At 41.8% G+C, this 72,089-nt stretch overlaps 1 protein-coding gene and 1 long non-coding RNA gene across 5 annotated transcripts; one reads left to right on the top strand and one right to left on the bottom strand.

Moving 5' to 3' along the window:
- Positions 1 to 16,004: 16,004 nt before the first annotated feature.
- FHIP2A (FHF complex subunit HOOK interacting protein 2A) lies at positions 16,005 to 53,907 on the bottom strand. Of its 2 annotated transcripts, XM_049645834.1 has the most exons (17): positions 53,207 to 53,346; positions 46,532 to 46,610; positions 41,100 to 41,269; positions 39,303 to 39,407; positions 38,738 to 38,860; positions 32,845 to 33,144; positions 32,434 to 32,630; positions 31,045 to 31,159; positions 30,452 to 30,528; positions 30,173 to 30,365; positions 29,524 to 29,693; positions 28,990 to 29,133; positions 28,031 to 28,121; positions 24,852 to 24,995; positions 20,205 to 20,345; positions 19,458 to 19,561; positions 16,008 to 19,360 (listed from the first exon to the last, which is right to left on the bottom strand). In XM_049645834.1, the coding sequence occupies exons 1-17, from the start codon at positions 53,249 to 53,251 to the stop codon at positions 19,255 to 19,257; spliced, it is 2,304 nt and encodes a 767-aa protein (XP_049501791.1). In that variant the 5' UTR covers positions 53,252 to 53,346; the 3' UTR covers positions 16,008 to 19,254. The 2 variants fall into 2 exon arrangements, with proteins under 2 accessions (XP_049501790.1, XP_049501791.1); XM_049645833.1 differs by lacking the exon at positions 46,532 to 46,610 and having other exon boundaries at positions 16,005 to 19,360; positions 53,207 to 53,907.
- On the top strand, positions 53,812 to 58,471 carry LOC125933001 (uncharacterized). 3 transcript variants are annotated; one of them, XR_007460832.1, is made up of 5 exons: positions 53,893 to 54,210; positions 55,141 to 55,226; positions 56,108 to 56,247; positions 57,443 to 57,677; positions 58,101 to 58,471. It is a non-coding gene; the product is annotated as an uncharacterized LOC125933001 (long non-coding RNA). The 3 variants fall into 3 exon arrangements; XR_007460830.1 differs by lacking the exon at positions 56,108 to 56,247 and having other exon boundaries at positions 53,812 to 53,899; XR_007460831.1 differs by lacking the exon at positions 56,108 to 56,247.
- Positions 58,472 to 72,089: the final 13,618 nt, after the last annotated feature.

Genomic DNA, 72,089 nt, shown 5'->3' with positions numbered 1-72,089 from the left:
ACGAGCATCCCTTCTGTTCACGGGTGGGCAGACATGTGCACACAGCAGCGCGCAGTGCTGATTCCAGCCGGCGAGGCCTGGCTCGCTGCTTACGTTCGGGCCAGACAGGAAGAGCCGTAAACAGCCTCAGTAAGCCAAAAGACATTACAAACAAATACACAAAAATACACACCCAGACACACACACGTGTGTGCTCACAAATACGATTCAATGACTAGGTCTTGACTGTTTCGGAAACCGACTGGCCACTGGGCTTTTAAGTAAACCTACAAATAAAACAGGTCATGTTTGGTTTTTCCAGGAGACAGAGAGAGAGAGAGAGAGAGAGAGAGAGAGAGAGGATGTGACCGTCTCTGTGTGTGTACATGTGTATGTATGTGTGTATCCAGCTGTGTGTATGTATGTGTCTGTTGCTCTGTGTGTGTGTGTGTGTGTGTGTGTGTCTAGCAGAGCTGTGAGATGCATCTGGGGAGGACCACTGGGCAGCATCTGGGGAGGACCACTGGGCTGGCCATTCTCGAAATCTACTGATCTTCCTCCTTCTTTCTGCTGAAGCTCTGTGGAGCACAAGGCGCTGCCACGCTAAATTAGTGGCTCTGTAAACCCAGCCTCCGTGGCTAAACAGCTGGGACAAAAATCTTTGAAGTCTCCTACATCCTGGCAGGCTTCTCTATAATATTTATGGGACGGAGGCAACATGGGAAGCCCACAGGCTTGCAGATCTGGGACGAAAGCCGAGGATGAGGCTACCGCTGGCCAACTGGATAATGTTGGGCAAATCTCTTAACTTCTCCGACTCTCCTTTCTTCATCCATAGAAAGTAGCTTAAAAATCCCTATCAAGCTCATAAGATGATGGTGAGGAGCCACGATAGGATCGGTGTCTCAGCCCCTGGGAGAGTGAGAGACGAGCGACAGGAATTATTTTGCAAGTACTGTTCCAGTTTATCTTCCTTACCCTCGAAGGCTTCTGGAAAGCTCTTTAGAGGCTGTGACCTAGTAATCAACTGTATTTATTTGTTGGGAAGCTTCTGTAAATCAGAGTCATAATAAGGGACTCAGCTAAGGAAGCATTTCCGCTCACTGGGAGAATGAGGTTCAGGCCCAGGAAGGGGCACTGGGAGGCTAAGGGGAAATTTCAGGCACCTTCAGCTCCCTAAACACTCACATCAGTTCAGGCACAATGATTGTTTGAAGTCCCTAAGCCACCCTCCAGCAAATCCGTAACATTCAGCGGGTCAGCAGTTTGCAATTGTTTCCAGGGATTTCTGTTATTTTTATACTTGAAAGTTTCCTCTGGTCTCCGGAAGAATGGAATTTCCATATAGTAATTGAGGTGGCCTCGTACAGTCGTCAGGTCCCTGTTGCAGGGACTGCAAAGAAAGAAAGACAGATCGACAAAGGGGAGTGTAGGAGCAAAGGAAGCTTTTGTCTGGTCTCTGAAACAGAACCTCTTATAGTGATTCCCTAATGCCTGATGCCCCACATGCAGAATCACCGGAGAACTTAAAACACAGGCACCTGGACCCCTTGCAGGATACACTGAATCCGAGAATGGGCCCAGGATTCTGCGTTCTTAACAAGCCCTTCAGGCGATTCAATTGCCCAGTACGGCCAAAAAAACAGCAGGTGAGAGCTTTCCCTTGGATGTTTTGTGCTCAAAGGACCCTTGGCGACTGCTTGGGGTAATCCAGGGCTAGATCCACAGGGGGCCCGGCAAGATGGGTGTTTGGCCTCCTTCAAGCCAATGTTTTAGAAATATTGCATTCAACACCTGATTAGAGGAGAGAAGCCTGGTGTTAAATGGAGAAGACTTTCCCCTGCTGCCTGTAGCAAATCTGCTCTTGTCCCAAACTGGCAAATTTTGCTCAGCAACCACATATTGTATGTTTCCTTTTATATGAAGTGTCCAGAATAGACAAATCCATACAGACAGGAAGTAGATTTGTGACTGCCTAGGGCTAGGGGTTGGGGTTAGGGGAGTTGGGGGGTGATGGCTAAGGGAAGTGGGGTTTCTTTCCGGGATAATGAAAATGTTATAAAGCTGTGGAAATGGACTCACAGCCCTGTGACCATACTGAAAGTCACTGAATTTTACGCTTTAAGTGGATGAACTACATCTTGAGAAAACTATTGAAAAACAAAATTTTACTCAGAGAGACCAAAACCCCACAAGTTAACCATGCCTCCTGCTCCTTGCAAGGCAGGTGAGCAACCATCTCTGGATATTGGGGGGAGGGGGGGAGACTCCATTCCAGAGTTTCAATAAATCTCCTGTGGGGCCCAGATATCTGGGCAACTGTGTCTGATGATTCTCATGTAGGGAGTGTACCCACAGGTATTTGGGAATCACTACCAAATGCTCTAACTCAGAGATGTATTTTCCCATATCATTACCTTTCTAGAAAAGTGTTAGTGCTCCAGTGTGTGTGTGTGTGTGTGTGTGTGTGTGTGTGTGTGTGTTACCATTCCATAAACAGTCACCTATGCTTTAGTCTGGAGCTAGTCTTTTACAGATGAGGTCAGTTCACCTCTATAACATGATTTGGGGGTTTGCCTAAGCCAAATCCCGGGGAAGGAGATAAGATGGGAATGAAGAACAGGTCGCTACATAATTATGAACTACTTGAGATTTCCTGGCATTATGGAAATCATGAGAGCATTGACTGTCTGGCTTTAAATTCTGGTCTACACTTCTCTAAAGAAGACATCCGGATGGCCAACAGGCACATGAAAAGATGCTCAACGTCGCTCCTCATCAGGGAAATACAAATCAAAACCACACTCAGATATCACCTCATGCCAGTCAGAGTGGCCAAAATGAACAAATCAGGAGACTACAGATGCCGGAGAGGATGTGGAGAAACGGGAACCCTCTTGCACTGTTGGTGGGAATGCAAATTGGTGCAGCCACTCTAGAAAACAGTGTGGAGGTTCCTCAAAAAATTAAAAATAGACCTACCCTATGACCCAGCAATAGCACTGCTAGGAATTTATCCAAGGGATACAGGAATACTGATGCACAGGGGCACTTGTACCCCAATGTTTATAGCAGCACTCTCAACAATAGCCAAATGATGGAAAGAGCCTAAATGTCCATCAACTGATGAATGGATAAAGAAATTGTGGTTTACATACACAATGGAGTACTACGTGGCAATGAGAAAGAATGAAATATGGCCCTTTGTAGCAACATGGATGGAACTGGAGAGTGTGATGCTAAGTGAAATAAGCCATACAGAGAAAGACAGATACCATATGTTTTCACTCTTATGTGGATCCTGAGAAACTTAACAGAAACCCATGGGGGAGGGGAAGGGAAAAAAAAAAAAGAGGTTAGAGTGGGAGAGAGCCAAAGCATAAGAGACTCTTAAAAACTGAGAACAAACTGAGGGTTGATGGGGGGTGGGAGGGAGGAGAGGGTGGGTGATGGGTATCGAGGAGGGCACCTTTTGGGATGAGCACTGGGTGTTGTATGGAAACCAATTTGACAATAAATTTCATATATTGAAAAAATAAATTAAAAAATAAATAAAAAATAAATAAAATAAATAAATTCTGGTCTACCTTTAATAACTGTTACCTCTCTCAACCAAGAGGTTTGGAATATTGGTGCCTTGCCCATAGAATGATTCTGAAGAGGGGTGCCCGGGTGGTGCAGTCGGTTAAGCATCTGACTCTTGATCTCGGTTCAGGTCACGATCTCACAGTTTGCGAGTTCAAGCCCCGCATTGGGCTCTGTGCTGTTGATGCAGAGCCTGCTTGGGATTCTGTCTCTCCTTCTCTCTGCCCCTCCCCTGCCCATTCTCTCTCTCTCTCTCTCTCTCTCTCTCTCTCTCTCTCTGTCTTAAAATAAATAAATAAACTTAAAAAAAATTCAAATGATTCTGAAGAGCAAATGACATAATAAATGTATATAACAGGGCACAAAATATCTGTTCAGTAAAAAGTAGCAAATGTTACTGTTTCTTAACTTCTCATTTCATACGCCTTATGTTTCCTCATTTGGATTCTAACTCCTTTGAGGATAGTCCTTTGATCCCCACATAGTTCCTATTGTATTTTACATAGTTCCTATATAAACCTAATATATAGTTTTATATATTCCTATTATGAGCAAAAGACAAGAGAGTCAAGGACACCCCTGAGCCACTTGTCCTGGCTCTCCTTTCCGAAGGGTTATAGAGGACACCCCTGAGCCACTTGTCCTGGCTCTCCTTTCCGAAGGGTTACCCTGACCCCATCATCCATCTAGAAGGTTATAGAAGTGGGTTTCCAGCAGCTCTCATAACAGTGTGCCCCCCCACCCCCGCCAACCGCCAACTGTAATTGGTTGGACAAAGTGGGGACACTCAATCCACACTTGGCCAATGAGTCCCTGTCCTGGGAATTTGCAACTGGGACCAAAGGACTCCAGTCAGTGTCTCTGGGGAAGAGAATATGTAAACCTATGATAGTAGGCAGCTATTTTCTGCTAGAAGCATAAAAACAAGTTATGGGCATAACACAAACACTCTCGTCTTCCACCGCAATTGCGTGATTTGCCGTGTCTTCATCCATACAGTGTGATTCCGGGCAACAATTCACAATGCTTGGAAAGAATTTTTTAAAGCATGGGAATATGTTTATATTATAATGTAAAGGTGAAAAAGGATAAAACTAAATTTCGTAGCCCTCACAGCTTTAAAAAATAATACATGTGCATAAAATACTGGAAATACCTACAAACGTCCATAGGGAGAGTGGGGTTCTGAATGATTTTATTTATTTCTTAATACTTTCTGACGTTTCAGGTTAAGTCTACATCATAGAGGGGAAGAGCGAATGTCAATTCTTCTTCCCCTTTCTCTTTAAAAAACTTAAGCTCTTCTGGCCTCATTTCTATCAGAATCCTAGCTTTTGTGGTATCTGGTAAACTAATTTGCACATAGGTGTTAATAACTTATTAGCTCTCTAAGGGTGTTATTGAAAATGGCCTTCCAGGGGGTACCCGGGTGACTCAGTCGGTTGAGAGTCTTGACTTCCTTCAGCTCAGGTCATGATCTCATGGTTCTTGAGTTCCAGCCCCACGTTGGCATCACTGGTGTCAGCACAGAGCCTATTTTGGATCCTTTGTCCTCCTCTCTCTGCCCCTCTCTGACTCACGCTTGCTCGCTCTCTGTCAAAAAATGAATAAACTTATATTAAAAAAAGAAAAAGAATATGGGCTTCCAGAGGCAAGAGGACTTCATGCAGAAGTTCTCAACCACCGGTTCCTTCCAGGGCTCGGCTAAGCAGGTCTACCTCTAAAGTCAAATATCAGTAGTGATTTCCTAATGTGTGGAAGGAAACATGACAATTTTCTAAAGTTAAAATTTTTTCCCATAGAGTTTCCCGCGATGCCTACTACCAATGTCTCAACCAGAATCTCTTAGAACGAAGAGGAGAATGACTGAGGATTTAAAATATGCAAATGCCCTTGCTCCATCTTTCAGAGATTCTGATTTAATTGGCCTTTTGTGGGCTCCAGATAGCTATGTTTTATAACCTTTTTAGGAGATTCTAATCGTCAGGCAGGTTTGGGAACCGCTAACTGAATATCTAGTTGAATGCAAAATTCTATATTCAATTGTTTCGCTGTCTGAAGCTTCATATCCATATTTGTTAGGGTGTCAGAAGAAGCTTCGTGGTTTTCAAAAGCCCTACGAACTGAATGAATTGGGAACTCAGGCTGGAACCCACCCCCTGGGCTGTGCCTTTCCTGGTGGTGAGAGACTGTTTGGAGACATCGCCCTCCAGTGGCAGCACTTGGTAACTGTTTAGCCAGGCCTGGGTTCACCCTTCCTTCCCATGGATTCTATCTCCAGGAACAGGCCCAAAGGTGGCTCTGAACCTTGCCCGGCACAGCCTCCCATCAGGTCTACGTCCCTTTCAGCCCATGACTGGCGGGGTGGGGGCCTGCCTTTTGCAAGCTCCCTTGAGTTAGTAATATGTTTGACTCTTTCTGACATGTCAGCCCCAGACTTGGAACCGTTAAAACCTGGGACAAAGTTTCCAGACTGGTCCTTAAGGGTCGGGATTAGCAGTTGCAGAAGAAAGCTGCAGAGTTGCTCTATGCAGAGCTGAGCTAGAACTATTCCTGTAACTTTATAGGAAAAAAAAAAATCACATCAACAGTTGTAGGGCATGGGAAGGAGGAAAAATGTAAATATTTAACAAAACAAACTCTTTAGAATGTTCAGTTTAGTTCTTTCCCTAGCGTGGGCTGGAAGTGCAAGGTAGTTGGGGTGCACTGGAGGGAGGGGACAGCTGAGGAGAGGAAGTGTCACCACGATGGACAAGGACAATGGTCCAGGTTGCACACCTGGGTCCCGAAGCTAGCGGCGGGGGGGGGGGGGGGGGGGGGAGGAGATTAACCTGTGTGACAAAAACTTTATTACTAGAATCGCCCACAAAGCTTGTCCAGAAGCCTTCTGAAAGGTCCATGCCTCCAGTTATGACTCAATTGGCCTAGGGATCTAAGGGGACTTTGAGAAGCAGTAGAGGGTTCCAGGCCTGGTGCCACAATGTTACTCCCTCACTGAGTCCTTACAACAACCCTCGGAGGTAGATGGTACCATTCCCATTTTAGGGATGAGGACGCTGAGGCCCAGGGAGGTGGCATTAGGTGCCTGAAGCCTCCTAGCTGGTGCAGCGATGAAGCCAGGACGGGGTTGGGAGCGGGAGGAAGCAGATTACAGGAAGAAGTCACAAGAACAAGCCAAATCCTTAACTACTAGACTTCGTGCCAAATGTCAGCGCAGGACCAAGGTGCGACCTGCAAGCTGGGGCCACAGAACTCCTTGGGGACTCTCTACTTTCCTTGAGGACAGGCCTGAGGCCACCCCTAGGTTGGTGGGGAAGAAAAAGCTGGGGTTGAGTTGGGGATGGGAGAGGGAGGAGCGGAAGGTAGAGAGGAAGGGGAGGAGGCAGGGCCCAGAAACCAGGTACTGCAGAAATAACCTGGGGGAGACCAAGCTCTGGCAAGCTGAGAGGAGGGGGCCTGGGGTCTCCCCTGCCTTCTCCCGCAGTCCTCTCTCCTCCAGCTCCTCAGCTCCCTTCTTTCTTCCGGATCTTTTCATGTTCCTTTCTTCTCCCACATCCTTTCTTCTTGTTTCTTCTCTTCGCCACAGAGGAGGGGTTTTATCTTCCCTCACAGATCCAAGGCATGTCCGCACAGCGTGTCCTCACAGGATGTAAGGGGAGAACAATCAATCGTTTAAGTAAAGAAAAACATCAAAATCAGTGCTGTCTGCATTCAAAGCCTGCACCTGCCCTCCTTCCCCTGGTGAGCCCAGCCCCGGCCTGGCCCCAGGCCCCCTCAGGCGGCGCCCTCCCCCCAGAGCTGAGATCATCGTGGCCTCCAAGAGCTGCCTACAATTCCCTGCGGCAACAGCACTTATCAGTGCCTCATGTTTAATGCAAGCGAGCTTCTGAGACAGAAAAGCTTTCAAGATACAGTTTAAGATACATAAATGCTGCCCTTTCCCCGAACAAACACAAGTATACAAACCGAGGTGGGTTTTCCTATTTTACAATAATTGTGTTCTCATCTGTACAGATTTAAGCAAACCGGTTCTGTCAGAAGAATGGAAAAAATCCATATACACATGAGCCCCTGTGGCCTAGAGAGGCCTCGGTCGCTTCCGTTTTTTTTGTCTCCCAGAAGTTTTAAAATGAAGGAATGCCAAGAGAAGGTCGTAAAAATTGTAGTGGGTTGCGAACGGTTATCATTAGCAGTTTAACGTTTTTAACACAAAAGATATCAGGTAATCTAACTGTCGTGGTTACAGGCCAATTGCAGGATTTGTATAAAGTAATAATTCATAGTGCACCACAGGAAATGGGATACAGGTGTAAAGGTGTGTTCTGAAAAACTTCTTTTGATCCTGTCAGTTTAGGATTCCTTTGGAAACAACCTAACTCTAAAATCGAAATCTTTTGTTGCAGCCATGTTTGTGCTGATAATGTCGGTGACTGTTGGGGGTGTCTGTGCGCTTAACATAAACACTCTCGTCCCCCAACAAATTCTGCTCTTCTCACCGTGTCACCCATTCTGAACAGTTCTGTCAGTATATCAATGTCCTCTAGCCTGTCTTAAGAACGTTCGGGTTGGAAGGGCTTTACGAATACCACGCAACCAGTCCCACAGACTTTCTTAGGCTATGTGGCCCCGGGGCACCATGGCACGTCAGTGCAATTGCTGCAGAACTCAATTTTTTTAATGGCCCTGGTGCTCCGTGCAGAAACTGTTGATTCCAGGATTGGGGCAGGAAACGCATGAGATGAGCTTGGGGCCCCTTGCAGTGCCAGGAAGTAAGGACATGTTCAAAGACAAACAGAGGAGGGCGCCTGGGTGGCTCCATGGGTTGAGCATCTGACTTCAGCTCGCGTCATGATCTCACGGTCCAAGAGTCCGGGCCTCACATGGGGCTGGCTGTTGTCAGTGCAGAGCCTGCTTGGGATCCTCTGTCCCCCCTTTCTCTCTGCTCCTCCCCTGCTCATTCTCACTCACTCTCTCTCTCTCTCTCTCAGAAATAAATAAACATTAAAACAAACAAACAGAGGAATGCCTGAGTGGCTCAGTCAGTTGAGTCTCTGATTCTTGATTTCTGCTCAGTTTATGATCTCTGGGTTGTGGGATCCAGCCCAGTGTCAGGTTCTGGGCTGAGCACAGAGCCTGCTTGGGATTCTCTCTTTCTTTCTCTCTCTGTCCCTCCTCTGCTCACGTGTGCTCTCTCTCTCTCTCTCTCTTAAAAAGAAACAAACAAACCAAAAAACAAACAGAAGCCCTTTCCTTGTTGGGATATGTCAAAGGGGCATAGAAGCCAACTGAAAAAGCTCCCAATGGCCAGTCTGGAACAATTTAGGCCACAAAACCAATGAAGCTGTATTGGATTATAACCCAAAGTATAAACTAAATATCCAAGAGTTGATGTTGATATAAACACTTGAATAAATAAATGGAAGATGGGGATACAAATTTTCCTTAGGGAAGAATTCCAAATCATTTATAACAGCCTCTCCAGCCTCAAGAAGATAGAGTATAACTCCCCAGTTCTTAAGTATGGGCTCTGGGGGTACCTGGCTGTCTCAATCAGTGGAACACAGCACTCTTGATGTCGGGGTCATGAGTTCGAGCCCCACACTGGGGGGTAGAGTTTACTTTTAAAAAGAAAAGTATGGGCTCTGCATAGTGACTTGCTTCCAAAGAGGACAGTATGGGATGAGGTGGGGTGTAACTTTACTGGGAACTTTATTGGGAGTCCAATGAAGATAAAATAGAACATTCAATCAGACCAAATGTACGGACTTGGATATACTTCTCTGAATTTGGATTTAATGTGTTAGTTCACCTGGTTGGAAGTGGCCCTGGGGGTTTTCTTGGTTGATTCAATGAAATATATACTCATGAGTGGCCTACAGCCAATGAGTTGAGATGCCATAGTTTCCTGGTATAATGAAGAGAACGACTACAAAGATGTAGGGAGATAGGAATGTGGATTTATGTGGGGCATGAATACTCAACCATATCTCCTGATAGGGTCCAGGTCACAATGTCCTCACCAAAGGATTAAGAAAGATATTAATGAGGGATCCTTGAAAGTTCTGTGGAGACTATCCTCCCTAGGCTGGGGTTAATAATGGAAGAAGCTTCCACTGAGATGGGTCCTGTCAGGAAAATAGAAACTATGTCATAGGCATTTCATCAGAGGGAATGTATTTATTTTTTTATTTTTTCTAATGTTTATTTTTTGAGAGAGAGACAGAGATAGAGTGTGAGAGGGGGAAGGGGCAGAGAGAGAGGGAGACACAGAATCTGAAGCGGGCTCCAGGCTATGAGCTCTCAGCACAGAGCCCTACATGGGGTTGGAACTCACAAACTGTGAGATCATGACCTGAGCTGAATTCAGATGCTTAACAGACTGAGCCACCCAGGCCCAGGGTCATTTACTGAGTTCACCCAGAAATACTAACCCACGAAGCAGGAACCCGGGGCTGAGATAGCAAAAGGAAGAATCAGGGGTTACAGACCTGGAAGTGTGAAGGAAGCTCTGGCAAGCTGGGGCTCAGGCCCCCCACCAGAGGGTTGCCATGCTGCCTCTGGGAGAGCTTAAAGACTACACAGGCTTGGGGGCGCCTGGGGGGTGCCTGGGTGGCACAACCAGTTAAGCGTCTGACTCTTGATCTCAGCTCAGGTCTTGATCTCACAGTTCATGGGTTCGAGTCCCACATTGGGCTCTGAGTTGATGACACAGAGCCTGCTTGGGATTCTGTCTCTTCTTCTCTCTGCCTCTTCCCTGCTTGTGCGTGCTCTCTCTCAAAATAAATAAATACACTTTAAAAAACTTAAAAAAGGGGCGCCTGGGTACCTTAGTCGGTTGAGCATCCGACTTCGGCTCAGGTCATGATCTCTCAGTCTGTGAGTTCAAGCCCCACATTGGGCTCTGTGCTGACAGCTCGGAGCCTGGAGCCTGCTTCAGATTCTGTGTCTCCCTCTCTCTCTGCCCCTCCCTCACTCATGCTCTGTCTCTCTGTCAAAAATACATAAACATTAAAAAAAATTTTTTTAACTTAAAAAAATTAAAAAGAATACAGAGGCTGAGACCAGCTGCTCCAAACCCAGTGCTGAGGTGACAGGTGAAAAGCAGCAAGCCGACTCAAAGAAATTCTTCTTCCCCTCCTCCTGTGTCCCCTTCTCACTATAGAAACTCATAGCAACCAAACCTAGTAGAAAGCCAGCTAGTAAAGGAGAAATCTGGCTTGTGGGATCCTAGCCCAGCATCATAAAACAGAATTTAGAAGAGTCGATTTGGAACTGGGGGGCGACGGCTCAATAACCTGCACAGAAGTTGCCTTATCCCCTCTACTTTAAAAAGCAATCCTCTCAAAGAGAGGTGCTTTCTTGAAATTCCCCCCTCTTGTCATAGCCAGACAGGATTTTAGTAAACATCGGTTGAGTTTCACGGATAATGTTACTGTAATCCTGGGACAAACAATCCATTTTGGACCTCAGACCTCAACATTTATGAACATAGTACTCGATGAATGTTTTCTGTGTCTAGCTAGAACGTTTTTTTCCACTCGAAGCAGGATCGTTTGGGAAAGTCAGGAGGGCAGAGCTCTGTGTTTGTGTTAAGTGGAGTAGTTCTTGCTGTCCATGGCCTGATGAATATAAGTAATGCCTGTGAAATACTTTCTTCTTTTTTAATCATGGTAACAGGCAGGGATCAGCTTCCATGGTGATGTGGGGATTTCTGAAGCGTTTGCAGATAAAAAAAAATATAGTACAGAATCTGAGAAACTTGGAAAGTCTTTCCAAATGTAATCTGGAAACCGGTAGAAAAAGTCAGCATTTACAGCTGTCCAACATCTTTCTTAACCAAAAAAAGGCGAATAGTGAGGATCTCTGTTCTAAGGAGTTAATGGCTTTAACCGAATGCGTGATCACATAGTTCACTGGAAGAAAGACCAAAATACAATGTTCTTGTATCAGAAAGCATAGCAGTGGCACACTGTATGAGGACAAAGAATGGCCTCAAAATGGTGTTGATAGTGAAATGCTCAGCCCAGAATTATCTGTGTCAAATTAATTACATTTCCTTCATCTTTTTCTTTCTATTGAAATAAAAAATGATAATAAATGAGCAACACTACTTGGCAAGATATATATCAGCTTTTTCTTCGAAATACTCAACTCAATGAATATCAATTATGTTATACGCTATGCATGAAAAGACTCCAACCATTAAGAACTGCAAAATTATTTTTATTTCAATGTCAAGTTCCCAAGAAAAACATCCCGAAATTGCTACGCACATTTGCATTTACAGCTCTTATTATTTTTAGGATGTGGTTTTGAACCCAAGTTCCAATGAGTCATGTGCTTTTGTGAACAGTATTCTCAGGGAAAGATATACTTATAGCTGCACCACATTGGATCATTTTAGGGAAAATGCAAGTCTTTATAAAATGGAAGCTCTTTGTTGTCAAGGAGCCCAAAGGTACCTGGACTATTGGGTTAATATTTATATCCTAAAAGTAGATGTTCTCTCCTCCACTGCCATTTCTGTGGGAGCCCACTACCGATTCAACTGAAATAAAAGATGATCTATTGTCTAATAGTTTCTAAAACAGAACGGAAATAAAGATTGTAGGGCACTCAAATAATTGAAGCAGGCAACAGAGATTTCAGAGCCATAAAATGCTCTGTGACTTGCTACCTTGTTGATAGGAGGAACGGGGAAAAAGAGATTTAAGAAGGAAAGCGTATTTTAAACACAGAAGAATAATGTTTAAGGAATGGCTAATTTGTTTCCCTCTAGAAATCTTCAGTACATGGTTCTCTGGGGAAGTCTAATCAATTAAAACCCAACATGCTATTCCATTTGTGAGGGGCATGAGAAATACATTTCTCGTGTTATTACATAAATGAATCTCATCTTCAGGGCTTTGAAATACAACTTCATCCAGACCGTAGTGAATTTGTATGCCGTCTCATCTGTCTGCATTACAGTGAAATTGATTTTATGATTCCTTACTCATAAATTACAGGCCTAAGGCAGTCACAGACTTGGAAATGCCTTTGCTTTGTCTTTCCTAGTCTCACAGGCTGGGCGTGTCACTTGCTTTTTTTCGGAACTACACCTAACTCTTCCAGCTTGCAATTCAGGTTAGAGTTCTCAACCTTAAAAATGTGTTTCGAGAAACAGTGGTCTGCTATACCCAGAATGTGTTCTTGCCTTGTTTGGATCCTCTAACCTAAATGTTATCCCTGAAGGCTTTGGCACCTTATTGGAATTAAACGTTTTCTTTTTTTTTTTTTTTTTAATTTTTTTTTTCAACGTTTTTTATTTATTTTTGGGACAGAGAGAGACAGAGCATGAACGGGGGAGGGGCAGAGAGAGAGGGAGACACAGAATCGGAAACAGGCTCCAGGCTCCGAGCCATCAGCCCAGAGCCTGACGCGGGGCTCGAACTCACGGACCGCGAGATCGTGACCTGGCTGAAGTCGGACGCTTAACCGACTGCGCCATCCAGGCGCCCCGGAATTAAATGTTTTCTTAAGAATTCATGGAATGACCACCCTGCCATGCGAATGCACGCACCTAACAACATGGGTACCATTATGAAACTAGCAGCTACAGATGTCAAAGGATGTCTTCCTTCTTTCCTTGCCTTCATCTCCTCAGCTGAGAGCAAAGTACCCCATGGTGGTGCTTGAGTTTCTGGCAGTCCCCCTGGGTCCTACTTTCATGTCAGGATCTTGTTAGTCATCAAGAGTCAAGAGAATTATTACCTAACGCCCCCTCCCCTACCTTTTTTAAAAGAGAATTTCTGTGGGTTCCTTGATATATATACTGACTAGTCTAGCGAGAGTGAAGAATAAGATCATACTATAAAACTATGAAGCGTGCTGTATTTCCTTCAGTTCCTCAGATTCACCCTTGGGAGATTAGGCTACCCCATGAAGACTGACATGGGAACGGCAACAGGTCAGGGCTCTTCATGTTGCTCCCTGGCAGGTACGACCCCTGGGTTGTCCTGCCTTGCAGCCTGACCTCGGGCTTGAATGTCAGGATTGGAAGGGAGTATTGAACTGAGAACCAGTGAGGGTTTACACATTCTGTCTCTTCACACATATCCAGCATGTGGCTTCTGAATTCACCTCTCCTGTGTCCATCAACCCCAACTGCTTCTCAGTGGGATATGTAGCCACCTTGTGCCCAGTAAAGAATGGGGATCAAGGGAGCAGTGTGTTCAAGCAAGGAGAAGAGTGTGGTTTTTTTACTCAACCAAATCTTATGCCTCATGTTCGGGTCATTTTTTTAAGCCTACTTAAATCTTTTGGTTTTAATATTTCAATGGACTTTTTGCCTTCTCCGTCTAGAATAGTTCTGGAAAGAGATCATTTAAATCAGAACAGTTTATTACTGGTCATCACCTGAGAAATTATGGGCCCGAAAGCACAATTGTGTGGGCTGGTGCTGTATACCAATCTCAAAATAAGAAAGGTAAGGTGAAACAGCTAATGGCAGTAAACATCACAGGAAACAGACCCATGTTCCGTTTCTTGCTGACTTGACTTTATGGTCATGAGTTCTCAGAATATCCAGCACATCTCTAGGTCCAAGTAAGAATATGATTCGGTCAAGACTTTAGTTTTAGATTTTCCCTTTAGATGATCTGCAACACTACAGTCGACCCTTGAACAACACAGGCTTGAACAGCACAATGTTCACTTTCATGCGGATTTTTTTTTTTTTTATATAGTGCAGTACTGAAAACGTACTCTCTCTTCTTTATGATTTTCTCAGTAATTTTCTTTTCTCTAGCCTACTTTATTGAGACAATACAGTATATCACACACATAACATACAAAATACATGTTATTGACAATTTTCGTTATTGGTAAGGCTTCCAGTCAACAATAGGCTATTAGTAGTTAAGTTTTGGGGGGTCAAACATTATATACAAAGTTTTGACTTTGTGTGTTGGGCGGGGGCGGGGCTGGTGGTTGGAGATCAGCATCCCTAACACTCTGGTGTTGTTCAAGAGTTAACACTACATCCTTCTCCCTGTGCTCTCACAACAGTTGGGTACTATTTCTCTGACGACCTTCACCGATGTGTGTTGGAATTTATTTGTTGAAGCACAATGAGCCCTCATCTGTGACTGTGACTTCCTAAGGGCAGAAATTGCTTCTTCTTGTTTTCCTGGCACCTTACAATGTGGCTCATGACATGTTCTCAACAAATATGTATCGAATAAACCAATTTATCGTTTTGGTCTTGATGACATCACATTTCTGATACCTGTTTAGAAATGCTGTTATAAAAAACCTCTAACGCACACAACAAACCGTACGAGGAGTGAGTGTATGTGAAACAGACTTAGGTGAGTGTCCCTGATATGGATAGTGGGGTATAGATCAAGTAAAATCAAAAGCCAGCTTCCTAAGAGCGAGGGCCATGAGAAACAATGTCCCCGCAACTAAAAGTTCTTCCATTTCTTCCATCCATGGCTCCTTCGGCATCAAACTTTCATGCATTGGCTGCTTCTACCTGCTCACTTTTTTCCTGATAAAGAGTTTGAGTCACTCCTATAAAATTTCAACTTGAACAATTTTACATGAATTCTTTAAAGTTCCTTGAGATAAGTTTTCCAGATGAAACACTGCAAATTTCTTAATGAATGGCAGTCTGAACCAGGTTTTTGGTCTAGGGATTGGATTGTGCATTCCTCAAATGCGGTTTTCCTTTAAAGCAGCTCAAAGCAAGGAGGGTAGTTTCAAGTCTTCGATGCCTAAACTTACCTTACTACATCCACTCAACCTGCTATCCTCTCTGTGTCCTTCTAAAACTGTTTTCAGTAACATTGGCTACAAAGAATCCTGGGTAGGTGGGATTAATAATCCCATTTTTCTCTCGCTGGCTGTGCCGTGTAGTACACGTTTCTTTCAGTTTCCAACTGCAGCAATTTGGCAAAAATTCAAACGGATGGAACAAGCCTAGAGTCTAATGGTCTCAGATGTCAGGGAAAAAGTTTTTATATGTGTTACAAATATATTAAGATTACTTATAATGAATTGTTTCTCTAAGACTTGTATAAACATCCCTTCCTTTGCAGACGTGATTACCAAGGAGCTGGGTGGAGGATATACACTTGGGGGGGATTTTTCAAGCTATACATTCCCCCTCCTCAAACATTCTGATTCTATCCCTTCTTGTTCTCTCCTAGGAATCAATGCTATAGTGACCCATTAACTGGTGTGTGTGTGTGTGTGTGTGTGTGTGTGTGTGTGCGCACGCGCGCGCGCGTGCGTGTAAGAGAGCTCTACGCCCAGTGTGGGGCTTGAACTCATCACCTTGAGATCGAGAGTCACATCCTCCACTGATTTAGCCAGCCAGGCGCCCCAACATGTGTCATATCCTTTTGTGTGTTACGAGTGATTGTTTCAGACTTATCAGTGAATAAAATGTTTTCAATTAGAATTCTATAAAAATATAAGACACTTTGCTTAAATTACATTATTTATTTTTAGATTATCCCTCTTAGTCCTGCATGCATCATCAGCACAAAAAGTTGAACTTGATCACAACCTCCTTTTGAAGAGATAGTAGGTACACGATCACCATCTGAAGACTTTTTCTTCATAGGTGGCCCAAGAATTCCAGGCCATGGTAACACTGTCAGTAACCTACACAATGTTTGATAGAAAAATTTACCAAATATCCTTTGTTTAATGTAAACAAGGCAGGAGGCCAAACAGAGCATTGCAGTAACACTATTTTTACAGGGCCCAGAAATATGATTATCTATCATGTTTTAACACATCGAGTGTCTCAATGACATGCATATTTTGATTAATTGTAAAACCCAAAATATAACTACCATATAACTTGTTGTTTTTTCACTTCACTGCAACTTGTCAATGCCTGTGAACTTCATAATTAAATGGTAGTTATATATTAATGCAATAATTTATGGAAATATGTCACCCTGAATTACAAAGTAATTCCATAATTTGTGCCCTGTAAAATGAAGTGTAACAATCTTTACACTAGCAACAGTGTAAGCAAGCTAAGGATTTTGGTCCTTTTATATATATATATATATATATATATATACACACACACACATATATATATGTACACATGTACACACACATAATGTACAATTAAACCAAAGAGCTATGAACCCTCTCACAGCTTCCATATTGCACAGACACATTATGAAAACGTTACAGAGTTATAATGGGAGTACTACGTGATAACTGCCTAAGGACAAATCTGAGTTCTATCAAGTAAAGAACGTGGCTCATTACTAAAAGTGAAATCAAAGACTCTCCTGTTAGAAGGTTAAAAGAAAACGTGCACACCCATTCCTATTGATATGAAGCAAGACTAATGTTCGGCTTGGAACCTGCTACGGCGATCGGCTGTGAAGGCGGTACTTTCCGCCCAGCACAGTGCATTTGAGTCACTGGTTTGCAAGCACTGAGTAACAGAGATATTTGGCTTCCACAAGACAGTACGAAAAAGACTAGGAACGTAGCACATTGTTTCACTGACAAATCCAGCTCCCTGGGAGAACTGGCTGGCTCGAGGTCTGTCTGAACTAAATACCAAGAAGAAAGAAGGAAAAGAAACGTAGGAGAGAGACAACTTACACCTTAAGCTTTAGCTGACTACAGATCAAAATCATTACAATAACTTAGGAAAACAATTATGTTTTAAGAAGCAACACACACACACACACACACACGAGTTAAAGCTTTTCTGAGCTTGGTGTCATATATTCGCTATAAGGTCCCATTGTGAAATCAAGAATAAAGTAGTATTTGGCTTTAGAGGTAATAGCCTCGCTATTACATCCACTGAACACTATGAAAACATCAAGAAATATCTAGTATCTCTTCATGCCTTATTTTCAATAAACCTACATCAAAGTAGACTACAACTATGTCTAAAAACAGAGATGCTGCAGTGTTCCTTCGCGTGGGCTGATCAATAAACACAGGGAACTGAACAACGCTTTCCCATCATTAAAAAATCATTTGAAGAAAATCATGCACAAAGTGACTATCTCCCACTTTTGCTCTTCCTTGTTTTGCTTAATAAATGTGCTTAGACTGAGCTAACAAAGATCTGCATTAAATTAGAAATGTCGTCTTCTCGGTTTAACAGGGGTAAGCATTCTAGAGCCAAGAATATTCGTAATCTTTTGATATTCTGCTCTTAATAAATAGCCAAAACTAACTAGAAAATAAATCAGAAACACAAATACAACAAAATTAGCAGTAGGGGTAAAACATGCTTGGATGCACATGCCACGTGATATTATGTATGCAAACGTGCTCCATGAAACAACTTGTTACAAGGAGCAGGGACAGCTCCTTCCAGGCTGGGAAGCCTGACAGTCCACTCCCTCAAAGTATCAGTAAATAGAAAGATAAAGAGCAAAGTGCTGCTGCTTAACATTTCAGGAAGAGGAGGAGGAGAGCAAGAAGAGGAAATTAAAAGCCGTATTTGAGTGATAAGCATCACTTAAAAGAACAGAAAGCGGATTAGCAAACACCATTTTGTAAATCAAGTATAAGCATGCTGTGCACAGCGCAGCCTTCCTGAACTGGTCCTTCATATATACCCAATTTACCCAAATTCTTTCACATGTAAACAGGACACGCTGGTTTTCTTTTGAAATCTCTTTAGAATCATTTAAAGCGAGAGACTGAACAAAATGAAAAAATAAATGTAAACACTGAGGAGGCCACTGGCATTTTGATTGCTGCCTAAGAGTTATCAGTCAGTTCCCACCTATGTAGTTCAATAAGAAATCAAATTACAAAGCAATTTTATAAAGCAACTTTCAGAGAGGGATAGATAGAAGGAAAAAAAAAAGTTCTCAGCCCAATGTATGTTAATTAGCCTAAAAAATACTATTTTAGCAAACATTACCAATGGTGAGCACAAATTCAACATTGTTGCAAACATGACACAGTTTAAATACACTGGGACCCATACGTGAAAATCAATCGCTAACATGGCTATGTGCACAAAAGAGTAAAAGAACGTTTCTTTAAAAAATATATATATTATATTAATCAAGAATTTCTTCATCATATTAAATTGTTATTCTTAGAAAAGCTGAGGAAAGTTAATGGTGCCCTACACATTTTTATCTCCTAATATTAACTCAACTCACTCGATGGTTCCTGAATTGTATTTTTTCTCATCTACAGTTTTTTTATTTTTCATATTTTGTTTGATAAGAATTCTGACCTTAAAAAGTTATAAAATTAGTTTTGTTTTGTTTTGTTGCTACTTATTAATCCAAAAGAATAGAAGCATTTGAGTCCCAGAGTCAAAATGCCTTGCTACCTAAAAGGATATTAAAATAACAGAAATATCTTCAAAGTCGTGACATCAGAAATTTTGCAGCTTTTCACACAGGCATTAGAGATGCTTATTTCCTGAAGTTCCTTTGATTGTATCCTGGATTCAAGGATGTGCCACCTCATATAGAGAACCATCACGGTAACGCCAATGAAAACAACATTATACAACATTTTACTAAGAATGTCCACTCCATGTGTTCTTAAAGGTTCTGTCCAACTTATAGCAGTGCTTCATTTAAAAAGGCTTTTTTATCCTCTCGGCTGGGTGCAGCTGAGTCTTTTTTTGATGAAACGCGTACTGCAGTTCTGCTCCCTCTGTTCTTTGGAGGATGCTATTTACGGGGTGGAGGAAGCGTGGTATTTCACAAATGCGATGGCCGCCAGCTCCTTACAGAACTCCTCTAGCACGATCACACCCTCCAGCAATGTGATGTGGTCAATACTGGGGAAAGGAAAGCAAGCAAGCAATCAAATCGTACCGGCAGATGATGAAGTTTTGGTGAAATTTTTAGATAAAAACATGTAAAACACTGGCTTACATAGGGCCTTCAGGTTCCAAACCAAGCAATCGCTTTCTGACTAACAGAAGCTTGGGAGTAAAGTCTTGAATACGCTGGATTCTAACCATGAGGTCTCCAACAACCTGCATCAGAGACAAAATGAACTGGGTTCTTGGGGTCAACTACCTAGGGTTTTTCAGGATTAAAAAATTGCCTATTACTCGATTTCCTATTACTAAATGAAAAACGTCACCTCTCACTATTCACATAACCGTCTTTGGCAAAGGAGTCCTATCTGTTCCCTAAAATATAAAAGTTACATATGGGGCCCCTGGGTGGCTCAGTCGGTTGAGCATCCGACTCTTGATTTTGGCTCAGGTCATGGTCTCTCAGTTCGTGAGACTGAGCCCTACGTCGTCGGGCTCTGCACTGAGAGCACAGAGTCCGCTAGGGATTCTCCCATTCTCTCTCTCTCTGCCCCTCCCTGGCTCATGCTCTCTCTCTCTCTCTCTCTCTCAAAATAAACAAACTTTAAAAGAAAAATTTAAAAATTTTAAAAAAGTTACATGTATTATTGAAAAGAATAAACTCTCTTTTTTCCTCCACACACCATCGTACAGCAACGACTTCTAGACGGCAGATGTAAAATCTTTTCCATCATGTGACACTAACGACATACAATGATAAGTAATGTTAATGGACATGTTGACCGCGTCTATTAATCATCCAGATGTTAACTGGACAGGTTTGCCAATCCTAGAGAATATAACAAAACTAGGAACTCACCCTGACGATTACGGAGAAGAGGGACCTACAGCCAGAAGCAAGGTTTACATAAGGATCCAAAAGGTACTCGTGTATGTGTGGATGAGGGAAGAGAGAAAGTCTAGATAACACGGAAGTGACTTGTAAATTTACATCATACGGCTGTGGAGAGGTAAAAAAAAAAAACAAACAAAGACATTTGACATTGTTTATACATGTATGTATACCTGAGCACTTCATTCACCATTTCAATTGGTCTTTTCAAGAAAGGAAAATATCCCATCTTATTCCTCCCTCCAATGAAAACAGTCATTAAGATCTTTTAAAATACGGTAGGCTCATTTTAGAAGTGATACTCTTCATCTTTTAGATTACTCAACTACCACCAATGATCAAGAGCCTGTACACAATAAAATAAAGTCCTATGCATCACCAGCCCAGAACCTTCTGGGCAGAAGGGAAGTATTTGGGGACAGAAATGACCACCAGAAGCCTCACAGCGAATGAGAAGGTTCAAAACGGTGATTACAGACAAGGATCATCTCCTTTATCACAAGAGCATTAACTCTCCCCAAATAATTATACATCCGTGTACAGTTCCTCATCCATTTTTTATACGTAGCATCACAATTTTACTTGAATTCGATTTTTTAAAATTTTTAATCTGTTTCCTCCTCATGGAAAATGGCTTGGAGGTGCTTTACAAAGTGCATCAAAATCAAAGAAAAGGGCACACTGTACAAAAATGGTTGCTGTTACCGTCTCTAGAACTTTCAACAGAAGTCTTGCTCCTTCCAGTTTCCTTCTAGGCAGCCAAAGGAAACTGAGTGGCTGAGACAAAACTGGCTTCCGTGGGAGGGCTGGGGGCGAGCGAGGGACACATGCCGAGCCCGGGGAAAGGAAAAGGGATTCAGGACGAGTGAATGTTAACCGTGGACTCTGCCTGTTTCGCTCCCATTCACTGAGCGGACGCTAAGCGCCTGACACAAGGAACACCAACTAAGAAGGGAACATCTGGCATTCGGAGGACAACGAATGTGAGGGCACAGTGCCAGAAGACAGCAAAGGTGCCTTCGCGTGAAAAAAGACCTCAAGTCCTGTGTTGTGAGTCCAACTGTACCATTTTTGTTTTTAAACACGAGATCCACGAACATGGATTTTCTGAAAGGGCAGAAAACCATCCCTAAGTCTCTCTTATTCACAACTCGGCCTCGAGCAAGATAAACGAAGGGAGGTACAATTCCTACGGAAGGGGAGTTTGGAAAGCATATTCTCCGACTTGATAATATCTGCAACAGAACAGCCTCCAGGACTCAATTCATAAGGAACAATGAACTCCCATTAAATTGTGTTTGAGGCACAAAAGAAACATTTTTGCAAATCCTTAGAAGAATGCATTTGTAAAGCATGTGAACAAAATCCCTTAAAAGACAACTTAAGTACAGTTTGGGATGTGACTTGTTTCAGGTAGTTCAGGTTTTTAGGTCACAAATTCTTCCATTTATAGGAGCTTAAATAAAGAAGTCAAAATTTGGCTTTCGGCAAGGATAGAAATTGCCACTTAAACTTTGTATTTTCTTCATAAGGTGTTACTTTGGTTTTTAGCTTTGTTTGAACAAGAACCTATGTCCTACGTTGTTTAAGACATTTAAGGCTGACTGAGATTATATTTTAACGTGAAAATGAAAACAAATCTCAGCTACATAGAAACTTACCTCTGAAATGGTCTCTACTTCACAATGGTAGTAACTTTAAAACAAGTTGGCCTTTTTTCTTTAATACAAATATCCCTTTTTTGGGTTAGTAGAAGTGTTTATACCTATTTTGGACCTCTTTTCTACTTTGTACAGCATTCACCTGAAATGAAAGCTGGCCAGATTTTTCTGACAGGTCAAATGGGCTTGGTGCATCTTTGCGCTCACGTTACATACAAAGCTGGAATTTTAGGACAATACACTTTGGACTTAAAAGCCTACTGATGACAAAAAAAGAAAAAAGAAAGAAAGGCGGCATACTGAGGTTACCAGCAAACTCAGTCTCCACCCTTCTACTAAAAGGATAAACTGGGGCGCCTAGGTGGGTCAGTCGGTTAAGCATCCAATTCCTGATATTGGCTGAGGTCGGGAGATCAAGCCCCAAGTCGGGCCGTACGTGGGGCTCTGCGTGGAGTGTGGAGTCTGCTTGGGATTGTCTCTCTCCCTCTCTCTCTGCCCCACCTCTGCTCACACTCTCTCCTTCAAAATAAATAAACCTTTAAAAATTAAAATTAAATAATTTTAAATTAAATAAAATTAAAAAAATAAAAGGCTAAATTTACCGACAACCAAAACAATACTGTTTAGTCAAGTTTAAAGTTTTCTTATTTAAATTTTTACTTCTCTTTATTTTTAAAGTTTACTTATTTATTTTGAGAGAGCGAGCATGAAGGAGCGGGCATGAGTGGGGCAGTGGCACAGAGAGAGGGAGAGAGAATTGCAAGCAGGTTCTGCCCTGAGCCTGAGCTTGGGTCCAATCTTTAGAACCGTGAGATCATGATCTGAGCTGAAATCAAGAGTCGGACACTCAGCCGACTGAGCCACCCAGGCAGCCTCTATCTCAATAATTTAATAGCCTCTGAAACTTCTAAAAACTCGTGTATTTAACAAGGCTTTGTATTTTTTAAAGGATTAAATTGTTTTTTTCATTCAGTTTTTACAAGCAAATCTAAGTAGGAGGTGATGGCAAATAATACCAGCTTCCCCTTAGAAGAAGGAAATGTGACACGTGGCTCAGTTACCCAAGACGAAACCCTTCCCTGTCAGGGCAGAGAGAAGCTGAGCCTCCCTACATTCGGGTGTTCTTTACGTTCCGCTCATGGACCTCGGCATTTTGCTATCTTTATAAAATCATCACAAACGGTACTAAATGTGTTATAGAGTACTTTATAAAAATTAACATTGTGACAATACAATAGTACCAACAATACTTGAGTGTAATTGAACATGCAGAAACTAGCTACTTTACGAATTAGCTGCAGTCAATGTTTAATCCCAGACTGGTAAGCCCCGCCCTAGCAGAAATGTACACTAAGAAAATTACAAGCAAACATCACCCTCAGCGAAAACACATTCAAAAAAGAAAGAAAATGAAACGAAACCAAGCGCGCTTGGCACGCCGGGGCTCATGATTATCTCTGAGATCTGACTGCATCATGTTCTTACCAAAAAAGGCTTGGAAAAACCGCGCGTTTAAAGACAAAAGGCTTGAGGCCGTGCCCCGCAGCGTAGGAGCTTAAGTCACACGAACTGAAACTAGGGATTCCTCCCTGACAAAATTCCAGCAGAAGTCTGTCCTGCCTATCATTCAGGGTTACGGAAGAATGGTGGAGACAGGGTGGATGAACCGATTCTGCACCGTGACGTGCGACCCGCTGAAATAAGAAAAACTCTGCAGCATTTCAGGATATTTTGTCTCCGAATTCCCTTTTATATCGGCACTCTGCAAACTAAAGGGAAAAATACCCAAGATCCAGAGAAAGCCTAGCAAACCAGCTCAAACACCACAACGAACTGATAAACCCTGCTTGCTACCCAAGAGGCTTACGCAGCCATCATGCAAACAGCACACCCACCAGATCTGGACTGAACAACCGACCCACCAAACCCGAGAAATACAGCACTTGCTATCAAGAGGTTAAAAGAAAAAAGGACTTACTCTATCTCTTTACTGATTACTACCAGAAACAGTCCTGTCTGAAGCGGAACCCAGTGAAATACTTCTTAAATTATAATTTCTTTATTTGGCTTTCTGGTTATTGAGGACAGCCTGCCTATGGAGTAAATTTCTTTTATTAACTCCCTCTGCTCACATAAATATTTAACTAAAATGCTGAAAAAGAACAACTACTTTAATATACAATTTTAAATTAGTTCCAAATTGGTGAAGTCAATTTCTGTGTTAAGGCAAGTACCATGCCAGGTGGTTTCATTTCAAGCGTACATCCCAGAGTGTAAGGCATTTCAAAGCTGCATCCTCACTTTGTTCATTTTTCAAGGAGGGAGGGACAGAAGGAGGGAGGGACGGAGGGAGGGAGGGAGGGAGGGGTTCCATAATCCCAAATTCATTTCTCCTGGCTGTCAGTGAGACACACAGAGCAACAGACCAGAGGATGGTAGTTTTTTTATCTACCTTGGAATAAGTAAATTTACCTTTTTTATTTCACCTCCCCCTTCTGAAAATGAGTCTTATTCCTAAGTCCTTTGTCTGAGGAAGCGGATTCATCTAATATTGTTCCGTAATGTTAATGAGACCAGAGTGCTGGAGATTCAATTTGAAATGACATTTAAGGTCTTCTGAATTGAAGGTTGACTCAATCTGTATCTGTACTAACTATACTAAAAGGCTTTCTAAGTTCATCGTAAAAGGAAAGCACTCTAATCACCTCCAAAATGTGTTAAGGATATTAAGACAACAGCCTATAATGAGAAGGGAAATATAGAATTTGACAACAGCCGTCAGGCCAAATGAAGGCTTTGAACATAACAAATGCATCCGAAACGCACTGGTTGTTGCCAGCTGAGCTTCACGAAAACAGAACTACTTTATTAAAGATCTAAACTAAGACTAGAGATGAATCCACGGTGAATAGTAACAAAACAATATGACAATTAATATTTTAAAGCTTATTACCTGATCGAGAATTCTTCCCATTCTGTCAAATAAAACTTTCAAAAAATGACCTTCAAAGAAAGTAGCTTCTAAATTGCACTTTTCCAATGCTTTTGGAGACCCAGGCCACTCCCATCTTAAGCAGATAGCACAGTAGTCCCGGAACTAGGGAAAAGCATTTGCATCATTAAAGAACAAACCGAAACAAATGGAGATTAAATAGAAAGTATTCCTCACAGAGGCATGTAAATATCCACCTGCGTGCCCAGCGTTCCCTGTGAGGCGCCCATGGGAGAGGGAGGGAGAGATGACTTGGGTAACAACACCCTCACTAGAAGCACAGGTAAGACTCTAACACCTGTACCAACATATGCTGATGAATAAATAGCATGTGTTTTCCTTTAGAGGAACGTAACTCTTTACTTATTTTTAATCACAGATTTAGAGAATATTTAAAAAGCACAGTAAGTCCTAGCCACATTTTCAAATTGATTTGGAAACGTTGCATGCAAACGGATGAACAGATGTACGTTGTCGGAGAAGGCAGGCTTGGCTTTCCCATGGCGCACCTACAGGGGGCGCGCTGTCACAGGACACATCAGTGCTGCGTGGAGCGTGCTCCGCAAATGGTTTGCTACCCTCGCAGTGAAAAGGAGCTCAAAACCCAGAGTAAGCGTTTAGACACCTTTATTGGGGGCGCCTGGGTGGCTCAGTCGGTTATGCATCTGACTTCTGCTAAGGTCATTATCTCCCAGCTCGTGGGTTAGAGCCCGGCGTCGGGCGGACAGCTCAGAGCCTGGAACCTGCTTCCGATTCTGTCTCCCTCTCTCTCTGCCCCTCCCCGCCTCACGTTCTGTGTCTGTCTGTCTCTCTCTCAAAAATAAATAAACATTAAGAAAAATTAAAAAAAAAAAACAAAAACCTTTATTGCATTTAACTGAGTAACTGTTATGTCTGTTGAACATAAAATAATCAGGGCTGGTAGTTTATGTTTTTTCTTTTCACCTTTTTACCAAAGTGCTGGTAAATAGGCTGGAAATAATAAGGAACTGGCCCTTCACTCCTCAGTTTACCACTGGGATAAACAACATGGATTTTCATAAGCATAAGATCTCACATAATAAAAAAAAATTTGAAAAGTCTTCCCCAATATACAATTTACTTAAGTTTAAACAAAAGACATTTAGAGCATAGTTTTCTTCCCCATTCTTTCACTTTTCAGATTCTCCTTATTCAATAAAGCGACATTACTTTGACATCTCTAGTTTGGAAATTACCTGAATTTGAAACAAAACATGTCCTCACCATGAAGCACTAACTTTGATCTTTAAAAGAAAAACATATTTAAAACCACCAAAAAGCCAGCTTCTTCAGTATATTGTGAGTTTTAACTGATTTGGCTTTCAACAGACCATTTTCTATCCTTAACCACTCACCAATATTTAATTAAGCATTTTTCCATTAACATATCTGAAATTCTGACCTAGACAGCAATAGTTTAAAAATTGTTTATCTCTCATCTGTTTTCTAGCACTTCTGAAATAATCCTAATAAGTGCATTTGTAGAAAATGGAAATGAAACTTCACAGAAAGAATAAAAGCAGTTTAAACTTCCAGGGGAGACTACTGAGGTTGGGACCACTATTGTATTGCCTTTACTTTCTCGTTCATGAAAGTGCTAGCTTGATGTGAAATACTGGGGTTCAGGAGCAAACAGTCAAGAAGAATTCTTGAGACATCTTTGGTACAAAGAGGTGGTTCTATTAACGCATGGGGACAGGACCTGTGGGCAGAAAGACTGCACTGGGGTTATGAGGAGTGACTGATTCTATACTTTCAAGTTGGGAGGGGGTCAGGGACAGCGTTAAGTCTCTAAGGAATTTGGAAGCAAGGTTTCCAGGACCTTGAGGGGGGCTAGCTGTTGTTAGGAAAAGGTCATTTACTACTGTCTAAGAGTAAAAGTTTAGTCATGAGACCCTTCAGATATATATTAGCGGGCCATATATTTGGAGGATGATTGCTAACATATATTCTTGGGGGGCAGAGATAAAGGAAGTTTCTACAAGGATTTTTATAGAAGACTTACAGGATCCTAGAGGTTGGGATGATGTTAAGCTGAGACTGCCTTTTGCCCCTAGCAAAGGGTCAACATCAAGGCAGCTGGATTCCTAGAGGAAGGTCACTCTGCCTGTCTCAAGGACTTGCCGATGGGCTAGTAAGGGAGTTTACTTTTTTTTCTGTGTTTCTTTTGCCTTTGTTCTCCACATCACTAGCTACAGAATTACTCTAGTTACTCAAGCAGTAATGTGGACTTGCATTCAGGCTTAAAGTACTGTGAATTAACTATAGGTGCATGCAAATTAATTATACATAACAGCACACTTCAATCTCAAGGATTTAAATGAAAATTAAATGTGTATTGTTCTGACTTGAGACTTTTCAAAACCGGGAATTCTGTGAAACGCCAGAGAGGGAAGAAGACTGACAGAAGGCTGTTTAGTTCACTTCTTCACAGATGACCTCTGAGAGAGTCCTTCCAGACAGGCAGAGAAATCCCGCACAGGGGCAGGGCATGAGGGGGCGGCACTTGTAAATAAATAACGGTGTGGGTGAGAACAGAGGTGGAGAGGGGGTCAGGGCAGTGCCTGTGGATTGAGAGCAAGGGTGGGTGGTAGAAACATTTAGAAGTTATGTTTTGGATCAGCAGGGAAGAGTATTGGGGGGAGATACAATTTGAAGTATAGAAAGAAAAGAAAAGGAAGGAGGGGTGATAGATAGAGGGGAAGGGGAAAGTGGGGGGGAGAGGAAGACACAGGAGAAGGGGAAAGTTGGGGGAGGGAGACATAGGGGAAGGGGAGAGGGGGGAGAGAAAGAGAAGGGTGGGGACGGTGGGGGGGGGGAAAGAGAAGGGGGGGGGGGGGGGGGGGGGGGGGGGTGTCAGGAAACGAGCATCGGGGTAATTGGGGAAAAGGAGGGGGGAGGGGGGGGGAGGGAAGCAAACATAAAGAAAGAAATCTTGGGACAGAGACACAGTGAGTAAAAGGCATAGTAAGGTCACCTGCCGGAAGTTAATGTCGCAGAGGGAGTTCAGGTCTTGCAGAGAAAGGGAAACCTCTGGAGAAATGACTGTGGGTAACAGGACAAGGTGTGTATGTACACTCTTACTAGATTTCATGTCCAAAAATAACTACCTCACTTACCTGCCTATGAGCATCTCGGAGGTAGGTGTCATATCCAGTGCCCTCGACATGGTAGGATGATTTTGCTTCATCGGGTACCAGACAGAGAAAACTTCAACGAAAAAAGCCACAAGCAGTTAACATAAATACTCTGACAATTCAGTATCTTTATGTCTTAAACTATCAAGTGATATCTTCAGTTTAGCCAAACACTGATGCAAATGGAAACCCGAAAAACAAAATGACATAGGCATAAGTACTTAATCTTGAATCGGTTTTACTGATTACGCTTTCATTATCTCAAAGGTTTTATTTAAAAATCACTCATTTCACTTAAAGTAGAAGGAAGCCTAAGACGACAACTTCTTTCTACATTACAGCACAATGAGAGACCGCCGTTATCTGCTCATCTCAGGAAACCAGCTTCGAAGTAATTGAACCGAAGATTTTTATGCACCCTAATTTTACATCTTGAGCCACAGGCAATCTCTCTAAAGTCACCTGCCAGAACCAGGCATAGCAGTGACAGCACTGCAAAGGCAGAAAGAGAACATCGCCACAGAAAGCGCACTTAAAAAAAAAGTAAAAACCACAGTTACCAAAAAGGTAGAGTCCTAGGCTTAGTGTAGGTCAGTTCACGTGTACTAAGTACAATCTGTCAAACCGGAAATTCCCCCTGTTGTTCCAACTGGGAATTACTTACAATGATTGTTATTAAAACAAAGTAGGGTACTCTGAAGGTTTACCTAACCACTATTGTTTTTGTTTCTATATTCAGACAGCTCTTCTCTTCTGCTATTGACTGTTGCCCCTAGGCTGTCACTTGCTACATAAACATGACAAAAAGCTGATATAATCTTTAGATAAAAGAAGGGAAAATTGAATTCACAATATATCACTAGAACAACCTAAGAACAGAGCTATCATAGGTTATAAAACCAAGCAAAAGAAATGTAAGTCACATTTACATGGCAACTCACCTGTTTACAATTTTATGGACTTCGGTTTTCCCATCATTTTTGGGGTGGTCTGGAGTAGCAGGAGGTGAAGAACTAAGCCACTCTTGATTTGAAAGAGTGTTATCTGGTGAAATGTCAGTAAATAAGGGGTCTTCTTCGAGATCTCTATGTTTAATTTAATGATGTATTAAAAAAAAAAAAAGACGAAATTTTAGTACATTTTCTAAACCAGAAGATGGTCTACCATTCTCTTTTCTAATGTCTTAGAAAACATTACATAACTTTACCAGTAAGACAATTACATTTTATAGGGATATTAGTATCTTACATGCACATCAAACTCAAGAACGCGTTGATTTTGTTAGGTTTAATGAATACCACTTGTGACTTAAAGGGATGGTGCTATCATGGCATCTAAACTTTATTTTTGAAAATCTTATAAACGGTAAGAGGTTTTTTTTTGTTTTTTTATGAATAAGGGAGAGAAGTAGGAGGAGAGAGAAAATTGGGATTCAATATAAGATGCTGAACTTGCAGAGTTAGATGGGAACTTACACGGCTCCTGCTATCAATCCGTTTTCCACCACATCTTTATCTTCTGGACACACAGGCTTATATTCAGTATAATTTCTTTCTTCTAGGTTTCTTAGGACCAAGTTGTAAAGAATGTGCTCATTGGGTTTTTGTAAGAGATGTTCGAACATTCTTAATGTCATTATGCTTATCTGAAACCAAAAATGATAATAAAGGCTGAGAAATATGTCTAAATACATTATTCTTCTTGCCATCCTGTGAGTCATGCTTTCAATTTTTATTTACTGGTGTATTTTTAAATCATTTTTTGAAGTTTATGTATTTATTTTGAGAGAGAGCGAGAGCACACGAGCCAGGGAAGGGCAGAGGGAAAGAGAGAGAGAGAGAGAGAGAGAGAGAGACAGAGAGAGAGAGAGAGAGAGACAGAGAGAGAGAGAATCTAAAGCAGGCTCTGCACTGTTAGCACAGAGCCTGATGCAGAGCTCGAACTCACAAACGGTGAGATCGTGACCTGAGCCAAAACCAAGATTAACCCACTGAGCCACCCAGGCGCCCCGCATGCTTTCAATTTTTAAAGCCACGTGAAGAGGCTGCACTCAAAGCATCACAAGTACATTAAAGTCATATTTCCAAGAATGGAAGTCCAATTCTAAATCATTACATAGCATACCTCATCAGATATGTGATCACAATGTTCTATTAACCTATGTCTTAAAGGGTGTCTGCTAATTTCGGCCAGAGTTTCTGGTTCCCTCTGTTCTCCAAGGATAAAAAACACCATTTCTTGAAGCAGAACGTCAGAGGTTACTTGCCGAACAATGCGGTGGAGCAGGGCAGTTGATGTCAGAATACCCATCTCAGAACTGGGCATAACAAACAGGTAATTAGTGGGCAAAAATAACATGAACATAGCAACGTTTTCTTTTTTTAATGGAAAAGGGCCACTCACGTTTGCATCAACTGAGGTTCCATAATGCCAATAAAAAATCTTTCATGAACAGCTTTGGCAAGAGCAACAGCAGCAGTCTAGAATATAGGAGGAGCATCATTATCTTCTTTTGTTTTCATGGGAAAGAGAGATTAATCTGTAACATCGACAAGCCAGTCTGCACCCTCCATCTGAATTAATGTGGAAAAACAAACTTGCCTATTGACCATCTTGTTGATGGCACATAAACCTGGCTTAGATGTTAGCTACTTGGTCCTTTACATTTCATCTAAATTTCCAAGAACAAGACAGATAGGACAAAAATATTATCCCAATCACATTACAGTATTAGCATCTCCCCAAGGAGTTGAAATGGTGGGAGGTTGATGTCACCTTATGAAGCTTTCCACTGTAATACTTAAAGACATATAAGGTCAGAGCTTGAGCTGTGATTTATTCCAGAGTGGCAACACACACACACACTCACGCACACACACGCACACACACACGCACGCACATGTTTTTTTATTTGTTTGTATTTATTTTACTGTGCTATCCTAAAATAGACATTTACATTTAAAAATTATCAATAAATAACAAAAAAAAATTCACACCTTTTGTGCTTCCTTTATGAGTTGATCACAATAATCAAACCAGGAAAGAAATGAAATTAAGGCTCGTTTTCCTGGAAATGCTGAAGCATCTTCTTTATGACTGTATGAGTCCAAGCTGTAGGGAGACATGGGAGAGAAATGCTTAGTCCAAAGTTATCTGAAAGCATTCATCCAGTTCAGTACATATGGAAAGATAAAGGTATGTGAATGAACTTACACAGTAAGATATATTTACACAGGCGACGCCGGATGACTAAAGAAAGCCGAGGGGAAAAGAAAACCTTTTAAATCAAAAGTTGTAAATAATTTCACTCATTAAGTGGAAAGAGAGAGACTAACAAGAACGCAGCTGTGGAGGAAAAAAACACACAGACGGCTCCTCATGCTTCCGCCATAAATACGACCAAGTGGCAGGAATGAAGTGTCTGAGGTTCTCAGCCGCTGGGATGGAAGAAAAGGAAGGTAAAGGAAGGTGTGCAAAAAGAAACAAGCAGCCTGCTTCTCTTCCTGCCTTGCAACACAGTAGTAAAGTAAACCCATGGGTCTGCCCTACGGATGTTGGCAGAATATCAGGGGGAAAAGACAAGTAGGGGGGGTCTGGAGAGCTCAGTTTGTTGAGCGTCCCAATTCTTGATTTCGGCTTAGGTCATGGCCCCAGGGTCACAGGATGGAGGCCCACGTGGGGGTCAGCTGAGTACGGAGCCTGCTTGGGATTTTCTTGCCCTCTCCCTCTGCCCCTACCTTGCTCACACTTGCTCTCTCTCTCTCAAATAAATATTTTAAAAAGTGAAAAAAAAAAAAAAAAAAAGACAGGTAAAAACCAAGGAAGAGTTAAAAATACACAGAAAAATTATAACAGGTTATTATACTAAAATATTAGGCTGCTTATAGATGATGGGATTAGGGGCAATTTTCCTCAAACTGCTTTATAAACTTATAAATGTTCTGTGATGATCACATCTAACAATGAGAATCGGGGGGGGGGGCCCAAAAGACAGGTAAAGGGGGTAAAAAAATAAGGGAGGAGGGGAGAGTCCATATAAACCAAACATGAGACTCCCCTAGAGGCTGCAGCAAGTATTTATAAAAGGATGTTCTGTCTTTTGGAGGGAAAAAAAAAATCAGATACAGTTATTGGTTTTAATGTAATTAAGGTCTTAATTGATCAGTATAATGGAAAAATACGCAGCAGCTGTATTGTTCCCATACCAACTCATTCCTGATTGGTAACAAATTTAAAATGGGTCTCCGAACATAATCCCATTTAATGATCGCAAGTAATGTCCCTCTTTCCAAAACTAAACGTTTATGTCACTGCCAACAGAAGTGAACTTGAAAGTGTAGGTGGAAGAAGCCACGTCTAGGGGAAAACACAATAACGGTGCTCACCCCCAGTTAATTGCCTCCACGGTCTCGATATCTAGCGGATCCACTGACTGAGGTAGGGCCTTGTACAGCGAGGCGAGTCTGTCGGTCAGCAGTTCGCACAAGCAAGTGCTCTGTGTGAGGCACCTGGCGGCCGCAGGCTCCGGCAGACTTACTAACAACATCAAGCCCTCGCAGGCTTTCACAGCTATTCGGCCATCCTGATGGGAAGAACACACACCCCTTCAATTTTTGAATTAGACGTATGTGAGGCAAGTTGCCTGGAAAAAATTCAACTTAAATAGATTTAATGTTTTACACGAAAATAAGGATCTCTATATATGTATATATATATTTTTTTTCTATTTCAAACGCATGTAACTGTGATCAGGATGTGGGGTGGGGGGTGGGGGGGGAAGAGTAAAGGAGACTCACGGGACTTCTAGTAAGATTTAACAGGGAATTCACTAAGTTGTAATCCTGGTTGGGACGGATGACGGTGGCCTCCGGTAGTGAGGTGACGGTGAGATTATCCAGGCTCGTGGACAGGTCGTCTAGCTGGTGAGGAGGCTCATCATCTAACTCTGTGTGCTCCAGCCCCGTGGCACCAGACAGTTCCTCTGGCTGACACGACTGTCCCGTGTCTGTTGACAAGGAATCCTGACCTTGACCTTTCGATGTGTCTTCTGAAATTACATCTGGTGTTCCTTTGGAAGCCAGTGATTTCAACTTATTCTGAAAAAGAATACATGTTCTGTAAGATTCCTTTCAAAACACTTATAAAACAGAAGTCACATTTTTATTGGTTTTTCTGTAATTAACATCCTATAATTCTACAGAATTACAATTCTATAATTAACATAAAGTCTAGCCAACGTAGCAACAGATAGAAGAAGTGTTAGAACAAATGAAAATACTCAGACTTCAACAAACTGTGTTTTAAATGTTTTATTTTACTTACTTATTTTAGATTTTTTTTAATGTTTATTTATTTATGAGAGAGAGAGACAGAGGGCGAGCTGGGCGGGGGCAGAGAGAAAGGGAGACACAGAATCTGAAGCAGGCTCCAGGCTCCAAGCTGTCAGCACAGAGCCGGACGTGAGGCTCGAACCCACCAGCTGTGAGATCATGACCTGAGCCGAAGTTGGACGCCCAACTGACTGCACCACCCAAACACCCCTAAATATTTTTAAATTGCAGAGGCATCTAGAACACTTGTCACACTAACTGCAGAATGTACCATGACCACAGCAATGAACAGTACTAGTGGTAACTATTTGACTACTGCTACAAACAACTCATGTTAGTGGGGGGAAAAAGAAGATTCAGGAGTTTTCAATTGCAATTAAATGTTTCCTCCTCACTGGGTTACTGAAAATACATAGCCTCCACATTGATTCTTTTAGGACTGGTTTTCTAAGATGATTTTTCTGTGTTTTCCTTTGCTTCCTGTGTTTACTTTAGAAAAAGGACTCAATATTCTCAGGACTTTTTTTTTTTTTAACATTTATTTGTTTTGAGAGAGAGAGAGAGAGAGAGAGAGGGAGGGAGACAGAGAGAATCTCAAGCAGGCTCTGTGCTGTCAGCATGGAGCCCGACACCAGAACTCGATCCCATGGGCTGTGAGATCCTGACCTGAGCTGAAGTCAAGAGTCAGGCGCTTAACTGACTGAGCCACCCAGGTGCCCCTCTTCAGAACCTTTTTCTTAGTGTTCTTGATGGAAACAGATTTACTGGACATGTCGGCCCCACCCCCCCGACACACACACCCAGACACAAAGAGAATCTCAACCGAAGCTAACCATTCGTTTCAAGGCAAAGAGTATTTTGTTTTCCATTTGAACACAAGAACAAAAATCAAATCACACACACAGGTTAGACGTCATCATAAACCAGCTTCTCCACAGGCCCGATCACCATATTTCACCTAGCACAGAGGTGCATTAAATGCTGAATGAATTCAAAGTTCTATTTCCAAAGTTAGATGATAGCTATGATAAATCACTTTTATTACAGTTAAAAATATAGTTTGGACCAATCTTCTTGAGAAATCGAGCCCGCAGCACACGTTAAAAGAAAACGCTTCTGTAGAACGACAGAACCGTCCCGTTTCCTAGAAAACTGCATATCACAATCTTTATGAATGTAAAACATTCGATTCCATCTAAAATTCTACTAATATTGTTGGAAGTAATATTGTTGGTATCTCAGATAAGAATGGCAAAGGGCAGGATACTCTTAGGACTGCATTCAATCCTTAAACTAGCGTTTCTCAAAGTAGGACTCAAGACTGTCAGGGTCATGGTCTTCCGTGGGGCTACAGAAAATCGCAGACGCCTGCGTCAGACCCAGACCTGCCGAATGGGAATATTCGGAGGAGGAGCCAACGAAGCTGCATTTTTATTTGTTTGCTCACATTCCTGAGTATGGTTGACAACGTTCGATTCCTGTCAGTGTCCAACAGCGTGGTGGAATCCGCGTCTCTTAAAAGTTCCGTAGGCGATGAGGAAATGCTGCCTTCTCTTGCACTTTGGTTCTTCCCGAAACTTTCTGCTCTAGGGATCTTAATGACAGCCAAAGCACATTTATACACACAACCGTCAGATCTCTTGAACACAGACTTCTCTCCCAAATCGCAGGTTTGCGAGACCAGATACCTGCCAATTCTCTCCAACAGGACACCAGGAGGACTCGGAACCTCCAGAACCGCAACCACCATCTTTCCCCTCAACATAAGCTCCCCCAGGGCTCCGTTCTTTCTGTCAGCGACAGCCTTGCTGGTTCAGGAGTTCACACATTCGTCATCCTTTCTCTTCTTCCTGCACGAGACCCCACCAAATCTACCTCTGGCGTCTCCTCAACATATTCACTTCATTCCAACCCACTGCTTCCCGCTTACAGTCCATGTCGCTTTTCGTTGGGGTTACTCCCCCAGCTGCCGAGTTAGTTCCTCTGCTTTTCCTTCTCCACTCAAAGGAATCCACTGTACAAGATGCTGCCGCCAATTGAACTTCAGGCACAGATACCACCGTGTAATAACATCCCTGCTCCAAAATCTTCAATGGCTCCCCAGTGACTGCAGGTATGTTCACATTCCTCGTCCTGCCATTCAAAGCCTTTGACCAACTCCTTGTCTATCTCTTCAGGCCCTTCGCTTATCACATTTCCTAAATGTACTGTTTCCTGACCACACCACACACTTCTGTACCTTCCTTCCCTTACTTATGTTCACCTATTCTTCTCTAAACATCTCTCAAGGCTCACATCAAAGGTAGTTTCTTCTACGAAGTCTTTCCTGACCACCGAGAGCAGATGTAATCCTTTCAGCCTATCGAGGCTTAAGGTACTTTTACTTTGTACCCTTAAGATACTCACTTTACCTCAGATTATAGTCTGAGTATGAGCCTTACCCTTGTCACCAGACTATACGCTCCTTTAGGACAAAGACTGTTTCTAACTCATTTACCATATGCATTTAAATCATAGGAGATGTAAACTGTGGCTGATATAAATGAAAAGAGAGATTAGACTTTAGGGGACACACGCATGAGAATTGCAAAGTACTTTTGTTATCCTCTACACTTACGAGTAATATAGCTGCATTGTTCTGAACATTCATTCATTCAATAGTGTTATTTAAGCAGTTATTATACATTATACCGGATATTAGAGAAGCTGTGGGAACCCAAAGATTAATGAGACAGGGTCCTCGTCCTCAAGGAACTTATTGGCCAGCAGGAGAAAAGCAAATGCACTTAAATAACTCTAATGCCAGGGAGACTGTAAAAATTACATTAAAAGCTTATGAACAGTCTTGAGAAAATGAAGATACCTACCACCTCAGGCTGTGGAGAGGTATGTGCTGTAAGACTGGCATATTACAGCAGACATGTCACTGATTCCGGGGGTTCTTTGGAGAGAGGTCTAAATATAAACATTTCTCAGGGCACCTGGGGGGCTCAGTCGGTTACGTGTCCGACTTGGCTCAGGTCATGATCTCACGGTCCGTGAGTTCGAGCCCCGCGTCGGGCTCTGTGCTGACAGCTCAGAGCCTGGAGCCTGCTTCAGATTCTGTGTCTCCCTCTCTCTGCCCCTCCCCTGCTCATACTCTGTCTCTCTCTGTCTCAAAAATAAATAAAAACATTAAAAAAATTTTTTATAAAAAAATATAAACATTTCTCTGAGGACAGGTAAACAAAGGGTATCTCGCCATCACCTTACATATGCCCACGAATTTTCCCTGCTTCTGATCTATGGCTGTGTACTTCTGAGTAAGTTGCAGAGATTCTGATAAAAAGTCCTTTTAAAGCTTAAGCTCGGGCAAAAATCCATGCATTTAAGTAAGTAACTAGGGTATCTAAGAAAACTTTAGTAAAAGTGCACTTTGAGAAGAAACATCTGACTTGGCCAGACTGAGATACTTGATATATTTATATCGAAAACTAAAGGACTGTAATATCATTCTAATGAATAAGTCCTTGAAATCTGAACTCATAAACGTATTCCAGCCGTTTTGAAGCAAACTTTCAAAATATGAGGCGCATCACGAGAAACTGGCATTCACAATCCTCATCTTCAACCAGAAACTTAAATGCATGCAATGGTGCAGCTCGGCTGCCTGTCCGTCGTCATCAGGAGCGCAGAAGCGGATCTCGGGTGGCTTAACTCCGTAAAGTGAGATAGAAAACAAACCCACCCACTAGACTGGCTCAAGCTTTTAAAGACAAAACCAAACCCTGACAACACTCACTCTGACAAGGCTGTGGAAAACGGGAACTACTCTCATACGTTGTTGACGGGACGCAAAACGATAAGCCCAGGTAGTAAAACGGTGCGGCAGTTTCTTACGAAAATCAGAATACACTTGCCACACGATCCCGCAAGCCTACTCTCAGGTAGTGACCCAAGTGTGTGAAAACCTGAATCCACGCACCAAAAAAACTGGGTGTGAATGTTCAGAGGGGCTTTATTCATAACTGCCCCACACGGGAAACAACCCCAAGTCCCTCAACTGGTTAAATGCATGAACAACGGTGACGCATCCATACGATGGAATACTACTCAACGATATCAAGGACCAAACTCGTCCACGAACCTCCAATGCATTCTGCCAAGGAGAAACAGCCAGACCCCAAAGGCTGATTACATTTCTGTGACTTTCTGTACAAGAGGAAACCTGGGACGGAGACACATCAGTGATTGCCGGGGACAGGGGTGGAGACAGGATGGCTACAAGGGACGTGCGAAGGGCGGCGCGACTGTTGTGTAGCTCGACTGTGGTGGTGGCCACGCGACTGTGTGTCAAACTCAGAGAACCGTAGACCCAAAGAGGGGAAACTGCACTATATGTAACTTATACCTAATCTAGGGCGAAAAAAAGAAAAGAAAAAAGAGAAAAAGATTTTTTAAAAAACTAAAAAATCGAAACTGTTTTTTCTACCATATTCCTAATAATTTCACTGCTGAAAACAAAACAAAAAGTTAATGAAAGAAGAAAGTACACAAAAATTGTCTGATTTAGGGGCACCTTAACTCGGTCGGTTAAGCATCTGACTCTTAACTTCAGCTCCCGTCATGCTATTACAGTTTGTGGGTTCAAGCCCCGCACTGGGCTCCGTGCTGACAGTGTGGAGCCTGCTTGGAATTCTCTCTCTCTCTCTCTCTCGCTCTCGCTCTCGCTCTCGCTCTCGCTCTCACTCTGCCCCACCCCTGCTCATGTGCACACGCGTGCTCGTTCTCTTTCTCTCTCTCAAAATAAATAAACTTAAAAAAAAATCGTCTAATTTAAAACTAGAAGTAAAACCCAAAATATTAGTTGATGTCATAAGTAAAGTATGATTCAATGACTATGGCTAAGAAAAGACAGTACAGAACATGAAAGCAATCCCAACTGTGATCCCAGGCTGGAGAGGTTAACTCGTGACTTTGCACATCTGTCCAAATCTGCACACACCATCCCTGCCCCAGTCCGGGTCACCCATGCTCCACACTAGAGCATGCTTGGCTGAAAACATGATAGCTTATAAACTTCTGTGACTTCTCTCTCCCTGACTTTCCCCTTCAAGCTGCATTCCTGCTAAGCCTTGATTCTATGTGTCGAGACCCCGTGCTGCCCTATATATCTGGCTCAACTATTTTCTCTGAAAATTGTTTTCCTCAGAAGATTCAAGTTAAAACAGTGATCTTAAGTGAAAAATAATTCTAGGAGGTAAAACAAGCCATATGACACCCACAAATGTAATTCCTTCTAATATTCCTTACAGAATTCAATTCTCAAAATAATTTTAATATAAGCATGCTTTGAAGGTTGACAAGAAGCGTACCGTACCTCCAGAAAAAAATTAACCAAGTAGGGATTTTGTTTCAGCTTTGCACACACGATACAGAGAAACTGGATTTCTTCATTTTCCGTTGGTGTTGCAAGGACTTCACCGCACAGTCGAATTAATTTCTGTCAAAAAATTTAAAACAAATTTTGAAACTTAGGTTACTTTTTACAAGTATGTAAACAGTCGTCTGTTTGCCTTAAGTGTATTTAAATTTTTCAAATAATGCAAATACCTTGCATTTTTCAGATAGAACACTATTTAAAATCACCTATAACAAAACAGATTTACTAATTTTTCAATTGCCCTAAAAAAGTAGTAAGGTGCACAAGAAACTCTCCTTGAGGTGTCACAGAGGTAAGTTAAAGGAAAAACTGACGTATAAATTTTTAAGAGAAAAACATCAAGAGCATATATAATACCATGTCGGGTAGACAAAAAGCTCAAGGATTTGCTCGTTTACATGTTATTTTGAGAATAACTTCGTGATTTTTCCTCTCAGAAAAATTGTATGAAATAATGTATACGCTCAAAGAAATCCAATCAAATTTAAGGGGGACAAAATACCTGCACTGGCCTGTGTACATTAATGTGTGGAAGTAGTGGCTGCTGGATTCTTCCCAGAAGTTTAGTGTAGAACACCAACACCTGCTGTCTCATTCCGGGAGGACACTGGGTATGCGAAAAAAGAAACACGAACAAGAAGAAAACAGGCAATACAGACACACTCAAAAGCCTTTAAATTAAAGAAGAGGAGAAATGCATACGTGAATATATTTCACCCTCAAAAGCCAAGGCAATCGGCCAACTAATGAGTTCGTCAGAATCAAATTCTCAACCAAATATTAATGACTGGTATTCTGGAAATAAAATTACATCTGGGACTACAATATAGCTTATGGAACCACAGGCTAATGTAATCACAAGCAGCCTGATAGTAACACGTTGTTGAGATCAGAGCTGGTTCAGGCAACATCAACCTGTTTATGTTCTAAATACTACAGAAACGTGAAACTACTATGGTTAAATCCACGGCTAAAGCAAAAGCAGAATCTTGTTACTTACACTAATGATGGGTGATCAATAACCCTCCATCGCAGAGGTGCAGGAGTAAACGTATATGTATATACGTTTCCAACACGTATATGTAAATAAAAGGAACCCTCTGGTATAAAATGCTGTGATTCATTCTAACAATGCTGCTTTACATTAGTTGCAAAATTATTTACATTATGATTATTATAAACAATGAAGAAGTGTTTATGACATGCCAGCTGTTTTTGATCTTTGCTGAAAAGGAGGTAAATGATTACTTACTTTGTGGGTTAAGAGAGCACGAACTAACAAGGTTCTATGTTCTATGATTGACCTGCTTATGCTGCCTCGCAATGACAACAGTCACAAAATGAATATAGTTCCACAGCATCACCACAGACACGTTATCTGGAAACAGTATAAACTATAATCTTAAGCACAATATTTTTTTAGATAGCAAATACCTTGCATTATTCAGATAATACATTAATAATGTTTTAATCACCAATATAAAAATTAATTTGCCAGTGGTACAATTATTAACATTCACTCAAAAATCAATTAATCTATATTCAACTTAGTGTTGCAAAGCCCCTCTCTCCACATGACAGGAGAAAGGGAGGAAGGAAATGAATTGCAGGGCACTGGAAGCAGATGTCCAGTCTCTAAAATACAAATTACATGAATTTAACTTAAAATGAATTGCGAGTATTACAGACTCGGTTAAAAGCAAACTGTCCCTAACACCACTGTTCGTGACCCTGTCTGGTGTTTCAAGATGTCTATTAATTTTTTCGTCAGTTGGATTTTCACACATATTACAGAAATTCACAGAACAAAACCCACAGGCTTTGAAACGTGCCTTCATACACAATTTGAAAGCTTCTTGGTAAAGAATATTATTTATACCATAACATCAGTTTTGCAAAGATTTCTCAAGATTCACGAGGCCTAAAAAGTTAACCTGGCTCCACTCATCAGTAGAGGTAATGCTGGAACAATCAGTGACATTCTCTTTCAGGACTGTGAAAAAGAATTCCTATTTTCGTAACACAACGTTCACTGGGTTCCTTCTCATGTCCTATGGCTCTGAGTATGTGCACTTGACTCTATTTTCACAAATGTTTACACTGTAATTCTAAGCAGTAATTCTAAGCACTGTAATTCGTACAGCCTGCATGCTTTCTGTTTTTCACAATCCTGACTTGAATCCAGCCATGCTTAATAGGTACCTCTATAATTAAATTTCGTACTTGGCAGCTTCTCTGTCTCTAAGACATTAATGCATGTATTACATGCCCAAGAACACGATGTGGATTAGGAACTTACGTCAGCTTTCCCTAAGGTATATAACGTTTCCAAGATCTTGTGATGAAGCAAATATTCCATGCATGGCCCGGTCACTCCGAATTCTCGTTCACGTTCTTCTTGCAGCAAAATACCTAACATCTGGTCCAGATGAGAAGGGATATTTGTATCTGTCACTGGGGCTTTATCATCTAAATAAAAAAAAAAAAAATTCATCAAACATTCAAACATTTTAAAACTGCATATTTGTACCCAAATACTCTTGATATTTCCCCTATTCTAATTCAAACTGAGAAAAATCTCAACTACACACTTAAGTTTATATCCATGGTATAATTATCTTTGCCGGGATTCAGATGATTCTTTTTGCCATATTCTTATAAAAAAACTGAATCAATATTCTGAAATATATTCTATTAGCTAATGTCCATGCACGAGAATTCAAAATAAGAGCCATTTATATGGAAATGGGAACCTGACCAAGAAAAATACACGTAAATCAAAATTTTGTATGCACTTGCAATTAAAGTTGTTTTTTTTTTTTTCAATCAGCCAGTTCAGAAGATCTGAATTTTAAGTCTATATAGAAACAGGTTGGCCTTTAAACATTGAGCCGAATCAGGCAGGATGTGTAGAAAGGGCAGGTTCTGTTTTGGACTGCTACTGAATCACACCGTAACACTGGCAAGTCAGACATTTATAGCCCCTAATTAATCTCCATTTGCGAACGCATGAGGAGCTCAAAGAAAAATTCTGGACATCTCTCATTAACAGACAACTATTCACAAAGCTAAAGCTTCTCCTCAGGAGAGTTCTTATAAATCCTATTGATTTTTTAAGATAAAATTTCATCGATACTTTTCAGAGTTCACAGTTCAACTTGAAAATCACATGGTTTTATCAACCTGTCCTTATTGTTAAAATTACTCTTAATAAAGGGGTTAAATTACTCTTAATGAAATGTGAAGTTTTCTAGAATATTTAAATGCAAAATATACTTGGAGGGGGGCATGGGTGGCTCAGTTAGTTAAGCGTCCAACTCTTGATTTCAGCTCAGGTCATCTCACAGTTTCTGAGATCGGGTTCTGTGGAGCCTGCTTGGGATTCTCTCTGCCCCTCCTCTGCTTGCATGCACTCTCTCTCTCTCTCTCTCTCTCTCTCTCAAAATAAATAAAAATAAATAAACATCAAAATATACTTGGAAATGCCAAGTTCTTACTTACATTTCTATTGTCATTTACTTAGTACCGTCATAGTATGTACAACACAATCCTAGTATGCTATATATTTATTTGATGATATGTTGCTTTGTCTGTATGTGTGCACATTTTTGTAAACACACAGTTTAAACTATAACACTAAGCCCTACATAGAAAACAATGGAAAGACAAGAGTCACCCTTGTTTCCAAGGAGGACATATGTACCAAGTTTGATATAATATCTGGCAGGTATTAAAAGCATGGCACCTAGAGGGGGTGGCTCAGTCAGTTCAGCGTCCGACCTCGGCTCAGGTCATGATCTCATGGTTTGTGAGTTCAAGGCTCGTGTTGGGCTCTGGGCTGATAGCTCAGAGCCTGGAGCCTGCTTCAGATTCTGTGTCTCATTGTCTCTGCCCCTCCCCAACTTGTGCTGTCTCTCTCTCTCTCTCTCAAAAATAAAATGTAAAAAAAAAAAAAAAATTTAAACAAAACAAACAAAAAAAGCATGGGGCCTGGAATTAGACAACTTGCATTCAAATCTTGGCTCAGTCACTTGTAGTTGGATGACCTTGGCAAACTATTCAAGCCTCAGTCACCAACACCTGTAAAATGGGGCTAATCAACACCAGTAAGTGTTTTTGAATGATTTCAATGAAATGACGTGTGTAAAGTTCCATGTTCTTTGCCTTTGTAAGAATTCAAGAAATGTTAATTTACGATGTCTCATTTTGTATTCTTCTAAAATGAGTAGTCTGGCACTAATAGAAGAGAAGTAATTTTATTTGAAATCTATTTTTTTAAATGATTTTTCTCCTTTAATTGCTGACTTGATATAAACATTCCAGGGAAGAATGAATGTTCAAGCATGGTCTGTTTACAGTCATTAACGGAGAAAAATGACCAGAAAGACTGTTTAAATTGAGAAGCAAATAAATTGTAAATTTGACTTGACAAATTAAAATCTTGGCTCCCTAGAAGGCAACACGTAGTTTCTGCCGTCTACCCTCATCCCTCCGAACCTGTATGTAGGTCTCCGTGTGCCGCATTTTGCTATTCCTTCTACCTGAAATGCCTTTGTCCTCCTTATCTATCTTGGAACCTCCTACTCATCCTTTAAAATCCAGGTTAGAGGGGCGCCTGGCTGGCTCAGTCAGCTGAGCGTCTGACTCTTGATTTCAGCTCAGGTCATGATCCGAGGATCGTGGGATGGAGCCCCACCCTGGGCTCTGCGCTGACGGTGCAGAGCCTGTTTGAGATCCTCTCCCTCTCAAAATAAATAAATAAAAATTAAAAAATAAAATCCAGGTTCTAGACTCTGCCTCTTTCCATTTCTCCCTTCTTTGTTTTCTCTCTGTGCCTGATGCAGACGCATTTGTCCCATACTTTATTATAAAGTACATACTTATTTCTGCTCCTGCAGTGTAAAAAAATCATTTAAAGCAAGAATTTAAGGGGCGCCAGGGTGGCTCAGTCGGTTAAGTGGCCGACTTCGGCTCAGGTCATGATCTCGCGGTCCGTGAGTTCGAGCCCCGCGTCGGGCTCTGTGCTGACAGCTCAGAGCCTGGAGCCTGTTTCAGATTCTGTGTCTCCCTCTCTCTGACCCTCCCCTGTTCATGCTCTGTCTCTCCCTGTCTCAAAAATAAATTAAAAAAATAAATAAATAAAGCAAGAACTTAAGGCCCTTCCTTTAAAGTATTTCCCTTAAAGCTATGGAGGGGTGAAAACTTGGGCAAGAATAGTCATTTGAAAAGGCAGCTCCTCTCAAAAAAACTTTCCTATAGGTCTGTTGTCTAAATATCCAAATTAAGGTAGAAATCCCATTTTACATGGAAAGGTATACATATTTTTTGCCTAATTTTTCCTTATTACACACATGCAAAGGATTTTTCCTTTAAAGAAGAATTACCTGTGACCCCATTGGCTTGCCTGAATACTCTATCGCAGGAGTTGCCAGACTTTGGCCTATGGGACAAATCCAGTCTTGCCATGTGTTTAAGGTGTATCGGAACAAAGGAAAGCTATTCTTTTATATATTGTTGATGGCGACCTTTGCATTACAACAACAGAACTGAGTCGTGGCAACAGAGGCCATAGGGCCCACAAAGCCTAAAATATTTACCATCTGGCCCTTTACCGAAAAAATTTGCCCACCTTTGACCTAATTTATTTCATATTCCCCTTAATCTCCATCCTTCCTATTCACTGAGAAAGACAGAAGCAACCAGAAAATAACTTTTGAAGACTTCGTACATCAACCACATCCACCCTCTTTCTGAATCTATACCTATATGTTCTGCTTTCTACCTTATTTAATGGATGGCCTGTCCACATGCCTATTAAGGCTAAGCCTGCACGTGTGCCCTAGACCCCATCCCCTTGCCTAGTTAAGGGTATTGCTCAGAAATGATCGCATCTAACTCTTGTTGTCCACCTTTCCCTCCCTGCTACATCATTCCAACAATGTATAAATTGCACTATCTTCCATCTTTAAAAACATATTTTAAGCCCTCTCTTGAGGGGCATCTGGCTGGCTCTGTTGGAAGAGCATGTGACTCTTGATCTCTGGATTGTGGGTTCAAGCCCCACATTGGGTGTAGAGATTACATACATACACACATACATAAATCCGTCTCTTGATATCACATCTCCCTCCGGCTACTGCTCCGCTTCTCAGCCCCCCTTTCCACTGACGTAACAGAGCAGTCCACACACATTGTCTACACAGGTTCTCTGCCCATTTTCTTTTAAACCTACTGCAATCAGGTCTTCTCTCTCCTCCTTGCTATCAAAATGCCTCTTATCAAGTCCACTAATGAGCTCCTCGTGGCTGAGTCCAAAGATCCTTTCTTAGTCTTCATTACCCTGACATCACCGTCAATTGACCCAATTAATCTCTCTCTTCTAAACCCCAGGACACCATTCTACCTTGGGTGTCTTCTACCCCATGGGCAAACGCAGTACCTTTTGCTATTATTCTCATCATCCTCACCTCTGAACATTGAGCCCCAGGGCTCCATTTCTGAACCCTTTCTCTCTTCCATCTATCCTTACTCCCTACAACATCTCATCCAATCCCAAGGCTTTAAACCCTACTTAAAGGTGATGATTTCAGTTTCACATCTCTGGTTTAGACCCCCACCTTAAATTCCAAATTCCTACTTCCAACTGTCTACCTGATACATCCAATTGGATCTGTAATTGGCATCTCAAATTTAACACGTCCAAAATATTCTTACAAACCTGCTCCTCCTACAGTCGGCCTGTTCTGCTAAGTGGTCTATTTTCCAACTGCCCGAGTCCAAAAATTTGGAGTTTCCTTCACTCAGTCTCTCATACCCAACATTCAATCCATCAACAAAGCTTTCTGCAAAATATATCCAGAATAACCATCACTTCTTACCAGCTCCGCCCTGGCTTCAGCCACCACCATTGCTTACAGCATTCCAAAAGTCCCCTAATGGTTCTACAGTTTCACCTCTGCATCCTTTCGATCTCATTTTTTTCACAGAAGCCAAAGTGGTCCCTTTACGATAGATTGTGTTACACCGCCACTCAAAACCCTCTAACCCAAGCTTCCCACCTTGGAGTACAAGCTAAAGCCCTTACAACAGCTTACAAGGCCCTTCGCGATGGCACCCGGCTCCCGTCTGATGTCATCTCCTCAGGCTTTTCTCCTTGTTCACGTTGCTCTAGCCACACTGGCTTCCTTGAGGTTCCTAGACTATGCCAAGCATGCTGCATGCTCCAGCCTCAGGGTTTTTGCATTAGGTCCTCCTCCTGAAACCAACCCCCCAGATTTGCTCACTCTCTCCTTCCGATTCCAACTGAGAAGTCGGCTTGGGCAATGAGGCTTTCTCTAACCTACAATAGCCAGCTGTACCCCTTCCTCCCATGTATACACTTCTATCCTCTCAGCCTGCTTCATTTTCCCCTTAGTACCTACCATCTGACACACTATGTGTATTGGTCTAGTTATTGTTCGCTTCTACGTAGTCAATATATAAGCTCTATTAGGAAAGGGATTTTGCCTGTTTGATCTACTGTTCATCCTATCACCCAGTGCCTAGAACAATGCCTATGCATAGCAGGTGCTCAATAGACACATTTTTAAAATGAATCTAAAAGAGGAATTAGAAGTACAATAACTTGGCTATAACTTTACATATAAAACAACTTTGAAAACTAATTTGAAACATATTTTATTTAGTATTTCATAAATTTTCTGTTCAATTAACATTAGCTCTGTTTCTTACCCGAAGTCTCTATGTAGTAATGGGTAATTGCCTTCCAGTGATAAACAAAATCTTCTTGCAAAGGAAGAGAAGGTGCAAGCTGCACAAACACACACACACACACAAAAAGACCACAACGATTAAGAAAATGGCATGAAACGTTTCCTGTACAGTATAACTCTGTATTTGTCTACTAATAATACCAAAGCAGCATAAAAATAAAGGATGAGCTTTAATTCAATTCTATATGTCAGATATCAAAGAGAAACGCAGTCAAGAAACAATGCTTTATTAAGAAAGAGGAAAAACACATTTATCACATTTATCAATATTATTATTAAACTACAAGAACTGGGACTCTTTTTTTCCTCCCTGAAACTAGTAACTACGTACGGCTTCAAAAGTAACAGTGTGAAATGAAAAGATGCAATATCCTATTTAAATTATCAGTAAAATGAAATGATCAATAACCAGGGATCTTCGTACCCAGGACTTTGAAATGCAAAACTGTACAAGCTGCTGTGTAATTAGTTACACGTCACCATTACGAACACATATGCCAAAGTCAACCCTGTAATCAGATTAAAACTGTTCCCTACGTTCAGTGACACACAGATGTGAATCTTTTCAAGCCTGGATTAGGCAGCGCATATTTTTAGCAAAATACCTATGTGAACAAGACACTACCAATTTAAATTCCACAGAGCCATAAATGTTTTACATTTTGGCTTTAAAATTTACTTCAGGGGCATCTGGGTGGCTCAGTCAATTGAGCGTCCGACTTCGGCTCAGATCATGATCTCACAGTGCGTGGGTTCGAGGCCCGCGTCGGGCTCTGTGCTGACAGCTCAGAGCCTGGAGCCTGCTTCGGATTCTGTGTCTCCCTCTCTCTCTGCCCCTCCCCTGCTCATGCTCTAGCTCTCAAAACTAAATAAATGTTTGAAAAAAAAAATTTTTTTTTAAATAAAATTTACTTCAAATGTTTTTAAGACCAAAAGTATATCCCTCCGGCCGTTTCACTGCAAACCTGCCAAGTATTTCAAATGTGTGTTAAACGGATGGAAAAAGACCTGGATGCACCTTCCACAACACTGTCTTTTCCTAAAATAGAGAGAATGCTCCCCCACCCACCACCCCAGTCCTACTATCGCCCACAAATTTTGGTCAGAATGTTCACAGTTGCCCCGGCTTACTTAAAAACAAATGGGTTTCTATTCTGGGAACCTAAAACATGGCACAGTCGACTATCTTTCATTTCCATCTACTTCATCTAAACCGATGACCTAAGAGGTCATGTTACTCCCGTACTACCTGTTCCGTTTTGATTTCTTGGTGGCCTCAAGCAGAGAGACCTTAAATTCTCTTAAAGTTCGAAATCCTGTCAAAACAACCTCAGAACTACTGGGCAAGTTATAAACATTGGTCCTGGACACCTTCAGCGTGTCAACCCAGAAGATGAAATGTCTTTAGGAAAGAACATTTCTCGCCATCGCCAACATTTTCACGCTCTCGTGCTTGCCTGTGTGCACCATTCTGAATCGCACTGGGTTAAGAGATGCACCTCATTTCCAAATGGAGAGCTGTGAAATTCTTAAAAAGGCTTTCAGATCTTTAACAAAAGGAATTTAAACCTTTGGGATTATTATCCTTGAAGAAGAACATGGGGAGGGGCAGTATTTGGGAGACACTGAGAAAAAAATTAGAAAGAAAATTAGAAAGCGTGACCTTTGGAAAACAGAATAACGTTCTGAAACTTTTAGATTTAAAAAAAAAATCTGTTTTAATCAGCTACTTGTTTTTAGGATCGTCTTCAAAGATATCAACACTCTCTTGTTTTGAGGGACCTGGTTTTTTATTCACCACCTTTTATATAGTTAAATGTATTAACAATTGGTACAAACTCAAATGAAATCTGGTGTTTCAAAAAAAAAAAAAAAAAAAAAGGAAAGAAAAAACGTACTTAATTTCCTAAATGTAAATATTGCGATCTGTTAAATTTTTCCAAGGGCATCTCCTTGGTATATAAGTAATTACAGCATCCTTGTTCCAGATTATTTTACCTGTGGGACTTAACTCCATTTCCAAGTCACTAAATCAGAGGATCTTACAGGATTGATGTTGCCACCTTTGTTGTTCTAGTCAAATTCAAAGCAGGCTGGTGTTGCTTACCTGTGACTCTCTCTCTCCCAGGAGTTTGATTTAAATAAGAAACCTATTTATGTTTAAGTAGACGGTGAGACAGTTCCAAATTGCTAATAACTTAGTTTAGTAACAATCTTGTTACAACATGAATAAATTTCCTTATATATGTAAAACTTCCCACTAAAATTGTCTTTCGTTACTAATTCTAACATGCAAATCACCTGTTTTACCACTATGTAAAATAAACATTTATGCAATGGGTAAACATTTTAAAATTTAGAATCAGCATGAGGGGATTCTAATTTGCATTAACTTTTTACAAAACAGAGATCAAATTGTTGAAAATTCATGCAGTAACACTCTCGACCAAAACTTGACACGAATGCCTACCTTGGACATGGCTTTCCCTGGGAAGCCTTGCCAGACTTCTGGCCAAGGATACAGTTCTCTGCACATGCTCTGTGGCACCCTCTCTGAGGCTCGCTCTCTCTTAGCCCTGATCCCACATCTGTCATTGCTGACCTCCACTGCATCGTCAACTCTACAAGGGCTGGGACTGCTTATGGCATCTTTTTCATCACTGAATTCCCGGATTCCGACTCGTGGCACAGAGTAGGCACTCCAGAGTATTAAAGGAGTGAAGAAGCAAATGACACAGCAGTTGTTCCCATTTAATGAGCAGTTATGTGCCGGGCACAGTGCTGCAAAGTTTACACTTCCTAGATGGTCTTAAATTATCTTACAATAAACTCCGATTTTTCCCAAACCCCTATTAAGATCCAAAGCCAGTTAACTGCCTCACCCAAGGGAAACACTGCTTGTAACTAGACACTCAGACCATCTTTTTCCAAAAGCCGGAGCACATAGAAAGACCCACAGCGGTAACCCAGAGGAGAGCTCCCCATCTGCCACCAAAGCCCCATCTGCTCACTCTCCCACGTGCATCGTGAACACTTCACGCCCTAATCTTCTAAGTGCTTCTTCCTCCTAACCTCTTCCCTAAGGCCTCTCCTACCTTCCCTGCCTTTCCCAAGGCCAGCCCAAGCCTCCCTTCCTCCAGAGAGCCTTCTCCAAGCCCTGCGAGCCTGTGTGCCCCCAGAGAACTCATTGGCTGAACAATCATCCAAAAATTAATAATAATGGTTCACATTTATGAAGCACATACAATGTACCAGGTACTGCACTAGGCATTTCATATATATTGTCTCGTTTAAATTTTCACAATGATCCCATGAGATAGGTATCATTATTTCCATTTTACAATGAGGAAGTTGAAATGTACAAGGATTAAGTAACTTGTCCTCCTTGGGAGGAAAGGGTCGGCCGTAGAACTGAGACCCTGTTCTATACAGCTCTAGGGGCTAGGCCGCACTCTTGTGCACTGTTTAATCTTTAATTTGTGTATTTGTTGTCTCCTAAATTAGACTGTAAGCATTGTGAGCAAGGACGCAGGTATACCTTGTTTCCTCTGCGCTGTGCCACGCTTTCACGGTAGGCTCATAAAACGTTTGCTGAACAACTAAAGTTAGAGATCCTGTCAGAAAAGAATACGCCTAAGAAAACACTACAGATGTTCGATTTGAAGTTTTAATTGCCAGGGCAGAATAGTTTTTCAAAAATTACTGGTTTCAACAATCATCAACTCTTAACTGTAATTTGAAAAGATTCACATCCTGAAAAATGACTTCCATTGAATTAATTAGCTAAAGTGGATAAAACTTCCTTCCCTTACCCTCTTGGAATAAATCTGCCCCCAAAAGGGTGAAACTGGCTGAAATTTAAAAAGAACCAGCCCCTGGCAGATTACCTAGGACAGACTAGGCCCTCAACAAACATTGAATTGTACTAAATGGAAAGTGTTTTACTTGTACTTTGGAGAAATTGGACTAGCATGATCCTGTCCAACCTCGGAACTAACTACCAGAGAGGCCTGATTTCACCCTTGTGACATGTGGCAACAGGCTAAACAAAATGGATTCACTGCAAAACGTACTGGCCAATCATTTTTACTCTGAGGGAAGATTCATTTCTGAAAAGGGAAGCAAGAGGTATGTTACAGTTCTTGGTTTTGATCAAGGTATGAATTTGTCTCCTAAACTCAAAATGCAGTCTATCCACTTAACAACTCATTTTCAAATATTAATCTTGAAAATACCTCATATATTTTTTCCTTATAATGTTAACAGGAAGCGAGGAGAAACCACTAAGTAAACAAAAAGGAAAACTCTGCCTGTAAACCTCATTTAAATGTTAATCCGGTCAACCCTAAAAAACCATTTGAAGGCTGATCCAATTGAACAAAGAAACCTATAAAGTAATAATATCAAAATGGTTGAAAACAGCAACACAATTGAAAAAAAGGTCATGTCAGCATCTGCACATAGGATAATGTCCCACCTCTGAAAAACAGGGATAATTATGTTAATTGCAAAACTGTTATCAGAAAATACTAATCGGACAGAAAAGAAAATGCTAATTGGGCGTACAAATTAAAAGGAGTACAGAGAAAAGCCAGTGAAATGAACTGATGAGTGGTAAAAGTAGTTTATAGAAGAAAACGCCCGGCAAATAAAATAGAACTGAAAAAATGGAAACCAATCTTCGGCTAGGAAAAAACATTCTTCAAATACCACAAAGATGGCTTACTTATCATTATGTATGAGTTCATTCCCAAGAGGGAATGTAAAAAGGAAAAATAAAAGTTAGTACGGCCAAAATGTTTTCAGATTTAACCTCCTATCAAGGTAAATTGGAAGGTATCACAGCTAAAAACATTAACTCTAAGAAAATAAAAACATTAGTTTTCTAAATGCAATGTATCAGTTACTAGAACTAGATGATTATAATCCACTCTAAACTTTTTCTCACTTCAGCAAAGTAGGGGAGCTGGATATTACAGAGCCAGTCAGACAATTGACATGCATAATTTGGTAGATGCTAGCATATACAGTTACAGAAAGAAAACAAGGACAGAAAACACAGGCCTCGGGATAAAAATGACTCTTTACTGGGAGAACATGAAAACCATCTTTCTTTTTCTAAGTACTTATTTCTGTAATAAGGCAGGATCAGCCTGATAGGTAAAGGATGTAAATAATGAAATACATTTTTTAATTCCAATTCCCATTTTTTAATTCAATATTAACCTGTATTCAATGTTAAAATTAAAGGATTCTTGGCATTTTAAGTTAAAAAATAATATAAAATGTAAATGTCACTGTTTTCATAAATTTCAGTTACATTCTTCTAACATAAAGGTGCTGCAGACTGTGTATAAGAAAGGAAAATTAAAAGCTGTCCTCAAGTCTAAAACCGTCATCTCCCTCAGTGTAATGACTGCTCTTCATTCAAGAAAACGCTTTCTTGATTTGATACACGTTTTCCCAAGAGCTTGTAGTAGAGCTTAAATGATTTTTAAACATTTCCCACATATCACTTAAAATAACAACTGTACTAAATTTGTTTTCGTTCTCATACTTAATTTTAAAAACCCATTTGATTTTCATCTGACCATAAAAACTATTCTATTGCAGTTGGTTTATTGTTTTTGTTTTTTAAGTTGGGTGAATTTTAGTGTGCTATATCACACACTCTAAACACAGAAAGAGAATGACATTTTTTTAAATTAGCAAAGTACTGGTTTCTCCCACAGGATGCATTTTTCAGTTTGGGCAACTCTCCCTGAGGAAGGAGAAACAACCAAAGGAGAGCAAACTGGACCTCTTATTATTAAAAAGGCAGCAAGACATTTCCTCTTTAGTTACTACTCTTGTGTTAGGCTGTTAGGGTATCTGAATGTCTGTCTATGCTGGTGCCTAAAATCCTCCAAGGAGAGCGTCCAGGAAGAGAGAACAAGAAAGGAAACAGATGGCCTCGCTGCTCTGCGAAGGCTTGGAAGCGGTCTAGACCACGTACTCGACCAGACCCTCCAAACTCCCATTTCACAACAATCAATACGATGCAGCTGAGTTGGGCCGCGAGGCCAACGAAGGCAAGACCGGCAGGATTAGGAAACCGGGTCCGCGGGCGGCCTCCTCCCAGAGTCGCCCCCCGCTCCCTCCCCCACGCCCCCGGCAGGGGCACACCTTCCTCCCCACCCCACCTTCCAAAGTCAACACGACAGCAAGCCAAACCCAAGCCCGAGCCGTGTCTGGCCGTTTCTTTTGTCCTGCTCCACGGTGATCACTTTTTTCCAGAGCAGGTTAACGGTCCGGGAGTCCCGGGGTGCGCCCTACGGCCCCGCCAGGTGCTCCCGATCCCCCGGCCCATCAAGGAATCAGGCGACCCCGCGCCGGCCGGGGCACCCGCCCACCCCCTCCCCCGTGGACGCACAGGGACCCGCGCCGGCCCGGGGCAGGACGGCGAGGAGGGGGCCTGCTCCGAGCCAGGCCGCTCGGCCCGGGCGCCCCGACGGCCCCGCCGTGCCCCGGAGCGCCAGCCCCGGCCTCGCCCCTCCGCGGAAACCGGGCCGCCGAGGCCCCGGGCCGAGGCCGCAGGGAGCGTAGGCCGCCGCCATCCCCGGCCTGTCGTGCGCCCGCTGCCCCGCGGCCTTACCGCCTCCACGGCGTGCTGCAGGATGGAGGTGAACTTGGAGAACATCTTGTCCCGGGACTGCAGCAGCCTCTCCCGGGACGACCTGGAGAGCTCCTCGATCCGCCGCCGCCGCCCCTGCTGCGGCTGCCGGGGCCGCTCCAGAGTGAAGGCCGGTGCGGGCGGAGAGGACGAGCAGAGGGCCGAGGCGGGCCCGGGCCCGGCCGCTTCCGGGGTGTGCGGGCGGCGCGGCGGCTCCGGCGGGCGCTGGGACGCGGCGGGCGGCGAGGAGGGCGTTCGGCACGGACTCGGGGGTCCCGCGACGCTCCGGCGGCGGTTGCGGCTCCGGCTCGGACACGGTGGCAGCCCGGCTCGGGTTCCTTCCGCCCGCTCTGCCCGCCGCGGCCTGCAGGGGGCGCCGCCGCGGCCCGGGGAGGCCCGGACCGGGCCTTACCAGCGGCGGGGCGGCCGGACACCGCGGGGGCGGGGGGGAGGCGCGGGAGGCCGCGGCCGGCTGGGGGCGGGAGCCGGGCGAGCGGACACGGTCGTCCTCACGTTTGAAAAATTCAGCCAGCCTCGTCCTCACGTTTGAAAAATTCAGCCAGCCTCCGTTTTGTTTCTCCAGGGGAAGTGGCAGGTGTATTTTGTAGGGAAACGTAGCCATACCCGTACATAATATTCCGAGGCTCGTCTTTTAAGGGCAGATTTGGAAGACTGGTAAGAAACAGCAAAGTATTCCTAAGGCAAAAATGGACGTGCATTTAAATGCTAAGAAGGAGAACAAATCAACTCATGTTGGTGAAATGGCTTTGCTGACTGGAAATTACATTATTGTTAATTGTTGATTATTCAACATTAAGACAGGAAGCCCCAAATGGACCGATGGTAAGGTGGTTCAGTTAATAGTTGGTAACATGTTTGCTCGGTGCAGGGCATTCGGTATTGCATTTTCTATTCTGTTTATCAGATGAAACTGGAAAACAGGGAAAGAATCTGAAGGGCTTCTGTCTGCTAAATGCCTAGAACAGGTAAGAGGGGCTACGATGTAAGCACTAGGCTGGAGGTTTCGTAAAAAAATACCATGTGACAGGATATTAGTCAAGCTTTGAAAAACACAATTCGGGCTGGTAAATTTTAGGTTGGGTTGATTCAAGTTATGAAAATGTTCAGATCCTGGAGAACTTCGTGTTTGTTTTTGCTAGTATTGGTATTTTATCAAAAGGACCGTTAAGTTCTCGATAAGGTGAGGGTGGAGTAAGTTTTGCATAACCGGTGATGAAACCGTGTATTTGTAATTGAATTAGTTGAATAGGAAACACAAGCAGAAAAGTGGCAGCAGCGTGGAGTGGTGTTAAGAGCCAGTCTCTGGAGGTGGGTAGCCTAAATTTAAATCCCGGCTCTGCCACTCACCATGGCAAATTACTTGATCTCTATGCGCTTTAGTTTCTTCACCTGCAGAATTGGGGAGAAGAGCACCTGTCGCAGGATGTGTGGGATTTGTTAACATATGTAGGATGCTTTACGTAGATGTGTCCAGTAAATAGCAAAGCAATACATTGGCATTTGCTATTACCATTATTATTAGTAGTAATAGTAGTATTTAACAAAATAATATGACCAGAAATCAAGGTTAAGGAGGAGGTTTAACTGCAGATCTCCCCTGACCTTCGGTGGGGTTATGTCCCCATAATTACATCCTAAGTTGAAAAGGTCTGAAGTCAAAATGCATTTAATACACTTAACCTACTGAACATCAGTCTGCCTACCTACCTGCCTACCTAAATGCGCTCAGAACACCTACGCCTACACCTACATTAACTACCGTTGGTCAAAATCATCTAACGCAAAGCCTGTTTCATAATAGTGTTTGGATACCTCATGTAATTTATTGAAAACTGTACCGAAAGGGAAAAGCAGAATGATTTTAAGTGCATCCTTTGTTTACTCTTGTGATCTAGTGGCTGACTGGGAGCTGCTGCCCAGCGTCCCGAGAATACCCTACGGCACGTCACTAGCCTGGGAACAGATCCACATAAGATTCGAAGTATGGTTTCTACTGAATGCGTATCACTCTCACACCATCAAAAAGTCAAAAGATCTTAAGTCTAACTGTTGTAAACAAGGGACTACCTGTAGTTTTGTCTTCTTTTCTCCTCTGTTTCTGTTGCTTGTATCCTTGCAGATAAATCTGACTTTAATTTTCTGTGTACAGGTCTCCAGAGTGCTGGAGGCATCCTCTGTTGTTTGCTAAAAATGAAAATGTGCTCCCTACCAAATTTTGGCTAATTGTGCCTGCTTCAACCAAGAGCACATATCTTTTTTTATTATGCATACAGCTTAAGGTGGTTAGTCATATTATTAGCCATAATTATTTTCCTGACCTAATTGTCGTACAGTTATGTGGTGTCTTGTATTTTCATAATGCCTCACAACCACTAATTGTATAAAGGGGTCTGTTTAACACAGGCTTACTTAGAGTTGTTTGGATTTGATGATGCCTGTCTTTGTATACTTATTATAAACGTAATAAAAAATGTTTTGTTCCAGATTAATATCAGTATTTGGGATGATGATGTCTCTACCCGATTATCTCAGTTCCAAGACATACAGGTTGGGACTAGAATTGTCATTGAGCAGCTCCCCTTACTTCTTCTCATCCTAGGAAGCCTATAGTGATGCCAACATTACCACCTGCCTTATGCATGGGCACAGCTGGACCTCCTTCAACAAAGTGTGATTTCAGGGAAGCATACAGGCTTCCCTGGCTTCCGAAACACTTAGAAATGGGAACTTAACGTTTCTTAATTAGAACTGTATTTCTTTATTCCTTTGGTTTAAGCCAGATAAGAAATTTAGTCCATGCTAAAAATTAAAGTACTCTTGGGAGAGAGAACACATTAAATCCTATCATTCCTTACACTTCAGGATGAATGAACTTGTGAAGTTTTTTTCTGAATGATCAGTGAGGACACAGAAAAATCCACAAAATTGAAATGCAGGCTGAAGTTGAAAAAAGAGGAAGGAGAGTCAGATGATACCTACTTCCAAAGTTTGGCAGACTTCTGGTTAAGTTGAATTTAACAACATTTCTTTCCAAAGTGCCACTACAGCTACAATAAAGGGACTTCTCAGAGTATAAGCCAGACGAAGAACACACAAATTAAGAGAGGAAATGGTAACAAAAATTTGAAAATTGGAAATTTATGGTAAAGGGAATAATTGACAGGGTACCCTAAGAAAGCTGAATCCTACGGCAACAATTAAGAAAACTAAGACCCAAAATGATATATTAACATATTCACAGAACCTCCCAATAGCTCTGAAATTCATAGCAGTAAGAACCTCTGGAAATAGAGGTAAAAGTGGGACTGAATGTAGCAGGATGGACTGAAAGTTTGTTTGGAAGTAGATAGATCCATTACCACTGCACAAGATTGCCCCCTTTTTACCCTAGTTTTAGATTTGAGACCAATTCCAGGAAAGATCGGAGGCTCCATATTGACCAGGTGGGAGGGAAGAAGAGGGTAAAGTGAAGGTAGATATTATATATATTGAGCACACATCCCCAACCCTCATCCTCTTTTTGGCCCCCAGAATAAAGGCATCAGGCTGATCCCCCCCGGAAGAAGATAGGGAGAGTCTTCTCTGGAGAATCTGATTTGTCTAAGGGAAAAGACCTAGAGTCTGAAGAGAACCCAGATAATTCTACAGTACAGTTTCCAGTTGACAAGCTCTGTATGCATGCTTGGAGCTCACACTGAGTTTTTTCATGCACTTCTCTTAAATGCAATCACAGAGTCTGGGGTCCTCAACAGTTTGAGGAAAGTTAATGATAGAGAACAAAGAAAAGGTAGGACAAGGAAAAAAACTCGGAAGAAACAGAATTGATTACACTCAATAGATAGGGAGAGATGGAAAAGAAAACTTAAAAAAAATACATAAGATCATTAATATTCTCAGATAAAAGATACAGCATCTGTAAAACAAGAATGGCATTGCTATTTTTTAAAAGCAGCATTTAGAATACAAAAAAAGGAAATCTTAGAGATCAAGAATATGATAACAGAAATGAAAAATAACGTTAAAAGGATAGAAAATAAACTTGAAAATTTTTCTCCAAGACTAGAGCAAAAATGATATGGAGATGAAAAATGGGAAATTTTTTCAAAAGTCAGACTGCTAGTTTAAAGAATCCAACATCTGAATAATTGTAGTCAAGAGAGAAAATCACTGAACTAATAATTCAATACAATTTTACAGATCTGAAAGACATGAATTTTCAGTTAAATACCGAACGATGAATGAAAATGGACTCACTCCAGTGGTTGTTGTTGTGAAATTCAGAACACTGAGTTCAAAGAAACATCCTACACGATTTCCAATGACAGAAAAAAAGAAGTCCCTACAAAGAGTTAAGAATTACAATGGCATGACACTTTTCAACAACATCATGAGAAATGGGAAGGCATTGGGGCAATGCCTTTAAAATTCTGAGGTAGGGGCACCTGGGTGGCTCAGTCAGTTAAGCGTCCAACTTTTGGTTTCGGGTCAGGTCTTGATCACATGGTTCAGAGTTTGAACCCCACATTGGACTCGGTGCTGGTAGTGAGGAGTCTGCTTTGGATTCTCTTTCTCTCCCTCTCTCTTTCTCCCCCTCCTGCTCTCTTTCTCTCTCTAAATAAATTATATATATACATATATTTATATATTTATATGTATATTAAATATATATTTATATATTTATATGTATATATAAATGTATATATATATACACACACACACATACATATATATGTATATTTCGGAGGTAAAATAATTTCAATCCAGAATTCTATACCAAGAAACGGTCAGTGAAGTATGAGGATAAAAAATACCTTTTCGGACATACAAGTTATTGAAAATTTCTTCTACCTTGCAGTTTTTCTCAGGAAGCTATCAGAAGATGTGTTCCATCAAAACTCAGGGAACAAACCTAAGGGAAAAAAGGTAAAGGAATCAGATAACAGAGCCCATCATAAAAGGGAGGCGAAGGAAATTCCTAGGATGATGGTGAAGCAGAACTCCAGCATGACAACTATGCATCAGACTGGGACAGCTAACCAACCAGTCCAGATTGGAGCAGGTCTGAAGGTGAAACTGATAGATGAATTGTCTACGTGTTTGAGAGAATTTACAAAATAGGAGAGTCTGATGTTGAATTAGTGATAAATACAACGAGAACCAAGCAGAGAAAAAAACTAGATCATTATGAACACCAAGAAAAATAAAATACTCTATTGGAATAAGTAATCATAGTCTATACATGGCTCAACTGTAAATACATCTGTATAAACATAGTAATGTAAACACTAACTAAATTTATGGTGTTGCTGCTATATTTGGAAGATGAAAGAATGGATATGTGTTGAAGTGGGGGGGGGGTGGGTAATGTGTGTGAGAAAGAGGTGGGGAGGGGAGAGAGAGAGGGAAGCTAAATCCTCATCATCTGTAGGGAGGAAACATTAGATATTGCTTAAAACTGAAATATCATGAAGTGAAATTACAGGCATATTATTTAAAGAAAGTAAGTAAATAATAAGAGTCTACTCAAGGTGTTGAAATAGATTGCCTCTCTGGAGCAGGAAATTGGGAATTTTGGAGGAAGGATAGGGGCTTTCAAAACAAACCATGTGAAGTTTCTTGATTAAACTATATCCTGGTGTGACTGATCTCCTCTTTGTTTGGCAAGGGGAGAAAGGAGAGGCAAGAGACCATTTTTGGTCCTTTAAAAAAAGCTCGTACAAAATTATAAAGGTTAATTACTATAGGGATAAAGAAGAGGGTACACTTGAAAGATGTAAGAGCAACCAAATTTTTGCAAGTGATTAAATAGGAGTGAAGGAAGAAGAAAGCAGAGATGTTGCTAGCTTGGAGTTTCTAGCTTGGATGAGTTAGGTGAAGATGCCATTAATTGAGATATAGAAAGATAATGAGTTTTGTTTTTTTTTTTTAGACATGTTAGATTTGCTTACCTATATGGTGAATCTAGGTGACCACATCTAGTACAGGATGATGAATTTGGATTAGGAAGTCAGGAGCTCTGGACTGGAAATAAAGACTGGTTAAGTTCTCTTTATAGGTGGTAAATGAGATAGAGAAATAAGTGAGATATTTCAGGGAGATGGTACAGTGAAAGAAAAAAAGAATCAATACAAACTTGAGGACTCCCTGCAATTTAAGGGTTGCAATATAGAGGAGGAATTCATTGGAAAAGAGCAAAGAGATGGGGAAACATGTCGTGAAAAAGTTCAGGGAGAAGTGATCTTCTAAAACTGGGAATTTGGTTCAAGATAAAATGGTGAATTGGCATAGGCTATAGGTTTCATTTCCTGAACTCAACCCTATAGCTGCCATAGAAACAAAAGGGAAGCCAATAGAGCTCAGAAAATCACATAGCAGCTGTGAAAACTCCTTGGTCAATAGAGCAGACAGCTCTGGTATCTGGTGCCACATTCCCTTCGCCCATTTCTGATTGTAGTTGTAGCTGCAGTGGGCAGTTCTGTGCAACAAGCTCAGACTCACCTCACGGTGACAGCATCTCATCTCGGTCTCATGACACCCTCTTTAGAATTTCTGCCACCGAAAATTCTGTATGGGGAGCTTGCTCCTTCCAAATGCATGATGGAGAACCCATGAGGTTCTAAGCCGACAATGCTTAGCCAACAGGGGATGGGATCTAGTAGATAAATACTCCAGTGCCCTGTCTATCTGGTGAGAAGCAATTTTAAGAGGTGTTCTGAGCACTTTTCAGGAGGTCCCAGTGAAATCAAGTACCCCACAGTAGTGATCTCAGTAGCCTTCTTATGCCTTTCTTCCTTCCTTCTTATTCTGTCTGCACCCTCATTTCCCAAGATCTGAAGTCAACTACTTAGAGTCGGGTCTTCGTCTCGGGCTCTGCTTTTGAGGAAACCCACCGTGTGTGGGAATTCGAGTAGCAGAAGTCCAGAGGAGAAGGCCAAGTGCCATAAATTGGGTAAGGACCAAGGAAGATACACCTTCATCCCATAGGCCAGAAAATTAATTACAGTAAAGGCAACAATTCCTGGAATTGAGCAGTGCCCTATTAGGTCCAGTGGCATGTGATTAAGAAAAAAATCCCAAATAATAGCGACTTAAAGAAGTTTCTTTCTCGTTCAGGTGAAAGAATTTTGCCTGGTAGGTAGCCAGGACTAGCATCAGCACATTATCATGGAGAGACACACTCAACTGTCTGCGTACCATTCAGCACTGCCACACTCATGACCACTTCAGGGTCCCATGTAGGTGTTCCAGTTTCCAGTTTGGGGGCAAGTAGCAGGAGGAAGCAAGGGGGAAAGGGGAACCTCTTCCCTTTTAACAAATTCTTTCTGGAAGTTCCACACTTCTGCTTATATTTCATCAGCCAGAATTTATGTAACCACACCTGGTAGTTGGGAAATGTAGTGTTTAATTCTGAGTAACCACCAGAAAAATAAAGATGCAAAGCATAACTTTTGGATTCAGTACAAAACATTTTGCTCAATCCAGTGCTTAATATGGGAAAAAAGAAAAAAATCTATATAAAAGCATGAAAAATAGAAAACATAAAATGGGCTTTTGTATTAATTATAATAAACATAAATGGACTAAACTCACCAGTTGAAAGCCAGAGACATATAGATTGGATTTTTGAAAATATCTAGTACTATGTTTTCTAGAAGAGGTATGTTTAAAAAAATTTTGTTTAATGTTTACTTATTTTTGAGACAGAGAGAGACAGAGCATGAACGGGGGAGGGTCAGAGAGAGGGAGACACAGAATCTGAAACAGGCTCCAGGCTCTGAGCGGTCAGCACAGAGCCCGACACGGGGCTCGAACTCACGGACCGCAAGATCATGACCTGGGCCGAAGTCGGCCGCTTGACCGACTGAGCCACCCAGGCGCCCAGAAGAGATATGTTTAAAAAGGGAAGAGAAAGCCTGCAATAAAGGAATAGAAAAAGATATACCATAGAAATACGAATCAAAGAAAAACTAGGGTAACAACTATAGACAGAATTGAAGATGAAAATCATCACAAAGGTAAAAACAGATATAACGTATTGATAAAATAGTAATGGATCAAGAAGACACAATGCTTATGTTCGTAAGTATACTTGATATAGACACAAAATATATAAAGCAGTAACTGAAAGAACTACAAAGAGAATAAGCTAGAGTAAGGGGAGAGATGATTTGGGGAAGTCTTTTATTTTTTAAGTGTGTATTTATTTTTGAGAGAGAGAGAGAGAGCCCTATGAGTGGGGGAGGGCCAGAGACAGAGGGAGACAGAAGATCCAAAGTGACCTCTGCACTAACAGCAGAGAATCAGATGCGGGCTCAGTCAAAATCACAAACCATGAGATCATGACCTGAGCCAAAAAGTTGGACGCATAACCAACTGAGTCACCCAGGTGCCTCAGGGGAAGTCTTACCTCACATAAAGTGGCCAAAGAAGTCTTCTCTGAGGAGGTGCCATATGAATGAATGAATTAGCTTTGTGAATAGGAGAGAGAACATTTCTGGTGGAGAGAACAGCAAAGTGCAAACGCCTTATGATGGGAAAGACTTTGTGGCATATGTGAGGAAGGCAGGGAGGCTGGAGTAGGTAGGTGATTGAGGAGAGGAAAATAGTTGAATATGCAATTAGGGAGGTGGCAGGGAGTCAGAACAGTAGAGTAGAGCAGTGATTCTCAATGCTGTCAAATCCAAAGGTTCCCCCCTTTCTTCATGTAAAAATGTTAATAGAAGTATAACAAACACAGAAAACTCAGATGTGTAAAACACAATGAATAATCACAAAGTGAATATCCAGGACCGTCAGCACCCACATCGAGAGAGCGCACTGCCCGCACTTCAGAAGCCTCTTTTTTTTTTTTTCTTTTAATGTTTATTTTTGAGAGAGAGTGTGAGCAGAGCGGTGCAGAGAGAGAGGGAGACGCGGAATCTGAAGCAGGCTTCAGGCTCTAAGCTGTCAGCACAGAGCCCGACGAAGGACTCGACCTCACGGACCACGAGATCATGACCTGAGCTGAAGTTAGCCACTTAACCGAGCCTCCCGGGGGCCCCTTACTTCAGAAGCCTCTTAATGCCCATTTCCAACCATTAACCCTTGCCATGAGCTATCACTATTCTGACTTCTAACACCATACGTTAGTTTTGCCTCAGTTTGAACTTTACATACACGAAATAATGTAAGATATATTCTGTCATTGTTGGGTGCAGTGTTCTAAAAGTCAAGTTTATGGTTCTGATCGTCTATATCCTTAGTGATTGCTTGTTGTGTCAGCTTTTGAAAGATGTGATGAAGTCATCCACTATGATTGTAGCTTTTTTTTTTAACTGTCATGACAATTTTTGTTCTATATATTTTAAAGCTATGTTATATGTATATTCAGATTTTGACTTTTGGTAACTTATTGATGGATTGACTCCTTTATCCTTATGCATGTCCCTTTTATGAGAATAATGCTTCTTGCCTTAAACTCTGTGTTTCAATGTAAGTATAGTTGGTTACTGTTTGCATTGTGTGTTTCCCCATTTTATTACTTTCAAACTTTGTGTGTGCTTAAAAAATAAGATGGGTCTGTTAACAACATATTACGTTTTTTTTTTTTTTCACCCAGAACAGTCTTAGTTCTTTACTTGGAATATTTAATCCTTTTAATGTGATTGCTGATCTATTTGGGATTTTTGTCTATCATCTGTTTGTTTTCTCTGTTATCTGTTTTTTGTTTCCTTTTCATTCATGTCTTACCTTCCTTGGATTAATCAAGACTTTTTTTATTTCCATTTTTTCTTTTTGTTTGTTAATCTGTTAGTTATAATTATTTAATATTAATATTTTAATATTGTGATGTTTATGTAACAAATTAACAAAATTTGTTACTTATACTTTTTTCTTTTTCTTTTATTTTTTTTGTTCTTTTTTTAAAATGTTTATTTTTGAAAGAGAGTGAGAGACAAGTGTGAGCAGGGGAGGGGCAGAGAGAGGGGAGACAAAGAATCCAAAGCAGTCACTAGGTTCTGAGCTGTCAGCACAGAGCCCAACATGGGGCTCAAACCCATGAACCATGAGATTGTGACCTGAGCTGAAGTCGGACGCTCAACTGACTGAGCCACCCAGGTGCCCCGAACTTTATGTATTTTTTTTATGTTTATTTATTTTTGAGAGAGAGAGACAGGGAGACAGAGCACAAGCAGGGGAGGAGCAGAGAGAGAGGGAAACACAGAATCTGAAGCAGGTGCCAGGCTCTGAGCTGTCAGCACAGAGCTCGACGCAGGGCTCAAACTCATGATCCTTGAGATCTTGATCTGAGCCAAGTTGGTTGCTTAACCGACTGAGCCACCCAAGCGCTTACTCTTTTTCTTTTAATAGTTAGCTTAGAGATGATAAGATATATCTTTGACATATTTTAATATAAATTATTACCTTTGTCACTTCTATGATAATGCTAGGACCTTAGAATACTGTAATTTCACCAATTACCTTTTGGAATTGTCTGTGGATCATTGTCAGACATTGTATACAAATATATATAGTTTAAACCATAAGACATTACTATCATTATTATGAGCAGTGAACATCCACTTATATTTACTATGTATTTATTTGCTCCTCATTCTTCCCTTCAATTCCTGATTTCTCTCTAGGTTATTTTCTTTCTAGCCTAAAGAAATTCCTTGAGTTTTGTTTTTTGGGTTTTTTTTTTTCTTTTTTTGCTTGAAAACATCCTTATTTCACCTTTATTTTGAAGGATATTGTTACCGTTATGTATTATTTTGTCTTTATCCGTTTATTCACTTATTTCACTTTCAATGCTGAATAATATTTTGCTGCGATTTTTGATTGGTACATAGTTTTTTATTTTAGCATCCTAAAGATGTTATTCCATTTTTCTGACTTCCATTCCTTTTTTTGAGAAGTCAGATGTCAGTTTTACTATTGCTTTATTGAAGGTAATGTATCCTGCAGCATGATTTTGCCAATTTATAAGGAAACCTAGAGAATATGGGAATATTTTTATTTTTATTTATTTTTGTTTTAAATATAATGTATTGTCAAGTTGGTTTACATACAACACCCAGTGTTCATCCCAACAGGTGCCCTCCTCAATGCCCAACACCTGTTTCCCCCTTTCCTCCACCCCTCCATCTACCCTCAGTTTGTTCTCTGTATTTAAGAGTCTCTTATGGTTTGCCTCCCTCCCTCTCTGTTTGTAACTATTTGTTCCCCTTCCCTCCCCCCATGGTCTTCTGTTAAGTTTCTCAAGATGAGAAACTTTCACTCGTATGAGTGAAAACATATGATATCTGTCCTTCTCTGACTGACTTATTTCACTCAACGTAATACCTTCCAGTTCCAACCACATTGCTGCAAAAGGCATGATTTTATTCTTTCTCATTGCCAAGTAGTATCCCATTGTTATGTATGGAAATAGATCTTAAGAATGCAAGGTCAGGATGGAAGGAATATAAAGTTGGATGAAGCCAAATATTGGGCCATTAATGAGAGATTCCGGATTCAGTGTGTTGGATAAGCATGGAATAGATCTGATTATTTGGTTGGTTGGTTGGTTGACTCGAAATCTGGACCCAAAGGTACCTTCCATTAAATGAAATAGAAATGTCAAATTTCTTTCATATATTGTAGAGGAAGCTATTCAGGAAATTGGAAGGTTGAAGGAAACTGGAATACTAGTGGATTAATCATGTCAAACCTGCTCACCCACCCTCCCATTATATCCCAGAGGACCCACAGGACACAATCTTTACCAAAGCAGTGAGAAATAGAGTCATGAGGGGAGACCCACATCCTTGAAGGGTTCTGTGGTGGTTCTTCTTGAGGCCAGTAACTGCAGTTGGGAACTACTAGCATCCCCTGAATGAAATGGGGATGATGGGATCTAGGTTGGCAGGGACCAAGTGCAGCATTTAATTACCAAAGTCAAGGTAGATGTAGCTACCATAATGGGCAACAGAGGGAAAGGAGTAATTACAGTAGCCTAATCTGAAGAGATGTTTGGCATTAGCTAGTTAATTATGGTGTCCCTACAGTTAAGGTAGATGGGTATCCCTACTAAGTCTTACTTGATCTCTTACTCAAAGTCTAATGAACAGAAGTCTGACTTGAATCATCAAGACAGAGAGCCTCATCTCCTCAGCTGTTTCACAGATCTGAGTCATTTCCCAGACTTGAGTCATTTTACTGATCTGAAGTCACTTAAATGAAGGTGGCGGGGGGGAAGCCAGGCAGTCTTGAGAAAGGACCATGCCATGCTGCCAAATATTTATATTGTTGGTATTCTTTCTAACCTTCCTCCAAGGGATGTGTTTTCTTTTTAGCAGGGTGACTATGTGCTGGGGAAAGAGAAAAAGTAAGACTTAAAAGGGAATACTAGATCCTAGCTCTGAACTAACACTAATTCTTAGACACCCAACAGACTGTAGCCCAACAGTCAGAGTAGGGCCTTAAAAAAAATCATTGTCATGTGATCAATGGATTTTTGGCTCAGGTTCTTTTCATAGTGCTCCCAGTGGGTGTCTGGATCTACCCTGTGGGTATTTGCTCAGTTTTACAATGCATAACTGGAGTAGACACACTCAGCAACTGGCAGAATCCACACTGATTCCCTGACTCATGGAGTGAGTGCTATTATGGCAGAAGAGACCAGGTAGAAGCTACCAGAACTGCCTCTAGAGTGCCGGAGACTAGTGCCACTATTAAAGATCGAAAGGATGCGGCGATGGTGATTCCAACCATGTCTCCATTCAACTTGCCTATTTACCTTACAGAAAGCAGATGAAACTTATACAACCACAGTGGATTTTTGTAAACTTAATCAGGTGGTAACTCTGATTGCAGCTGTTGTTCCAGATGTGCTTTCATCGCTAAAGCAAATCAGTAGATCCTCTTGCACCTGGCTCACAGCTATTAATAAGGCAAATGTATTTTCCTCTATAGCAGAGATCAGCAACTTTTCTGTAAATGGTCAGATGGAAAATATTTTAGGATTTATGGGCCATAGATCTGTGTCACAGATACTCAAATCTGCATTGTAGTGCAAAAGCATCTATAGACGATATGTAAATAAATGGGCATGGTTGTGTTCCAATAAAACTTTATTGGGGCGCCTGGGTGGCTCAGTCGGTTAAGCGTCCGACTTCATCTCAGGTCACGATCTCGCGGTCCGTGAGTTCGAGCCCCGCATCGGGCTCTGGGCTGATGGCTCAGAGCCTGGAGCCTGCTTCAGATTCTGTGTCTCCCTCTCTCTCTGCCCCTCCCCTGTTCATGCTCTGCCTCTCTCTGTCTCATAAATAAATAAATGTTAAAAAATTAAAAAAAAACTTTATTAACAAAAACAGGTGGTGGGCCAGATTTTGTCTTTGGGCCATGGTTTGCTGACCTTTTGTAAAGATCAAAGTACGATCTGTTTTCAGCAGATAGAGCCAACAATACACCTTCACTGTTCTAGCTGAAAGATATATAAACTCTCTACCTCTCTGTCATAATCTGGTGTGCAGAGACTTTGATTACCCCTCCATTCCATAGCACATCATGCTACTTTAATACATTGATGATATTCTGCTGACTGCCAAACAGCCAGTAATAACAACTTCGTGCATGTTGTTAGGATACATGGGAAATAAAGCCCCCCAAAATGTAGAGGTTTGCCACCTTGGTGACATTACTAAGGAATCAGAGGTCTGGGGCACATCACGATATCTTTCCATGTGAAGAACAAGTTGCGACATCTGGCCCCATGCTACCAGCGATAAAGATGTAGAATGCCTAGTAGGCCCCTTTGGAGTCTGGAAACGATATACACCTCATTTTTGCCCACTACTCTGACCCATTTACTAAATGACCCAAAGAGCTGCCAATTTTGAGTTGGTCCTCAAACAATAGAAGGTTTTGTAACTGGTTCAGGCTGCGGTATAAGCTGCTTTGCCACATGGGCCATAAGACCCAACAGATTCAATGGTGTATGAAATGTCAGCAGAAGATTTTTGACTGTATGGAGCATTTGGCAGGCTCTTCTACATGAACTGCAGTACAGACTCTCAGGATTTTGGAGCAAAGCCATACAACATTCTATATATAACTATGCTTTTTTTTTTTTTCTTTTTAAGCAACTTCTTGCTTACTATGAGGCCTTAGTATAGACTGAATGCTTGGCAGTGGACCACTAAATTACCATGAGATCTGAGCTTTGCTTTATGCCCTGCGTGTTGTGTGATGCATGAAGTCAGCCATTAATTGGGGCATGCAAAGCAGCACTCCATATATACAAGACAGGGCTCAAGAAGATTCTGAAGATGCAAGTTAAGTTGCATGAGGGAGTGGCCCAGATGACCACCGACTGACTTCAACGACAACGTTTTTTCCCATTTATTACTTATGGCCTCATGAAGAATTCTCTGACCAGTTTGCCAAGGAAGAAGAAATTCTGGTTTGGTTTACAGATGGTTTTACATGATACCACCTGACAGCGGATGGCTATAGCACTAGCCCCACTCCAAGATGAGCCTGCAAAACAGTGAAGGGAAGCCTCCCGGAGAGCAGAACCTAGAACAGGACACCAGGTCGTTTGCTTTTCCTGAAAGTAGAGGTGGCCAGAGATATGGGTGGGTCTCCACTGGTTCCTGGGTTTGGCTGCATGGTCAGAAAGTTGGAAAGAACACGACTGAAAGACTGGTGACAAGGAGGACTAGACAAGAAGTATGCAGAGAGAGCTCTCAAAAGGGGAGCAGAGTATAAATATATTTGCATCCCATGTAAATGCTCTTCAGAGGTAGCTGTACAGAGTTTTAATCAGCTGGAGAAGGTGATCCATTTTGTGGACATCAGTGAGCCTATGTCTCCAACCACTCCTATTATTTCCCAGTGGGCTTACAAGGTGGCCACCTCAGCAAGGATGGGAGGTTAACATAGGATAAGAAACGTGGACTTCCATTCACCAAGACCAATATAGCAAAGCCACTGCAGCGTGTCCAACCTGCCGATAGCAGAGACCAACACTGAGCCCCTGATATAAACCCATTCCCTGTGGGCATAAGTCAATTTCCTGTGGCAGCTTGATTCAACTGCGCTATTTTCATCATGGAAGGGGCAGCATTTTGTGCCCACTGGAATGGACACTTGCTCTGGATATGGATTTGCTTTTCATCCCTCAGTGCTTTGGCAAGAACCATAATTTATGGACTTAAAAATCTATTTACTGTTATTGTGTTGCATACAGCATTGCTTCTGATCAAATAACTTATTTTACAGCAAATGAAATGTGGCAATTGGTCCATACTGCTCATGCAATTCCCGGAGCTTACCATATTTCTTATAATCCTGAGGCAGCTGGCTTGCTAAACAGTGGTATCACATTTTAAAAGCTCGGTGACAGTGAAGTGGCGGTGTCATGCAGTGTTGAGGCAGCGTGTTCTAGGATGCAGTGTATGCGCCAATAAATCAGCAATATTTGGAGCTGTTTCTCCTGGAACACGATTTATGGGTCTGGAAATTAAGGGTGGAAATGGGTGTGTAAAATTTGTTTTTCATCTGCATAACTTTAGACTCTGCTGGCTTAAAAGTCTTAGCTGTAAAGAGAGGAATGTTTCCAAAAAGGAGACACAATAGCAATTCCATTGACCTGGAAGTTAGGATTGAGACCTGCCCACTCTGGGTTTCTTGCCAACGAGTTAACAAGCAAACAAGGAGGGGATTGCACTGGCTGGGGTCATTTATCCTGACTCTAAAAGGAGAGTTGGGTTGCTACTACTCAGTAGGAGCAAGGAGAAATATGTCTAGAACGCAGGATATCCCCTGGGTTGCTTCCATGTCCTATGATAACAGTCAGTGGAAAATTACAACAATCAATTCAGGCTGTATTGCTAATGGCCCAGTCTCTTCTGGAACAAAGGTTTGAGTCAAAAGAAACCACAGCCAGCCTGAGGCACTTGCTGAGGGTAAGGGAAATACAAAATTAGGAGTAGAAGGTGGTATACACAAGTTACAACCATACGACCAGTTGCAGAAATAAGGGCTAAAGCAGTGGTGAGTAATTCTTCCTTATTTTTATATATGTTGCTGTATGTGTGTGGGTACCAAGAAGTTGTTTTCTCCCCCCCTCTTATTCCCCTATCATCTCAGTATTTAAATTATAGCATATATACAATAGAGAGAGCATAAATTAGCTCAAAGAAGAATGAACATCACCCGTAGCCTCTCTGGGAAATATGGTTAATGTGGTTTTAGTTATATACGGGATAACTGTACATGTTAGGTAGAAACTTGATGTTTTCATTGTCTTCATTTGGAAATTGTAATTTAAAGAGATGTGTATGTGTGCTAAGGTGACAAGGAATCCATTGACTGCTGGAGGCTTTGTAGTGTGGGGAATCGGTGGCTGAACTACATCTCCCACAATTCCCTCCCTTCTACGTTTCCAGCTAGGGTGTGCCACGAGAGACATTTTTGTGTGAGATTTGCAGGGCAAACGCACGGCAGCAGCCATGTAGTTGTTTATGCTCAGAGGGTTGGGGAAGGGTCTCTGGGGGTGCTTCTGCAGCTCATGCACATTGTTGTTTACCTGCTGACTCACCTCCAGGGTGTGGGCAGCCAGGCCACGGCTGTGTCACCTCACCTGGATCTCCCCTCAGCTGGCTCCTCCTCCAGGTGTGCTTTTTATCTCTTTGACACAGGGCGACAGCAGGGTACCCCCACCATTGGAATTGGAGACAGTGACTGACACAGGTCCCCGTCAGTCCTCATGAGTTCCCATTCATGTTCATGGGTTTCAGTTTGTCCCTGCTGCTCTCCACCGCTTGACAACTTGAGGAAATGAAACCGAGTTAGCGGTGATGAGGCTGTTTGGGGTCCCCGTATTTGTGGATTAATCAGACCTGTAGTTGTTGCAAGAACTGACTTGACAGCTGTGAACCGAGAAAGTGGGATCTACACTGTGCACCTTGACACTGACACTGTTTAAGGAGCCATGGTAGGGATAACAGAAGCAGTGGGTCCGCTACTAACAACACTGACCCTTAGCAGAAACTAGCCTTCCTAAGAAAAGTCCCTTTTAAGGTAAGGACCTCAGGGTGCCCGGGTGGCTCAGTCAGTTAAGCATCCAACTTTGGCTCAGGTCGTGCTCTCGCAGTTTGTGAGTTCACGCCCCGCGTCGGGCTCCCTGCTGTCAGTGCAAAGCCCACTTCAGATCCTCTGTCTCCCCTCCCCCGCGCACGCACCTCCTCTCTCTCTCAAGAATAAATAAACATTAAACAATAAATAAGATAAGGACCTCATCCTGAAGTTTGTCACTATTGAGCGGTATCTGTCAGGTAAAAAACTTAGTCCTGCATTTGGCTTAATCTGTGATTAGGGGTTTGAGTTTTCTGCCTTGTAATCATCAAGCAGTCAAGCAGTTCCAGCAGTGTGGTGGGAAGCTGATAGATTTGCTAGTTTATACATTATCTCCAGAATCTCTTGCAAGGGCATTTGTATCAGTACATTGCCCTAATCCTATTTTGTATTCTTTCCTCTTTGGAGTAACACTCATCAAATCCATTTCCAATACATATTAGTTTTAGTCTTTACATGCATTACTTTTTATCTCTCTATATGTTTGAAAAATCTGGAAATTCTTGGAGAATATAAGCTATGTCATCCTAGGCCAAGCTTTGTATTCATGTCCTTGGAGTATGCTGAGATCTGACTCTACTTTGGAGTCTAGAGCCATTCAGGGCTGGTCAGGGTGTCTTGAGAATGATAGGCATGTCTTTGCGAGGCAACTTCCCTAAGGTGAGGTTGCACAAGATCTTTGAGCAAATCACCTCTCCTCAGACACAGGAGAGCAGGCAAGAGGGACTGCTGTGCTGGCAAGAGGGACTCAGAGGGACTTGGAAGTTCAAATTCTCATCTTTGTTCGATTCCATCCGAGGTACCCATCTCAAGCCTCAGGTCTGCTCCTTCTTAATGCCATCAGTTTAACATAAGAGGCATGCATAGTCTGTGAATTCAGCTTAAATTATTGTTTTACAACCCAGACAACTAAATTTTGGATATGATTTTTGACCCTGCAGCTATAAGAAATAGATTATCTTAGGGCCACCGTAGATACTCTAGTTCCTTGGCTGTGACCTGAGATGAAAATTTAAAACCCTGATCTTGTTATTTCCTTTCCATAAGCTCTCCAGCATGGTTAGAAGCAGCCATTGAGCCCACAGTTCTTGTAGTCATCATTATTACCGTAGCAGTCACGTGCAGCCATCACTTGGTCCTCCAGGCCACTTGTTTCAGTGGGCACTTTTTCACAGTCAACGATAGGTGACACGTTAGGTAATCATGACGCCTTGTATGACCACAGATAACCAGATCCCCACTTTTTATCAGCAAAGAGCTCAGCACTGATTGCAAAGTTATGAACATAACCAAACAATCCCAAATGCCATCTTTGAGGGTCTGGTTCCTGGAACCACTCTGGCACCAAGTATTCATGAGAATGCAGTTAGGAAAACAGAGACTACACCAGTCAGTTCAGCAGAGAGAATTTGATATAAGAAATGTGTTGCAATGGAGCTTAGAGGACTAAAAAAAAAGCAAGCATTGAGACCCAGATATAATAACCTGTCAGAGGAACAAAGAGAAGACACTGGTGTTTTCAGAGACTAGAGGCTTGGAAGAGAAGCCCCCCATACAGCTAGGGCTTAGATCCCTGAGAAAGAGGTGCTTTTCTGCTCATAACCAGTTCAGGGGAACACCTTAAGGTTCACTTTGGAAGTGCCAAGGAAGCGAAAGACTGTAGCCGAGGGCTGCCACCAGAGGGAAGCAGTGTTGTTGAAGTCGCAATGGCAGGAACTGCTCAGGACAGGAAGAGGCAGTC

The sequence above is a fragment of the Panthera uncia genome, chromosome D2, assembly GCF_023721935.1.
Source record: "Panthera uncia isolate 11264 chromosome D2, Puncia_PCG_1.0, whole genome shotgun sequence".
Classification (NCBI taxonomy): domain Eukaryota; kingdom Metazoa; phylum Chordata; class Mammalia; order Carnivora; family Felidae; genus Panthera; species Panthera uncia.
The sequence above is the reverse complement of the archived record's forward strand: the minus strand, read 5'-3'. Positions and strand labels throughout refer to the sequence as shown.

Excerpts from the sequence above, each read along its gene's own strand:
- FHIP2A (XM_049645833.1), bottom strand. The coding sequence starts at position 53,846 with ATGGCTACGTTTCCCTACAAAATACACCTGCCACTTCCCCTGGAGAAA. Across the intron at positions 32,631-32,844 it reads TAAATCTTACTAGAAGTCCC|GATGGCCGAATAGCTGTGAA; the intron begins GTGAGTCTCCTT and ends TCTTCCCATCAG. Across the intron at positions 29,134-29,523 it reads GGATTGATAGCAGGAGCCGT|AGATCTCGAAGAAGACCCCT; the intron begins GTAAGTTCCCAT and ends AATTAAACATAG.